At 47.4% G+C, this 68,793-nt stretch overlaps 8 protein-coding genes across 15 annotated transcripts in view; 2 read left to right on the plus strand and 6 right to left on the minus strand.

Annotated features, from left to right (window-relative positions):
- LOC115556547 (liprin-alpha-3-like) overlaps positions 1 to 79 on the minus strand; it is a 38,820-nt gene extending 38,741 nt beyond the window's left edge. Inside the window, 1 exon segment of the mRNA XM_030373651.1 lies at positions 1 to 79. This exon segment is cut by the window's left edge and continues 445 nt beyond it. The gene's annotated coding sequence lies outside the window, so the exon portion shown is untranslated.
- A 3,888-nt stretch (positions 80 to 3,967) lies between these two features.
- On the minus strand, positions 3,968 to 11,253 carry nucb1 (nucleobindin 1). Its single transcript, XM_030373817.1, has 13 exons — positions 11,000 to 11,253; positions 10,599 to 10,731; positions 10,340 to 10,447; positions 9,954 to 10,086; positions 9,255 to 9,358; positions 8,379 to 8,564; positions 8,024 to 8,114; positions 6,750 to 6,808; positions 5,996 to 6,088; positions 5,759 to 5,848; positions 5,363 to 5,536; positions 4,585 to 4,708; positions 3,968 to 4,422 (listed from the first exon to the last, which is right to left on the minus strand). Exons 2-13 carry the CDS (start codon positions 10,725 to 10,727, stop codon positions 4,337 to 4,339), a joined length of 1,377 nt encoding a protein of 458 aa, XP_030229677.1. The 5' UTR covers positions 10,728 to 10,731; positions 11,000 to 11,253; the 3' UTR covers positions 3,968 to 4,336.
- A 2,003-nt stretch (positions 11,254 to 13,256) lies between these two features.
- ccndx (cyclin Dx) lies at positions 13,257 to 17,895 on the minus strand. The gene is made up of 4 exons (XM_030373977.1): positions 16,681 to 17,895; positions 15,994 to 16,209; positions 14,840 to 15,160; positions 13,257 to 13,856 (listed from the first exon to the last, which is right to left on the minus strand). Exons 1-4 carry the CDS (start codon positions 16,990 to 16,992, stop codon positions 13,698 to 13,700), a joined length of 1,008 nt encoding a protein of 335 aa, XP_030229837.1. The 5' UTR covers positions 16,993 to 17,895; the 3' UTR covers positions 13,257 to 13,697.
- A 3,203-nt stretch (positions 17,896 to 21,098) lies between these two features.
- On the minus strand, positions 21,099 to 34,655 carry tbc1d17 (TBC1 domain family, member 17). Of its 2 annotated transcripts, none has more exons than XM_030373705.1 (17): positions 34,556 to 34,655; positions 33,880 to 33,975; positions 31,679 to 31,756; positions 31,430 to 31,541; positions 30,047 to 30,230; positions 28,765 to 28,876; positions 27,939 to 28,109; positions 27,401 to 27,526; positions 27,212 to 27,315; positions 27,015 to 27,109; positions 26,715 to 26,831; positions 25,925 to 26,025; positions 25,247 to 25,346; positions 23,842 to 23,939; positions 23,401 to 23,517; positions 23,152 to 23,238; positions 21,099 to 22,122 (listed from the first exon to the last, which is right to left on the minus strand). In XM_030373705.1, exons 1-17 carry the CDS (start codon positions 34,565 to 34,567, stop codon positions 21,892 to 21,894), a joined length of 1,941 nt encoding a protein of 646 aa, XP_030229565.1. In that variant the 5' UTR covers positions 34,568 to 34,655; the 3' UTR covers positions 21,099 to 21,891. The 2 variants fall into 2 exon arrangements, with proteins under 2 accessions (XP_030229565.1, XP_030229557.1); XM_030373697.1 differs by having other exon boundaries at positions 28,717 to 28,876.
- Positions 34,656 to 35,304: 649 nt separating this feature from the next.
- akt1s1 (AKT1 substrate 1 (proline-rich)) lies at positions 35,305 to 40,240 on the plus strand. The gene is made up of 6 exons (XM_030374116.1): positions 35,305 to 35,449; positions 35,888 to 36,653; positions 37,120 to 37,393; positions 38,368 to 38,451; positions 38,716 to 38,891; positions 39,341 to 40,240. Exons 2-6 carry the CDS (start codon positions 36,228 to 36,230, stop codon positions 39,476 to 39,478), a joined length of 1,098 nt encoding a protein of 365 aa, XP_030229976.1. The 5' UTR covers positions 35,305 to 35,449; positions 35,888 to 36,227; the 3' UTR covers positions 39,479 to 40,240.
- A 1,992-nt stretch (positions 40,241 to 42,232) lies between these two features.
- On the minus strand, positions 42,233 to 49,033 carry zgc:195001 (tripartite motif-containing protein 16-like protein). Of its 2 annotated transcripts, XM_030374156.1 has the most exons (5): positions 48,934 to 49,033; positions 43,810 to 43,830; positions 43,575 to 43,637; positions 43,215 to 43,354; positions 42,233 to 43,008 (listed from the first exon to the last, which is right to left on the minus strand). In XM_030374156.1, the coding sequence occupies exons 1-5, from the start codon at positions 48,953 to 48,955 to the stop codon at positions 42,604 to 42,606; spliced, it is 651 nt and encodes a 216-aa protein (XP_030230016.1). In that variant the 5' UTR covers positions 48,956 to 49,033; the 3' UTR covers positions 42,233 to 42,603. The 2 variants fall into 2 exon arrangements, with proteins under 2 accessions (XP_030230016.1, XP_030230025.1); XM_030374165.1 differs by lacking the exon at positions 43,810 to 43,830 and having other exon boundaries at positions 48,934 to 49,030.
- Positions 49,034 to 53,511: 4,478 nt separating this feature from the next.
- On the minus strand, positions 53,512 to 62,158 carry emc10 (ER membrane protein complex subunit 10). 2 transcript variants are annotated; one of them, XM_030374142.1, is made up of 8 exons: positions 62,002 to 62,158; positions 61,771 to 61,837; positions 61,282 to 61,394; positions 57,917 to 58,030; positions 57,131 to 57,315; positions 56,612 to 56,705; positions 54,926 to 55,024; positions 53,512 to 54,274 (listed from the first exon to the last, which is right to left on the minus strand). In XM_030374142.1, the coding sequence occupies exons 1-7, from the start codon at positions 62,092 to 62,094 to the stop codon at positions 54,938 to 54,940; spliced, it is 753 nt and encodes a 250-aa protein (XP_030230002.1). In that variant the 5' UTR covers positions 62,095 to 62,158; the 3' UTR covers positions 53,512 to 54,274; positions 54,926 to 54,937. The 2 variants fall into 2 exon arrangements, with proteins under 2 accessions (XP_030230002.1, XP_030229991.1); XM_030374131.1 differs by lacking the exon at positions 54,926 to 55,024.
- A 4,755-nt stretch (positions 62,159 to 66,913) lies between these two features.
- Positions 66,914 to 68,793, plus strand: part of mybpc2a (myosin binding protein Ca) — a 23,150-nt gene continuing 21,270 nt past the window's right edge. For 2 of the 5 annotated variants that reach the window (XM_030350348.1, XM_030350349.1), the window contains exon 1: positions 66,932 to 67,037. In XM_030350348.1, coding sequence (XP_030206208.1) covers positions 67,016 to 67,037 — 22 coding nt within the window. In that variant the 5' untranslated portion in view covers positions 66,932 to 67,015. Of the gene's footprint in view, positions 67,038 to 68,793 lie in introns of all 5 variants that reach the window. The other 3 variants (XM_030350361.1, XM_030350351.1, XM_030350359.1) reach the window with 3 other exon arrangements.

The raw sequence follows: 68,793 nt of genomic DNA on the forward strand, positions 1-68,793 counted from the left end.
TCGGGACCCAAACACTGGCGCTGTAGAAGGGCTGGGGTCAGGCTGATGTAGGCGGAGTTAGGGATGGGGGGGGGGTGGGGGAGGGGCCGTGGGGGGGGGGGGGGGGCACTAGGTGTGAGGAGGTAATGGGGGGGGGGGGGGGGGGGGGGGGGGAGGAGCAGGTAGGAGGGGCCTGGGTTCGCGACCCCAGGGCTAGAGTTCACAGGGATGACGGATGCATCTGGAAGACAAGGAGAGACGGAGGTCAGGTTAGGCAAATGTTTAACGGTAGAACTACGTCCCCGGAGGTGGTGGAGTCCCAGGTGTGTGTGTGTGTGTGTGTGTGTGTGTGTGTGTGTGTGTGTGTGTGTGTGTGTGTGTGTGTGTGTGTGTGTGTGTCAGTAAATAAATAAGATGTAGACTAGGTTAAGCAACAGTCTAGTGGGCATATGTGATGGCAAGTGCTTACGAAACAAGTGCTTACAAAATAGATACACAAACAATGAAATGGTGTTCCACTGCGAGAGCCGTCCAATGTATCCTTAAATAGCCACACAATTTCGACCGACACCAGCCGGAAAACATGCAGATCAGATTCAAAAAAAAAATAACATTCGATACTAGAAAACAGCTGGTTCTGCCGAACTAGGTGCATTCGTGCAGGGCGAGAGGAGCAGAGACACCGCTATGGCGCTCAGTCTACCGCTATATTGTTCTAATGGACGGCGCGTTGTACGGAGATGATCCGCGCAGGGAGGGAGGAGGTTCTCCCGAGGACCGGAGAACTCTGTTTACACCCTTACACCAGATCCACGGCCAGACGGCCTGTAGGGAGGGTTGCGGCGCTGTCTCGGGTGTTTCTGCACACATCCCCGGGAAAAGGGGTGTCATCCACACTGTGTTGATGGGTGCCGTGAGGAAATCGCTTCCCTTTCTCCTCGTAACCCACTAACCCGAGTATGATCCGGGCAAGGGGCTTAGCATGTGGGCATCATATGTTCAACCGTGTGATGGCACTAGTAAATACACGGCTGTCATCAGGAAATGTACAGGCCGTAGCAGAGCACGGGCGAGTGTGTGTGTGTGTGTGTGTGTGTGTGTGTGTGTGTGTGTGTGTGTGTGTGTGTGTGTGTGTGTGTGTGTGTGTGTGTGTGTGTGTGTGTGTGTGTGTGTGTGTGTGTGTGTGTGTGTGTGTGCGCGCGCGCGTGTGTGTGGATGTAGGCTACAGGCACCGCTGTCAGACCGCTATGGGATGAGGCGATCACCCATTACCGAGCCCCATCACCACCACCGACCGACCCACAACCGGACAACCCCGTTATCCGTCGGCGGACGAATCGTTGCTTTTATTCCACTGCAAGACGTGAGTTCCCTCCATCCTCCTCCTCATCAACACACCCCGCCGCCTCGCCCCCTCGGCTCGGCGCATCCCCACCAACAGCTGGACCACAGCCTGACACACGCCGCTGCATCCCACAACACCACACACCCAACATGTCCGCTCACACACGACGGGCACCTTACCCTGTCCATGGTCGAGGGATAAAGAAGAAGACGCTCTCAGCCTCCCCGCTGCTCCTCAGTGCACCTGGCCGCCGGAGCCTGCGAGCTGTCGCTGTTTCACAACCGGTTGCCAGCCTCCCTTCCTCCCCTCCCCCTCTCCCTCTCTACCTCTCTCTCTCCCTCTCTCTCTCTCTCTCTCTCTCTCTCTCTCTCGCTCTATCGCTCTCACACACACACGAACACACACGCACACACACAGTGTAGGAGACACACAAACAGCCCTGAGCAATGGGCGAGCAACACCTCACCACCACAGGGAGAACCTCCGAGCCTTCCTCATCGGTCCTTCCTCATCGCTCCTTCTTGGAGGAAGACGCTGGATCTGAGATATATTGGCTGACAGTCACTTTGACTGCTTCATCTCGGAGGGAAGCTCATGGTGGTTCTCACAGCAGGCTTGCCACTGGGATAACAAGCGAGCCAACGAAACAGGTGATTGTTCTGGTGATAAGCGTTTTTGTAATAGGCTAAGAAGATAGAAGTCTTCGTCGTCATTGTAAAGTACATTTAAATCTAGATTTGGGGGAAAAAGCGCCCTCTCGCGGTAGGTGAGAGAGAGGCTCTGCACGGTCGACTGCTGCCATCAAGGGGTACAAACTGAAGTAGTTTACCAAGATCTATTTTAAATAATTATATTCTAAATAATTTGGGATTACACTCGACGGATGCCAAACATGATTTACACACCTACATTCAATCCGACCTAGTTACAGCTGACTTTCCAGTAACCAAATAAGCCAATCACCAGCCTCAGCTGCCAAAGTAATAGAGCACCTGACCAATCAATGCCCTGAGAAGGCCGTTCTGCCCATGCGCGGCTCACAGATGTGCTTCTTCTTGGCGCTGGTCTGGAGGAGGCTGACGTAATGCCAGTTGGAGGAGCGATACGGCCCATCACCCTACTGTTTTTTATACAGTGGATTGAAATTGGGTTAATAAAGTATTTCATAAGATCACAGAAAGGCAAGATGGAGGGGAAATATTTTCAGAGACTTGAGAGACTGTCCTGTGATCATCATACACATCAAAGTTATTATATATACCTTATTATGTATGCATACATACATACATACATGCATGCATGCATGCATGCATACATACATACATACATACATACATACATATATATATATATATATATATATATATATATATATATATATATATATACACACAGATATATATACAAACATACGTACATATACAGTATATATATACATACATACATATACATAAATATATGAATCTATGCGTGTGTGTGTGTAAATACATACATACATACATAAATACATAATATATGATTATATATATGTAAGTAGGTCTCTGCCAGTCTTACAGTCTCATGCTGTGATTTGGCAGAACTCCTCTCTCCTGAATAATGCTCATTACTGATAGCTCAGCGTTTCAGCTACGAGGCTCCATTTGCAAAATGAAGCCTTTCCTGTTGGAGGGATGGAGAGAAGGAGGGATGGCACTGACAGGAGCGTTGGACTCACGCTGCAGTTTCATACCACCTTCATACCAAATATATGAAACCACTTGTGTCAACCAGTTAATTATTATTAACAAACCTGAAATACTTAAGGATTACTCTCGGTTTTGAAATATTATATTATCCTACATTTTTCCACGGCTGTAAAGTGTGGTATAAAGAGTGAATAAATGCACTTTCTGCCACCAATACGGCAGAGACGTTTCAAGCGGTAGCAGAAGGCTGATTGACAGGTCGGAAGGCGAATGAGCACAAGGAGGGGCGGAGTTATGTGGGGTCATCGGAGGTCAACGGCTGGGTGGAATTCTGTTGTGGAACGGAATGCACTGTGCCCTGGCAACCCCAGGGTGCACGTGTAGTGAAGACATATGGGCACACACACATCCTGCTCACATTAACACGCACATAGCTAAATCACATTTCAGCTTTTTGATGTTGTGGCACATGTGTGTGTTTCTTTGGGTTTTGTGTGTGTGTGTGCAAACACTCCAATAAACCAATCTCACCAAAGAAGACCAACCCAATGCTGATAGTGTTTGTTCCATGAACTCTAAGCCAGTGAATAAATACGGTATCCATTAGTGACATGGAATGAATGAATGATGCATGCATCAGGACATGAAGAACTCTGCTAGCATTTAGCTGAGCTGCACCTTCTCTGAATGTTCACTTGATTTAGTTTGGCCTTTAGAGCTTGTATTGGAGTCTCGAGTTTAGTCTTGACTTCATGACATAATGTAGTATCAATAATGATTCATTTTTTATGCGGTCATTAACAGTATGAGTATTTCTTTCTCTCCCTGGATTACAGTGTTTTTTTATTTTATTAGATAGACTGATATATTGGATGAGAAGTTTAAGGGACAGAAATCTTCAGGTTTGCCGACATCAAGAGAAGCACACAGCAGGTTCATGCAAACCCAGAGATCCAGATACATTGAATTCATCACTTTATTCAAACACATGACAAAAATTAACAAATATATATGTATATATCTTATGATTGACCGCTCATTCAACTCAAATCAATACTTTACGAAACAAAGCTATCCGATGATATGCGTCACTGCAAACCAAAAAAACGGGGCACTTGCGTGTGCACTTTTGTGTGTGTTTGTGTGTTTCTGTGTGAGTGTGTGTAGGCCTACAGCAGTGTTGGTGTGTGTCTGATTATGTGTACAGCAGTGTTCAGGTGTGTTTGTGTGTCAGTTTTCAGGTGTGTGTGTGTGTGTGTGTGTGTGTGTGTAGGCCTATAGAAGTGCTCAGGTGTGTGTGTGTGTGTGTGTGTGTGTGTGTCAGTATTCAGGTGTGCGTTGGCAGGTTCTGTGGTGGCTCGGCAGGTAGGTTGTTGGGAGTGTCAGCTTCCTGTTCGACTGGTGTTTTCACCTCTGAAAGAAACGAGAACGCACACATAAGCCACGCCCCCAACGCCCACAGGCACCTCCCACCATAGGCAGAGCCCCGAACGTGAAGGATGCTTCGTACCGGGCCGAGAAACACATCATTTGCTCTGATCCACCTTAAACTACATTTCCCAGCATGCACTGTACCTTGATCCTCCAGCTTGTTGGTCTCCTGGTGAAACTGTAGTTCTCCGTGGGGGCCGGTCGGGGGCTGCTTGGCGTCCGCGGCGGCGGGCTGCTCGTTCTGCCGCTGAGACATCTCCAGCACGGCCTGGGGGGGGGGAACGGGACAAGACACCGAGGGTGAGGGTTCGAATCCCGTGTCTCTGATGAGCAAGCCGCAGCAGAAAGAGGCCGATGACGTCGGCTATGAGCTCACCTGGACTGGTCGCCAAAGAAATACAATGGGACATATTAAATATATTTTCTTTACCTATTAGTCCATTATTTTCTAAACTCTAATAAAACATAAACACCCCAAAAGCCCAGAAAGTGATTCCTCTCATCAGTTTACTTTAAGTGTCTAGATATTCTCCAGTTTCATACGTGGACGCCATACAAGTGACGTTGTTACCATACTGAACTGTGTACTGTATGTCCACTGTCCTCCTCATGTATGATTTTAAAGCTGTGACCACCAGGAGGCTCAGAGACAAAACACCCGGTCTCTGATCCATCTCGAATCGACCTCCAAACTTCTTTACGTTCAATCTCGCTCGGGTTAAGAAATGTTCAAATTTGGCTTGTATAGTAGTTCCTCCTCCGCCCGTGTCCTGTTTCCATCTCAAACAACGTCCGAGGATCATCGATACTCTGCCCCGTGTCGCTGCTACACCCTGCGTGTGCGTGAGCAGGATACACCCACCAGCCTTCACGAGTACACGTACTAGCGTGAGGTACATTGCAGCCTAAAGAGTTCCCCCACCTGCTGGTACTCCTTCCTCTGGGCGTCCAGCGCCTTGCCCCTCTCGTGGAGCAGGTCCTGCTCCTGCCGCAGAGTCTCCGCCCTCCGCTTCAGCTCCTCCTCCTTGTCCTTAAGCTCCGCCTCAAAGCGCTGGAGCTCCGCCTCCGTGTATACGGGCTTGGTGTCGTCCAGGGTCTAGAGGAGGGAGAAGGTTTGAAAGCACCCGATCAGGTTTAATGAATAGAAGGAAGTGGTTTTATTTCAGTATCCATTTGCTTTTTATATAATGGAATGGAACATTGTTTAGTAACAGCTGCTGCGGCCGAGTTACGGTTCAGCCGTAGATCTGACAGTCTAACTGAGGGTGAGATGAATGTACTGGGAGACGAAGGGAGGCCAGGTCAGGGGAGAGCTCACCTCCCACTCCCTGGGATTGTTGAACTCCCTCTTCTGGGTGGACTTCAGGAACTCCTCCATCGTCACCAGACGGTCCTTATTGGCGTCCACCTTCGAAAGAAACGCGTTGAAAATAAAGACGAAGAAAGAATAACGTGTACAATTTAACGTTGGCTGAAATTGAATAAACTAAATATATGCAAAGCATGATTTTATTGAAATAACGATTACTATGTGAAAGCGTTTCCTCTCCCTTACATTCTTCATGACGTGCTCCCTCATCCGGAGCCTCTCCTCCTCCATCTCCATCATGTCGTCCTCCTCGTTCTTGGAGTTGTAGACCTTCTCCAGCTGGGGACAGGGGTGGGGAACACACAGAACTCTGAGCCTGACTCAAACATCGTCTCACCCCGGTCTGGGCCGGGCTGGGAGGAGAACGCAACACCCTCCAGGGGTTATAGGAGCCGGCCACAGAGGACTGAGGAGACAGTGACGCTTCATCTCCCAAAAATGTCATTTGAAAAAAAAAAAATTGTTGCACGAATTTGAGGCCACGTGTTAAAAACAAACAAACGCAGATTGGCTGAGCAAGGATTTCCGGTAGGAACACGGAACCTAAAACAAACAAAGACATTCCTGCCAAAGCAAATAAATACACAATAAAACAGATTGAAGAGAGACTTGTATATTGTGTGCGTGTATTAATATAAACCAACATTTATATTAATGTACCTCTTCCAAGTACTTTAAAAATCAAACATCAAATATTAGTTGCAGCCAGTGCAAGCATAATCCCCGTTCTGCATGTGCACATAGTAGTCAAGTTACCACACACAATGCAATGTTTATTCATTGTGTGAAGTCTTCCCAGCACCACAACCTCACAGATTAAACCTGTTCCATGATCACAAAGTTGTATTGCATCGTAAATAATGAGGCTTAAAAATCAGGGCTGACTGGATTTCCCCCGAGGAAACCAGATGGGAGCAAACAGCCACAGAGAGCTGCTCACCTCCTTAGTGAACAGAGCCTCCAGCTCCTGCTCATCCAGAAGCCCGTCTCCGTTTGTGTCTGAGAAGGGAACAGGATACAGGAAGCAGGTTAGGACATGGGGTCGCAAGGAATATGACGAGGAGGCCGGCGCTCAGAAAGTACCAGCGTTAACATAGGACCAGCTGTAGCGGGCCAGTGGGTGTGGGGTTTCCACGCCACCGAGTTAAATAGATGAAATGACACAACACAGAGAGCCGTTCCAATGCAGAATGGTTTATTTACCTAGTAAACAATACCAGGGTGGGAAAAGGGTCGTACACCTCTGCTAGGATTCAGTCCAACACTTTTCCACCCATCTCTTCCTCTTAGGCCGTTCGGTGCTTCCAGGCAATACTGATCCCGCCTGCCCTTTGCTAGCCCTAGCTTTCCTCCTACCCTCCCATGTGTCTTTGCTCGCCAGCTTAAGCCCAAGCACCCCTGCTTAAAGAGGACCTATTATACTACTTTTCTGGTCTTAATTTCTTATTAATGACTCCTATAGCGCAACCCGACACGAATCACAGCACAAAAAACGATGTTGATTTTCGGGAAACTCTTCTTCTCATCCGGGTCGCTTTCAGCATTCAACTGTCAACGCTCGGTTTTGCACTTCTTCGCCCCCTCGCCCCCCTCCTGCCAACCCAACTCCGTTGTGATTGGTTACCTTCCTTGAAGCGCGCGCGCGGGGGCAGATTTGACCAGGCATATGGGGGCGCGGCAGGAGTGCCTCTACGTAGATGATTCCAAGAAATGTGAACAAGTGGATCGCAAACGTTGTCCCGAGTGTTTAGCGCTCTGCACAGCCACCCCAGACTGTCAGCAGGGAATACGTCGAAATGCATGTACGTCATTATTTGACACTTTAGTATGGTTAAACATGACTATCAATCATTATAACAACGTTTATAGGTCATAAATGTCGAAAAAGCATAATAGGTCCCCTTTAACGATCCCCAGGCCTGCCTCATTAAAGGGAGGAAGTCCATGTAAGGCTTTGGGTGGAGCCAGCAGGTTGCCCAATGTCCCCCTTCAATCCTCACTCCCCTCACTCCTCCCTGGCGTCTGCCACACAGCGTTTAGACCGCACCGATGGTTGGACAGTACGATGGTACCTCCTTACCACTGGTACCATCTCACCGTTGGTACTTTCTTACCACTACTAACGGTAAGATGGGTCCCGTGGCGGGGCGATACCGGCGGTAAGAATAGGGGTGGCCGGGGTTCTAAAGGGGGCGGGTCTAGGGTCTCTTTTACCGTGCAGTTTGAAGAAGGTCTTGGGGTTAAACTCGTGGGGGTCCAGACCGTCTGTCTCCTGCCACACCTCCCGCAGCTGAGCTACGCTACCCTAGAGAGAGAGCGAGCGAGAGCAAATATAGACAGAGAGCGTGATGGAGAGGGAGTATTTTGAGAGCGTCAATAGTGTGATGATTTTAAACATAGACATGTACATTACTTTTTTACTTGTAGAATAGGGTCAGTAATAGGATGCGATGCCATTGATAGCATTATTTAAATCAGCATTGACTACAGAAAGGTCCGGATCACTTCGAGCTCGTTGCCATGCGAGCCGTTGGGACTCCTAAACCCTCACTACCGGGCGGCGGCTCACCGGCACGTTGACCTTGGGGTGGTGGCGGTGTTTGTCCTTGAGCTCCTCCATCCTCTTCTCCTCCGCCTCCCTCTTCTCCTGGTCCAGCCCCCGGAGGTACTCCCGCCGCTCGTGCTCCTTCAGCATCTCGTAGCGCTTGAACTCCTCGTGGCGCTCCGCGTCGTAGTTCTCTAGGTCCTTGGTGGCCTGGGGGAACAGGGAACCGAGAACCGTTCAGAACCGAGTGGACCCGAAAAGAACAGGGACCCGAGAGGAATCGCTCAGAACAGAGGAGAAGAATAGAGAACCGAGAAAAACGGGGAACCGAGAAGAAATGCTCAGAACCGAGTAGAACAGAGAATCGAGGATAACCCAGAAGAACAGAGAAGAACAAGGAGACGAGGAGAACCCAGAAGAACAGAGAAGAACAAGGAGACGAGGAGAACCCAGAAGAACAGAGAAGAACAAGGAGACGAGGAGAACCCAGAAGAACAGAGAAGAACAAAGAGACGAGGAGAACCGCTCAACTCAGTTGGATCCAGATACGTTTGATTAAAAAGGTTAAAGGTCGATGTAGGTGGAACTGTGGGCGGGGCCAGTTAGCGTGCTAACCACACCTAGCAGGATAGCATTCCTTGTAGCGTCCCGGGTCCAATTCCCCACCTGTGGTCCTATGCTAACTGTCTCGGTCTCTTCTTTGTCCATAAAGGCATAAAAACAGGTTCAAATATTATTATTTTTTATAAGGTGCGTTAGGTACAATTTAAGAGCTATTATTGGAGTTAAATTAGTTAGAAATACCATCAGCTATGAGCGATTGATATGAACCGTGAGGTTGGCTACATGGACGGAGGAGGAGAGAGCTGTACGGAGCAGTGTGTGAGGGAGGGGCCGCACCGTGGAGATGAGCAGCTCCAGGTCTTTGGCCTCGAACGTGTTCTGGTTGTGGGGGTCCAGGTGCTCAAACTGCTTCAGCATGGAGGCGTGGTCGATCTGCAGGCCTGAGAGGCGATCACAGAGAGCCGAGAGGGTGGAACACGATCAGACATTTAAAAATGAAGCGTCCCTAAACAAATTAAAAATATACATAAATCTATGAACCTGTAAAAGCTCACTCAGGGTGTTTGTGCTTACTGGTTTCAGACCACTCACTCTGGGTGTTGGTCTCACTGGTTTCAGACCACTCACTCTGGGTGTTGGTGCTTACTGGTCTCACTGGTTTCTGACCACTCACTCTGGGTGCTGGTCTCACTGGTTTCAGACCACTCACTCTGGGTGTTGGTCTCACTGGTTTCAGACCACTCACTCTGGGTGTTGGTGCTTACTGGTCTCACTGGTTTCTGACCACTCACTCTGGGTGCTGGTCTCACTGGTTTCAGACCACTCACTCTGGGTGTTGGTCTCACTGGTTTCAGACCACTCACTCTGGGTGTTGGTGCTTACTGGTCTTACTGGTTTCTGACCACTCACTCTGGGTATTGGTGTCACTGGTTTCTGACCACTCACTCTGGGTGTTGGTCTCACTGGTTTCACTGGTTTCTGACCACTCACTCTGGGTCTTGGTGTCACTGGTTTCACTGGTTTCTGACCACTCACTCTGGGTGTTGGTGCTGTCCAGCTTGGCCTTGAGCAGCATCCGGAGACGGGACATCTCCTGCCTCTTCAGCTCGTCCAGTCGGGTCCTGACGTGGTGACCCACCAGGTCCAGCTCCTTACTCAGACGCCCGTTCTGAGGGGAGGGGGGAGGGGAGGGAGGGGTTAGGGAGAGAGGAGGGGAGGAGAAGGGAGAGGGGAGGGGAGGAGAAGGGAGAGAGGCGAGGAGAAAATTAAAAGAAGACTCAACTAGGATAAGACCTATAGATATAGAGCTTCATGAAGACAACCATGTACAGTATAATAATAATAATACATTTAATTTAGAGGCGCCTTTCAAGACACCCAAGGTATAATATATGAATAGACAGATAAGAGTATTTTCTTACCTTGATGTCCTCTGTGTTGGCGGTCTGCAGCTTCTCTCTGAAGTGTGGATCCGTCTCCAAGACCTCGATCACCTCTCTGAGATACCGGTCGTAGTACAGGCCCGTGTCCTGGTTGTACAAACACATGGACCGTATCAGAACGACAGTAGAAGGAAGATAGACACACACTGACACAGACCCATAGACACAAACACATGGACCGTATCAGAAGGACAGTAGAAGGAAAACAGACACACGGGTAGCAGGTAAAGGCCGTTACCACATTCTCCTCCGGCTTCTCCTCCTCATGCGGCGCCTCGGTCGGGCTCGGGTTGCGGTCAATGGGCACCGACCAGACCCCAGCGCACACCGACAGGAGCAGCAGCAGCCAGGCTGAATGGAGGCTCATCCTCCTGGAATAGAAAACAAGCGGACGACGCATGAATCACAGTATTATGATGAGGAAAATGGTTGAAATGAGAAGCGTGAAACCAATTTTGTCACAGTGAGGTTTCCTACTGCCAGTCAGACGCACAGACACACATGTCCGATTAACCAACAGCGTTTATGACAGTTTCTACAACATGTAGCACATATATAACGGTATATCTGATTGTGGGTTAGACTAAGCGCTGTCTATGAGGTTATTGATACGTGCGTAACGCCGCGCATCACACAAACCTTTAATCCAGTCCTGAGACGTTACGCAGATACTCCTGAATAAAACCGACGCTTTTCGGTGGATTATTTATATACAATAGGCTTAAAAATCCTGTTTTCGTTGTAGAGACGACACGGGTTAAACCACAGCGATTCGTTAACCATTTCCTACTGCTGGTAATCCTCCGATGGGTGTCTGACTGTAAGTATTTGCGTTTTCTGGAGCGCTCCGCGTCATGAGGTTTGCGTCGGCGAAAAGTGCGTCATCACCATGAGACGGTGACACGGTTCAAGACAGCGAGACAGATGACTCTATTTATAACGATCTGGGATAGGTCAGCCCAAAATCCAACTGGGGACGTCTTACAGAAATTGAACTTCGTCTAATGTTACGAACAAAAGTCTTAGTCATGATGGAGTTTATTTTCTAGAGCACAACAACAACATGAATCTGGCGACGTTAGATGACGTCATTGAAGTGATTTTTCTTTAACTGCGTGTGAGTGTGTGTGCGTGTGTGTTACTTGTTCCAGGTTCTCAAATTCCATGATTGAATGATACATTTTTATTTTATACATTTTATGACGAATGTTGCTACAGTTTACACTCTTCATGATATTCTTTAGGTTCTTGTTGAGACAAATATATATATATATATATATATATATATATATATATATATATATATATATATATATATATATATATATATATATATATATATATATATATATATATATATATATATATATAAATCACAATATCATAACATGATTACAATTATATCAATAAATAATAAGTACAATTAAAATAGCCAATCCTTTCATTTTTTTAACAAACACAAACATAAGAATGGATTGAATATTTTTCTCATAAGAGTGGAATTAAAACTCGTATGGTCTTAAACAGCATCTGCGGAACAGCGCCCCCCACAGGCAGCCATGTCAGGAGGGACGCGGTGGTTGATGAGCTGCTGGGTCTGACTGGGGCTTCAGACCGCTGGTCAGCCCCAGCTACCTTCACCCTCCGGGTAGTTCCTCCTCTGCAACAATGTACCCTCACCCATGATTGCTGCTATTTTACCAGGACTGGTACACACATAATGAGCAATATTCAAATCCTCATATAACGCCGTCAATATATTTATATTTATTGTTTTATATTCATCTAATTTATCCTTATATAACAAGTGTTGTTATTGTGACTAATGCTCTTATGGTGGAGATGACCTGTTTTCCTCCTACAACACTGTGGGAGCGTGTGTGTGTGTGTGTGTGTGTGTGTGTGTGTGTGTGTGTGTGTGTGTGTGTGTGTGTGTGTGTGTGTGTGTGTGTGTGTGGATGATGGGGAGAGATAGAGAGAGAGAGAGAGAGAGAGAGAGAGAGAGAGAGAGAGAGAGATGCTTAAGGCTACAATAATGCACTTCACAGGCAGTGTGGAGGACCCTAAACAGTGGCCTCTCTCCTGCTAGCCTCCATCTCGCTCACACATTCACACACTCCCCCGTCAGGTCTCCCATGAGAGCGGGCCGGGCCGGTGCAGTTCCGCAGATGGATTACCTGGAAGGAGAGAGAAAGGGTTGGGTAATGAGGTATTGATGGGGAGCCACTAAACAGAACGCATTACAAGAAGCCTGTGGATCACGGCCCATGTTTAGTGGACGACCTGGCATCAGTCAGGAGCAACGAGACCAGCAGTGTCAGGATTTTTAAGCTTGTGTTTGGCGGTGTGCGTGCTAATTGTGTGCCTGAGTGTGTGTGTGTGTGACGGATGTGTGTTTGTGTGTGTGTGTGTGTGTGTGTGTGTCTCCCACAGGTCCACATAAATGCTGCAGTTTTGAATTGTTTCATTTTCTGATCAAATACTAATAAAATGTTAAGTGAAATGGGCAGAGGTTTCTGTGTGTTTGTTTGAGTGTGAGTGTGTGTGTGTGTGTGTGTGTGCGTGATTTTGCCTTGATTGCATCCCAAACCAGACAATATGAGTCATTATGTTTATCTAACACACGTCTTTTTGGAACCTACCGGCGCTAGTTTGGATGAATCCACCTGAGAGAAATTAATCCTAAACTAGGCTGCCTTTTCATTTGTTATTAAGCAAACAGAACATTAGTCAATTGTAAACTGTTGACTGGGAATTGATTGCCCTTCTGGTTTGACACATCCTTGCTGTGAAGTCTCAGCCAGCATGCAGAGGTTCACTCATGCCGGCATTGACCTGTGTAGCTCAAGTAGATGACTTTGGATAGCATGAAAAAAAGGACACTATTGTCAATAACAAATGTATAAAAGTTTCTTTAATTCATTTTAAAAATAGAGGTGTTGTATATTTTGTCCAGTACATCGTAGCATCACGTTAAAGTTAATCATAATAAATAAATCATAAAACAACACACGATAAATAAATAGTAAATAAATATTAAACAGCAACCTAGAATAAAATAACAATTGAGGATAACAAAATACATAATAATAATTATAATAACAGTAATAATAATAATAATAATAATAATAATATGGCAGACAACAAGTTATCGTAAAACGTTAACAAACAAACAAATAAATTAGAAATAAATTAAGAATAGATCAATAAAATAATCTCAGAGTATCAAAAAAAAGTGTGGCACATTTTCACAATCATAATCTCTCTCGTCAGTTTCACTGATGGCCAATACGACTGTTTCCTGTAGATTGATCACACTTGGTATGGCTCAAGCCGTTCAGAAGTCGACGTCCCTCATGTCGGTGGGGGTTCCGGCCCTCTGGTCCTCCTCCTCATCCTCCTCCACCTCCTTCCCCATCGGCTCCTCCTGCAGTCCGGCTCTCAGCCGCTGCCTCAGGGCGAACTCCACCATCTCGCTGTAGCACTGGAGCACCGTCTGAGGGCGAGAGGGAGGCACTGGATGAGGCGATGTGTCTCAGCTGGCCACACATCTCTTTCAGGTGTGTTCATTTTGTCTTTCGCCATCTTGAGGTCGGCTTGCACCATCAGAGGTCAAGCGAGATACTTTATAGCCTAGAAATGCATGAGTTCATTTGTTCTGTTCTAAATACCCAAACTACTTATATTTGACGTTTTTCTGTCACAAAAGTTATCCTTGCCTTTAATGCAATACTGCAGCTCCACTGTGTGTATGTTGTTATCATTTTCAAACCATTGGCACTCAGTCTCTTTAGAGCAGTCAGACCTGATAGCCTGATCCAAACCGGTTCAATGCCCTGAATGGAAACACAAAGGTCCTCTCATTCTGACCCAATTGACCCAAGCATGTACCCATCATGCATTGGCTGTTGTCTTAATGTTGTGACGTCCTGTTATCTTATTGTGCTGTTGTAACTGTCGTTGTTGTGGTGTCCTAATGTTGTGATTTTATTGTTCGGATTGAGTTGTTGTGTTTTACTGTTGTAAAAGTGTGCGTTATTGTTTTTATACTTCAGTGTTAGGTTTCCCTTTTGACAGAGATGTTATCCTCTGTTTCCTGCCCAGGGACTACAGATGAAAATTACAAAATGACTTTGGATAGCATGAAAAAAAGGACACTATTGTCAATAACAAATGTATAAAAGTTAAATAAATAACTTTTATACATTTTTTTATACATTTACAAAAGATGAAAATAAATAAATTCTGTATCATGACAAACCCTCCCACCGGTGTGTCCCACCTCTACACACCCACCATGGGGCGGACCTGAGGCCACCCGGAGGCCCACCCTGGGGTGGGCCTCCGGGTGGCCCCAGGCCCATCCCGGGGTGTCCGCGAGGCCCACCCCGGGGTATCCGCGAAGCCCACCCCGGGGTGTCCGTGAGCCCCACCCAGGGGTGTCTGTGAGGCCCAGAGCACCCAGACCCCCCCACTCACCGTGTCCGTCTGGCAGAGCGCGGCCAGCAGCTCTCCGAGGGCGGCCAGCTGGGCGGGGCCCCGGCCGCTGAGGCCCCTGAGGGCCGAGTTGAGCGCCGCCGCCGCCACCAGGGAGGGGGGCGCGCCCAGGAAGCGGGAGTCGCACACGCACATGGCCACCAGCGTGTCGCCGTGGCGACGCATGGTGGTCAGCAGCTCCGCCCGGTCGGGGGCCCCCTCCATCCGGGAGCCCACGGGGGCCAGGAGGAGGGGCAGGAAGTCCTGGGGGGTGACGGAGGCCGTGTCCCAGCGCAGGGTGCCCAGCACCACCCGCTCCATCTCCTGAGGGGGGAGAGAGAGAGAGAGAGAGAGAGAGAGAGAGAGAGAGAGAGAGAGAGAGAGAGAGAGAGAGAGAGAGAGAGAGAGAGAGAGAGGAAGAGAGAGAGCGAGAGAGAGAGAGAGAGAGAGAGAGAGAGAGAGAGAGCGAGAGAGAGAGAGAGAGAGAGAGAGCGAGAGCGAGAGAGAGAGAGAGAGAGAGAGAGAGAGAGAGAGAGAGAGAGAGAGAGAGAGAGAGAGAGAGAGAGGAAGAGAGAGAGCGAGAGAGAGAGAGAGAGAGAGAGAGAGAGAGAGAGCGAGAGAGAGAGAGAGAGAGAGAGCGAGAGCGAGAGAGAGAGAGAGAGAGGGACAGAGGCTGTTAGCAGGCATACAAATACACACACATACGCTTACGCGCACACACACACACACACACACACACACACACACACACACACACACACACACACACACACACACACACACACACACACACACACACGTATGTGTGTGTAGAGGAAGTCCATGTAGGGTTCAATCTTGATAATTTAACATCAACATTTCTGAAAGTGTGAACCATACTGATACATAACACGATAGAATGAATACAATATTTGTTTCTTCTTTGGTTATAAACGGAAGTTACTAATGGATTAATATAATAGTGTACAGTAGAGTGAGGGGACCTTATCTCCCCACACATACGACTCTTAATAGACTTGTAATAAAATGTAAGGTTTGAGACTGTCACTGTGATTAAGGGGTTGAGATTGACTTGACTTCACTGACGTGAAAGCCAAAAAGTGGATTCTCCTTATGCATCAACGTTCCCTCATGTATTTCCTTCCCTCCATCCTCACCCTCAGATTGGACGCCTGGAAGCTGTACTCGGCCGCGGCGCACAGCGTGTCGGCGGAGACGTTGTCCACCTCGCTGAGCTTTGAGGCGATGAGGACGCAGGCGGCAACCAGGCAGTACGGCGAGACGGGCAGCGACAGCGAGGAGGAGAGGAACCGGTCCATCAGGGAGACGGCGAGGGGGAACACACCCTCGTCACAGCCACACTCACAGCACACCTGGAGGGGGGAGGAGAGGGGAGGAGGAGAGAGGAGGGAGGAGGAGAGAGGAGGAGAGAGGGGAGAAGGTGAAGGAGATGGAAGAGAAGAGAGGAGGGGGAGAGGAGAGGAGGGTGGGGAGAGACAGGAGGGGAGAGGTGAGAGAGGGGAGACGAGGGAGGAGAGAGAGGAGAGGGGACAGAGAGAGGTAGGGAGAGAGGAGAGGAGAGTGGGGAGAGACAAGAGGGGAGAGGTGAGAGAGGGGAGAGGAGATAAGGGAGAGGAGAGGGGAGATAGGGGAGAGGAGAGAGGAGGAGGGGAGAGGAGAGAGGGGAGAGAGGGGAGAGAGGAGAGAGGGAGAGGGAGGAAAGAGAGAAATCAGTGTTGCTGTAACCCCGCTGACGATACACCTGCTCCACTAGTTAATTATTGATCACCGGCGGTCCGGAGGAAGAATCAGAGTGCGGGCGGCCGACAGGTGCGTGGTCGTACCTCCAGGGCCCACTTGGCGAGCTCCTCCCGCCGCTGCGGGTCCCGCTGGGCCAGGGCGATGTAGAGGGCGGAGGGGGTGTAGCGCTCCTCCACCTGCAGCAGCCTCTGGATCACACGCTGCCCCGCCACCGCCGGGTCCCACGCGGCCCGCACCTGCGACGGCCCCGGGGTCTGGCCCTGGAACCCCTCCTCCGTCGCCTCCGTCACCGCCGTCACCGCCGTCTGCTCCACCTCCCGCTGGTCCTCCTCCTCCGCCTGCTCCACCTCCTCCACCTTCTCCACCTCCTCGCACCACAGAGACAGGTCAGACATGGTGCCTCCGCGCCTCAAATCCCCCCCAAGGCTCTCGGTCTCTCTTCGCTGAAGGTCGGACCAGAGGTTGAACGCAGCCCGGTGATTCAGGGCAGGGCGGCAGTGTCGGGTCCGGGTGAGGGTACGAGGGGACAGAGAGCGAGGCGGTCTACGGAGTCCGGTGGGTCTAGGAGGTGGTGTCAGTCCGGCTGGGGGTACTCTGTGTCACGGACGGGTGGAGATCCAAGCCTGGCCAGCGATAGGGGCCTCTTAAAGTCTTTGTTCCTGGCTTTGGTTCCTTGTCCTGGGAGCTCTCCTCTTCTTTGCCTCACTCTCCGTGATGGTCCTTGTTGCGTGTGAATCTAGCGGCTCAACTTTCCCTGGGCGGTCTTTTATACCCAGAGTGGGAAGAGAGCGAGAGACAGGCAGACAGAGAGAGAGAGAGGGGGCGTGGCTGGACCGCGAAGGGGGCGGCGACGGAGTGTGAGTGACATAGAATAGTAGGAGCAACAATGCGGCCCGTGCAACAATTGCGTCAACAGGTGGGGAGAAGGGGAGGAAAGAAGAGCGATGGGAGAGCGGGGAGGGGTGGGAGAGAGGGGGAGACAAGAGAGGGCGTGGCCCGGGGGGACCAGGGAACAGCTTGGGTTCGACAGTGAAAAGGAGACGGGGGGAGAGGCCCAAGACATGAGAGGAGAAAAGGTCACCAGCACCCTGTGACAATGGGCATGGATGACAAAGGGAGGATGGGTGTTTGTTTACATTACTGAGTAAAAAGATAAGCTAAGAAGTTAAGGAACATGACTCACATATGGAACTTTAGTCGGCCCTGTTGGCTTCTTGATGGTTTCATTATTTTACCTGAAAACTGAAAAGAAAAGGAGAAATTTCAAATAGTGAGTGTTTTGAGGAATAGTGAAAGATTGGTATTGAATTTTTTTTTTCTAATATATTTGTAAATTAGTTCAAAAGTAAAAACTTTTGTATTTTATTATTTTATTCTATTTATTGTATTAGCTGTGTGGTTCGTAGTTGTGAGCGTAATATAGTTTATCGGGATAATTCAAAACGTTCTAAAAATAATTTAACTCATCAATTCATCTCGTATTGCGTGTTGGTAAGAAAAAAGGAAAGTAACAAAAGCTGGTTAAGATTTCAGCATAAATAATGTATCCCCTGAAAGGCCATATATCAAAGTTCTGGCACCCGGCTTTCTCCCGCCCTCTGTCTCTCACGTGCCTCTCTCTATCTCTCCCTTGTGTTCTCTGAAGAATCTCATTGTCAAAGCAACCTGCGTCCCGTCCCCCCCCCCCGCGCGGCCCCACCCTCCCTACGGTGGCCTGCCTGAGGCAATCTGGTGCTGCTGGTCTGGGGGGGGGGCTTGGCCGGGGGGGTGGGCGCAGGACGGCCGGCAGACAGTGGAGCCCGGAGGTCAATGAGCCGTATTGTCTCCCCATACAAATCAGTGTCAGACACCAGCGGACGGCCTTCTGCCTGCTGCCTTCAGCACGGACACACACACGCAGGCACACACAAACTCACACACACGCAGGCCAGTTCAAACACACACACTCAGGCACACATACACATGCAGGCACACACACACACACACACACACACACACACACAAATACACATGCAGGCAGACAAACACGGGTATACACACACAAACACTCAGGCACACACATGCAGTCACAGGCAACCACACACGCGCACACGCACACAAACATACACACACACTCAGTCCCACAGGCAGGCACACACCCACACACGCACACATACACACACTCAGGCCGGTTCACACACCCACACGCACACACACACACACACAGAGGCCCGCACACACAAACTCAGATCAGTTCACACGCCCACACGCACACACACACACACAGGGCCCCACGCCATTCATCTGCCGAGACACACTTTTGCCCGGCCCTCCGGGACCCCGAGCCTGCTCACAATGGGGTCACACTTACCAGTCGAGGGTACAGATTGTGTGACGGTCGTTACAGGTGGCGCGGCCACATTAGCTTTCATGGCCTGCGCTCGTATTGTGTGCTCGTATTGTGCGCGACCACAACACAAACTGATGGAGGAGGCGTCAGGCGTGGACACTGATAGTCATGAATTCATCAGATAGAATCTAATACTAATATAATTAGAGCGATTTAGCCCCGGATAACACCGTGCCACGTGTCCCGTGGTGTGTAATGGGTATTTTCCACAGATAACAATTACATGGTGAAGATAACGTTTTATTGTTTGTTTATTAACTTAATTTGCCCCCCGTTTAATGAATTAGTTGGATGATGTAATATAATCATTATATCTTTTTTATACATAATCCCCACAGGTATTCTTGGGATAAATTTGTCTGAAGGAAATGGCTTATTTATTGTTCAGTTATTAGTTAATTTTTAGGTTAACCTAACCCAAAACCATTCACAGGCAATTGGATTCATTAATTTAGCAAGAACCAGTTTTATTAATTGATCAATATTAAATCAATTGTACAAATCTATGTATGTTAGGTATGAATTATATTTGTAATTGTAGTCACAATTATGTATCACATCGCACCAAGTTTCCCGGCATTCCTAGTCTTTCCCTCGAGGAACACCAGGTTGGTAGTGAACCACCAATTTTGACCATTTCGAAATGTCTAACAAATTAAACCCACCCAGACACATCTCAATCAACACAAGGAGAAACATTTAACCCCGAGCCCGAGGGACGCGGCGCTGCTTTAAGGCTCCAAGTGCAGAGGAGGTTCGCTTGGTGGGACTGGGTCACACACTCATGAAGTTGTCCATCGACCAACAAGCTTAAACAGGAGTTCACGGTCAGCCTCGCCGACCTCCCCAACTAATCCTCCTCGAACCTTCAAGGAGACTGAAGTGGAGAGTGAATTAAAGCCAAGTGCGGCCGTAAGCTCTGAAAGACGTCTCACGACGACAGCCAAGAGAGAGAGACCCTCCAAGGGCCGACCGTACCGGGGGGGGGAGAGAAGATAGAGTCAACACCCTGTTCGCTGTCGGGGGCTCTCACCCAGAACCGGGGGCTGAGCATCAGAGTGGCTTTAAATGTGGGACTAAGTGATTCCCCTCTCACTAGGGGTCAGGTCACCATGAAATGAGCAGCAGCCTGTTTAAGGCCCGCGCTATAGTCATGGGGGGCCAGCTGTATTCAAACAGCCAGGACGGAGTGAGGCGTTTGTGGGGGGGGCACCGACCAGCCCCACGCTAGGAGACCCGATGCGGGTCCTGTGGATATAAAAGGGGGCGTGGTGGACCCCGCCCCCTATTTTCCAGCTCACTGCACGGGACAGTGAGGGGAGGGGGCACGGTGGGTCTCTCTGTCCTTTTCACCCCTCAGACACCTGCTGTCCAGGGGGTGGGCTGAGGGGGGGGGGGGCTCGAGGGGGGGTCAAAGTTGAACTGGTTCACAAGACAACAAGTCGCACTTCGTTAGGGAAAGAAAACATGTTGCGCCTCATTACTGCTTCTCATTGGTTTAACAAATTGACTAATCCCGCCCCCCCGCCCCTCAACATGAATGGTGCCTTTGGAAACGTTTATCTCGCAAAGTTCAAACTCATTTATCTGTTGTTTTATCGGTTATCCATTTGTTTACCGTTGTGTTCCGATTGTCGGTGTGTTTGTCTCCGTGCGGGCGTGGAGGTCTGCCAGTCGGTGTGTTTGAGGACAGACCACAGAATCTTAGATTAGACCAGGGGTGGGAGGGTTCACAGCAGAAGAGAGAGGGAGAGAGAGGGAGGAGTTCACAGCAGAAGACAGAGTGAGAGAGGGAGGATCTCACAGCAGAAGAGAGGGAGAGAGGGAGGAGTTCACAGAAGAAGAGAGAGGGAGGAGTTCACAGCAGAAGAGAGTGAGAGAGCGAGGAGTTCACAGCAGAAGAGAGAGGGAGAGAGAGTGAGGAGTTCACAGCAGAAGAGAGTGAGAGAGAGTGAGGAGTTCACAGCAGAAGAGAGTGAGAGAGAGTGAGGAGTTCACAGCAGAAGAGAGAGGGAAAGAGTGAGGAGTTCACAGCAGAAGAGAGGGAGAGAGAGTGAGGAGTTCACAGCAGAACCAGAGAGAGTAGAAATGAGACGCGTTACAAACAGCGAGTCCCTTTTGATTTTGCCACTCATGTTAGGTTGCGGCCGTTTATTTTGTTCGTCAACTTTGCGATCGTAGTGAAAACATGGCATATCAATGATTAGAGGCCTAAAAACATTCACACTTGCCGTTTAAAATGTAGAAAGCATGCAAAAGTTGCATAGGGGCTGAAATGGCCTTTTACAGTCCTAGCCGACGACCAGGTAATCCTTCATCTTCACCTTGGGGGGGGCGAGCATCAAAGGGAGGGGGGGGGGGGAGAGAGAGAGAGAGAGAGAGAGAGAGAGAGAGAGAGAGAGAGAGAGAGAGAGAGAGAGAGAGAGAGAAAACACTAAACCAGGGTTTCACACGAGGACGGACCACGAAGGGGGAGAAGGTTGTATTTACAAGAGCAGCTCACATGATTTAAAACAAGGGAGAGATTTGACCAAACGTTCCGGCCGAGCGTGAGAGGGGGAAGCCTAAACACGGTTACAGGTCAGAGTCACAGACAGCGAATGCGGAAAAAAACGTAAACGACACACGAGATAAAACAAACGAAAAAAGAAATCCCGCGGCTGACACAGGTGTGAGGTGTACACAACGTGTCACTTCCTGGACGCTCTGACACGCCAATCCCCCGCCACCGCCACCGGCCGGCGGTCTTCAACACACGCCAACGCTCACACCACCCCGTCCGGCTCGGTGGGGTCAGTCTCCGTCGACGTTCTTTATATCTGTTCTCATATATCTCTTTATAGATCAGTACCAATATATATATATATATCTCTGGCCCACACGGTGACGCGACAGGGCTCGGTGTTTAGGGGTAGGTGGGCTCAGGCCGGGCGGGGGCGGGCCGTGGGGGGGCAGGGCGCGGGGGGGCGGTGGACCGGGGCTGGGGGGTTGGGGGTCCGGGCGGGGGCTGGGGCTGGGAGGACAGGGACTGGGTCTGGCGGGTCTGGACCTCGCGGGACTCCGCCTCTGGGCTCTCCTCCTCGGAGCTGGAGGCGGCGTAGAGACCCATCACCTCCTTCACCTTCAGGGGCAGCTCCTGTGGAGAGAAGGGGGGGTGGAGAGAGAGGTTAAAAGAGAGGCAGAGAGAGAGAGAGAAACAGAGACACACAGAGAGAAAGGGGGGGAGAGAGAGGGGGGGAGAGAGAGAGGTTAAAAGAGAGGCAGGCGGGAGAGAGAGAGAGAGAGAGAGAGAGAGAGAGAGAGAGAGAGAGAGAGAGAGAGAGAGAGAGAGAGAGAGAGAGAGAGAGAGAGAGAGAGAGAGAGAGAGAGAGAGAGAGAGAGAGAGAGAGAGGTAGAGAGGGCGAGTGGGGGAGGGAGAGGGAGGGGGGAGGGATATAGAGGGGGGAGGGATATAGAGGGGGGAGGGAGAGACAGAGCAGAGAGAGAGAGTGGGATAATGAGACGAAGGTAAGACTCTACGGGCGGAGCTGACCCAGATCAGTCAGCAGCAGCCACACATCACTCAGCAGTCGCTGATTCGCCTGCTTATCATGTTGATAGCTGCTTATTAAAAAGACGCCGGGTCCTCCTCAAATTCACAGAATAGAAACAGTCGCAGGCAGAGCCTACACAAGCCCCAACACGGAGCTGTCCCACATAGCCGAGGAGGTTATATAAACCGGGGCATGAGAGAGCGTTTCATTGTAGATGCAGACGTCAGTTCTGGAACCGTTTGTACGTTTGTCATCAAGCCTCTTTTGAAAAGAGGCGCTCAGGCTCAACGAGACGAGCGTGAATGAATGAAGGTTGAATAACCAGAAAATGAGGGCGGCATGTGGATTAGGAGGTAGGGTTGGCTGGTCACCGGGAGGTTGCTAGTGCGATCCCCGTCTCCTCCTGGCCGACGGTCGAAGTGTCCCTGAGCGAGACCCCTCATCCTGATTGCTCCTGACGAGCTGGCTGTCGCCCTGCGTTGCTGACTCCGCCGTCGGTGTGTGGATGTGTGCGTGAACGGGTGAATGTTGGGCAGTATTGTGAAGCGCTTTGAGCGGCCGCTGGTTAGAAAAGCGCTGTATAAATGCAGACCATTTAGCAGGTAGAGTGTTTCCCTAGCGCCGCTACCCACCTTGCACATGGCCAGCTGGAGATAGATGGCCTCAGCTCCACAGATCACCGTGTTAAGGTCCAGCTTCATCGTCAGCTCATTGATGTGCTAGGGGAGGAGATACAAAATGGATGCCGTGAGATTGACGTTCAGGAGAGGGAACCACAGAGCAGCAGGCAGACGGACAGACAGACAGACAGACAGACAGACAGACAGGCAGGCAGGCAGGCAGGCAGACAGACAGACAGACAGACAGACAGACACACACACCTTGAGAATGGTATTGAAATCGTGCTGTGAGCCAATCAGCTCTCCTTTCTGGGACTCCAGGATGGAACAGGCCAATAGGAGGTGGAAGTTGTCACAGGGGAGGCGGGTCCACATAACCTGCCAATGGAGAACATTGCATCAGGAGGATATTAGGCTTGATAAAAAGCTAATAAAAAGCCATTTGTATGATTCAGCGAAGACACATTTCATAGCGTCATTTTCCATGTTGCCATGAGCCGCTATGCTCTCTGCTGCCACAGGGGGGAAGCAATCGTCTGCATATCACCTTTTTACTTTTCATGTCTGATGCATAATAATTTCATACGTGCGTGTGTGTGTGCTAGCTAGCGCATGCGTGCGTGTGTGTGCGTGTGTGTGTAAGTGTGCATGCATGTATGTGGTGTTGGCCGTCCGTGCGCGTGTGTACGCGCGTGGCCTCACCTCCCACAGGTGGAGGATGTCCTCGAAGGAGAACTCCCTCTTGAACCAGATGAGGAGCCATCGGAAACAGAAGCACAGGGAGCCACTGTCCTGGGAGTCTGGAGGAGAGGAGACACAACGACACAGCAGCACGCTGTCAGAGGTCTGCTGAGAGAGAGCAGGACCCTGCGTCACTGGAGGGGAGAGGCTGAGAGCTAGACCGTATGGAGAGAGGCTGAGAGCTAGACCGTATGGAGAGAGGCTGAGTGCTAGACCGTATGGAGGGAGGCTGAGTGCTAGACCGTATGGAGGAGAGAGGCTGAGTGCTAGACCGTATGGAGGAGAGAGGCTGAGTGCTAGACCGTATGGAGGAGAGAGGCTGAGAGCTAGACCGTATGGAGGAGAGAGGCTGAGCGCTAGACCGTATGGAGGAGAGAGGCTGAGAGCTAGACCGTATGGAGAGAGGCTGAGAGCTAGACCGTATGGAGGAGAGAGGCTGAGAGCTAGACCGTATGGAGGAGAGAGGCTGAGAGCCAGACCGTATGGAGGAGAGAGGCTGAGAGCCAGACCGTATGGAGGAGAGAGGCTGAGAGCTAGACCGTATGGAGAGAGGCTGAGAGCCAGACCGTATGGAGGAGAGAGGCTGAGAGCTAGACAGTATGGAGGAGAGAGGCTGAGAGCTAGACCGTATGGAGAGAGGCTGAGAGCTAGACCGTATGGAGGAGAGAGGCTGAGAGCTAGACCGTATGGAGGAGAGAGGCTGAGAGCTAGACCGTATGGAGAGAGGCTGAGAGCTAGACCGTATGGAGGAGAGAGGCTGAGAGCTAGACCGTATGGAGGAGAGAGGCTGAGCGCTAGACCGTATGGAGGAGAGAGGCTGAGAGCCAGACCGTATGGAGGAGAGAGGCTGAGAGCTAGACCGTATGGAGAGAGGCTGAGAGCTAGACCGTATGGAGGAGAGAGGCTGAGAGCTAGACCGTATGGAGGAGAGAGGCTGAGCGCTAGACCATTCAGCCTTTAGCCAGACCAGCCTTTCTAATTTCACCCTTATTATTACTTACTTTATTTATTTTTTATTATGAACCAGAGGCTCAATCTCCACGACCATACTTATTTATTTCAGTGATTGCATACGTCTAACAGGACTGAAAATAGATTACCAAAATGATATGAAGGAAAAATGAAATTGAGACTGTTTAAATAAATGTTGAACCACAAATGCATAAATGTATTTCTGGGATAACACGACAATCTACAATTTCAAGTAATTTCGTTTTTTCAAGTCCTCGTAAACTGGTAATGTTCCCGACCCCAGCCCTGACCGCCGTTTGGTTCTAAGCACGACGGTACAACCAAAGCGGAGCCAAGCTGTCCGCCGGCTGCATGCGGCCTACAGCAGGTGTTATGGATGCAGGTGGACCCTCACCCAGGTAGTCACACAGCTCGGGGTCCAGGGCCTTCAGCAGCAGGCTGAGCTGCAGCAGCTGCTGCTTCATGGCCTCCTGCGACTCCTCAAAGTTGTGGTGCTGTGGACGAAGGGGAAGGACGGGGGGGGGGGGGGGGGTAAGGCATCGCAAAAACGGAATGGTGCCTTCTTGCTTTGATACCATGTGGATACTCTCTTTGATACACGTCGTGAATGAGAGAGAGAGGTACGCTTAAAGTTATTCTATTCCCCAGTGGGAGAGCGGCTATGGGTTTGTGACTCATGCTAAGGTACTAATGTACGCACTTAATGTATGTTTATGTCCTGGCACTTAATGTACTCACTTATTATATGTTGTACTTCCTGGCATTTAATGTACTCACTTATTGTATGTTGTACGTCCTTGGATTAGTACTTAGCATTGTGTAGCATCTTATCTTAGCTATCTCTGTTGTGTACGGGGAATGGGTTGACCTAGTGATGGTTAGTGCTTTGCACTTGATTCTATGGACATCCTTACTGTGCAGACAGCGATATATTGTCTCCCTTTCTTCTGATTAATGTACTGACAAACTTCTGACAAATGTACAAAGTTGCTTTTGATAAAAGCGTAAAAAGCGTGCTAAATTCCCTTAATGACAATGTAAATGTAAATGATGTAATGGTAGGTCCACTCACCACGAGCTCCATGAAGCCGGTCAGACACCAGAAGGACTCCACCTCGTTCTGGGTGACGAACAGCAGGGGGGCCAGCAGGTCGCTCATCCCCTGGACGTAGCCTTGGGAGGGAACCACGGAGCGAGGGTAAAGGAACAGAGACAGACTGCGTGGTTTGGGGTTCTACGGTTGGTTTGAGTGGAGGGAACCATGGTCCTTGTACAACGAGACACACCATAAAGCTCACGGCCTGTGAGGGGGATTATGAATAGTAGGGATTCGTGGAATTGTTAGCGGAATGTAAAATCGGCAAAATCGTCGAAATCCTACCTAATGGATCGCACCATTTATAGCGCAACGTGGGTCACGCCTATTGGCGGTCTCACATCAGTGACCTCTGATCTTACAGAACACGACTGACACAGGGGATGAACGGACAACATCAGGAACTCAGCGTGGCCAATCAGACACGTCAAGGACCTTACACATCTTCTGAAGTCTGTGTTTTACCAGAGGTAGTGCTGCTGTCACTTATGCTTTGGTTCCTTCTGTCACTCTTTAAAGAGGAATCATTGACAAAATCGGAACCATTGACAACTTTGGACCGGGACATTCGTCGCCATTGGTCTGACTTGAAAACAAACACACAAATGTCAAGATCTTCCGGAAATCGACTTGATGTGTTAGATTGTGACTTGTTCACAAAATGTGTGTGAGGGCTGAGAAACTACCCAAGCGAGAGGGCTCATTCCTAACAGCCAGACCCGGGGCTGGTTGGGGTTGAGGTGGTGGAACGGCGTGGCGTACGCACCCAGGTCAAAGTTGTACATGCAGTAGGTCATCAGCACGTCGTGGAGCAGGGTGAGCCCAGGGTTGTCGTTCCCGGAGAAGAACGTGTTGTGTCTGTCGGTTCTGTTTACGTCCCGCTCTGCAGGAACAGAACAGAGACACAGCTAAACACTAGAGTTCTGCTCACATTCAAAATAGAGACGTCTAAACACTAGGGCTCTGAACGCATCCCGAATAGAGACAGTTAAACACTGCAGTTCACATTGCTTCTTAAGGTCTCTCACTCTCTAAATTAAAGAGTTTGACGGACAGCCCGGCTTACCAATCAGGTTTCTGTATCCTTTGAGGAGGGAGTTCCTCATCTCTTGCCCTTCACTGACAGACTTCCACTGAACCTTCATCCTGAAGTACTCATCCCTGAGAAAGAGCAAATCAAACAGGTTAGTTAAAGAGGCGTCCATCTTAAGTTAACAGAAGTCACTCGCCGAATCATGTGAGCCGGGAGGAGGTGTCACTGACGTCTTGGTCCTGAGGATGTCTTCCCGCTCCTTGGTGGTGCTGTTCCAGGGGTAGAAGCCCAGCAGGAACTTCCAGGCCTCTTTCCTGAGCGATGGAATGATTCCCTGCAGGAGCAACAGAGCGTCGTTAGGGAACCGAACCGGGAGGAGGGTCGTTCCCATGGTGACGCGACGGAGACGGGAGCCTCACCCCTCGGAACACGATCTCTTTGATCTTCTCCGGGTTCTGGACACGCCCCTCCGGATCCAGAAACTCATCCCACTTGTCCAGCGGGTTTCCTCTGAGTACTTCTGGCCTTGGCCCAAGCTCCGCCCCCTAATTATACAGACAGACAAACACACCAATCATCAATGAGCATCTTAATATACAGACCAACACAGGAATCATCCATAAACATATAAATATACAGACCGACACAGGAATCATCCATGAACATCTTAATATAGAGAAGGACACACGATTCATGCATAAACATCGTAATATACAGACAGACAAACAGTCACACGATTTATGCTTAACGTCTTAATATACAGACAGATAGACACAGGAATCATCCATAAACATCTAAATATACAGACAGACCAACATACACACAAATCATCCATAAACATCTTAACAAACAGACAGACGGACGGACGGACGGACAGACAGACAGACGGACAGACAGACAGCACTGAAGCTCTCCCAGGCGGCCCCTCCAACCCAGAACCGGCCCGGGTTCACTCACACAGGTGATGAGTTCGAATCCTGGCTCCTCCTCCATGGACGTGTGCCCGTTGGCCCCAGCGGCCCCCATGGTGTGGAGGGGGGAGTCCGGCGGACGGAGGGCCCCCCGGAAGAAGTTGGTGACCTTGGAGAAGCCCCCGAAGGTCGTGGCGTACGGGTCCTGCATGAATCTCTGTCAACATACACAAAGGAAGGAAGTTACACAAATACCAGCTGACCCTTTGGGAGGGGCTATATGTCCCTGTCCACCAATCAGGGAGGGGCTACAGGTCCCTGTCCACCAATCAGGGAGGGGCTATATGTCCCTGTCCACCAAACAGGGAGGGGCTACAGGTCCATGTCCACCAATCAGGGAGGGGCTATAGGTCCCTGTCCACTAATCATAGAGGGGCTATAGGTCCCTGTCCACCAATCACAGAGAGGCTATAGGTCCCTGTCCACCAGTCATAGAGGGGCTATAGGTCCCTGTCCACCAATCATAGAGAGGCTATAGCTCCCTGTCCACCAATCATAGAGGGCTATAGGTCCCCTCCCCTACTACCACCCTGACTCTGGACTCCTCCCACCACTGCCACCCTGACTCTGGACTCCTCCCACAAATGCAAACGCTTTCTGTCAGTCCTGCCCATACCGTCTCTGCTATTGTATTTAATGTAGTCCTGGATGTCAGTCCCATGCCTCTGACGCTATCCCTCGTCATGCGGTCGTTACAGTAACGTTCACTGGAGCCAAACACAGCATGCCACAACATCAACACGTGCAGCACGTCCCTGTCCGACCTGCGTTCCCCTTAAACTGGCCTCAAACGGACGGAGGAGCTGCTGTACCGAGACGAGGTCCGAGCTGCCGTCGTCCATCAGGTTGAGCTCATCGAAGGACTGGGACAGCGCCCCTGAGTCGTGGGGGTAGGCCAGGAAGAGCCGCCCGTCCATGGGGGATCTGGACGGAGGGACACACAGAGAGAGGCGGTGGGGCTCAGCAGAGATTCACAGTGATGCAAGAGGGAAGAAAAGCCCACAGGATCTGTGTGATTCAATGGCGACACCTACTGGACATATGTGGTACTGACAGAAAACATATTCATTGTATACTTATGGTTACCTTTATTTACCTTGTGTGAATTGTTTTGTTGGAAATAGTGGGAAAAGCTTGCACAAGCTTTAATTTTGGTAGTATACCAAATGCTACATTAAAACAAAACCCAGCGAATGTTGAACCTGTGTAATGATAATCGGCCTATCTTTGTTTATTCTGCACATGATGGGCGATGCTATGGTGATAGGTTGGATATACTGTATAATATCCTTATTTATATTAGTAGGAAAAATACATTCTATTCATTTATTTGTAAAAAAAAAAGGACGGATAAACGACTCTAGACGCTAAACTGCTACACAATTTGGATCAATTAACAATCAATCGCCATATAATTACTAAGCTATGATCTATAGTTCTAAATATTCAATAACTAAATACAATTAATAAATCTACCAAGGAACCTCATCTATTTATACCTGCCTACTCGTGTAGTACTGGCCAGTACAGGCCACCGTAGCTTCTCCTAAGTCATGGGAAAGGTAAGGGAATGGTGTAAAAGCTTAGCACTTGGTTCTATGAACATCCTTAATGTACCGACAGCGATATATTGTCGTTTCTCTTTCTTCTTACAAATGTACTCATTGTTAGTCGCTTCGGATAAAAGGGTCTACTAAATGCCCTCAATGTAAATGTTAAGGAAAGGGGAAGGGTTATTTACTCTGTTTTCATTGCAGTAACACAACCTCGCCACTAGATGCCACTAAATCCCACACACTGCACCTCTAAGATCCCCAGACAGAAAACATGACTGATGATGATTCTACCCAATCCAATCCAATCCACTTTATTTATATAGCACAATTTAAACCAACACAAGGTTCCCAAAGTGCTGTGCAACAAGATAAGATATAAAAAGAATAAAATATATAAAGATAATAAAAATAAAAATACACTGCCCACATAACACATCTACATGACCTCAACGCATCTACATAACATCAACACGCTACATGGAGTGAAAAGACAGAGAAAAGAGCTGAGTTTTAAGATGGGACTTAAAATTCTACTCACGGGGCCAGGACGATGTAGCGCTGCAGGGCCCGCAGAAGGCCCCGGGTCCCCCCTCGGTGGAAGTGAAGCGGCGGCAGCGGGTGGCCCCCTCGGCTCGTCATCACCAGGTAGTTACGGCCCAGGGAGAAGCGGGCCCTCCTCAGGGAGTAGAGCTCCGACAGCGGCAGGGAGAAGGACCACTCGCCTGGCCGGAGCAGAAAGGTGTTAACACTAGGGCTGGGTACAAATATTGATTTATCAATGCACCGCAATTCATTTGTTCTCGACTTTTTTTGAAATCGATTATTTCCATAAAAAATAAGAAAAAAGGAGCAAACTCAGTCATTGTAATCTAGAAGCGAGTTACCTAAATGTATATGACCTTTTACATTTGTCCATGTTATGATTATTAATTTTATGCTGCAAGTTTAGCTCAGTACTATACAATGGTGTATTCCCTTTTTGCTAGTTAAAGCACAATGAAATGGTTAATTCATTTTGGAATTGTTGATTCTAAACAATATTTAAGTATTTTTGTCATCTGCACGAATTATTGAAATCGATATCGAAACAATTGGATCAATATCAAATCGAAATGAATCGAAATCGAATCAAATCGAATCAAGACCTAAATAATCGAATTGAGGTACCTGGCAATACCCATCCCTAGTTAACACAATTAAAGCCCAGATTTAATCACATTTTTATTATCGTTCACATTTATGAGTGTTTCTATCCAAAGCGACAATGAACAATAAAAGCTCCAACAATTGAGGTATTTGCGATCACATGATCCACACTGTTTCCAAATGAGTGTAATCAGAATCAATATGATGTAATATTGTCAAAAATTACAACATTTTGTCCCAACACTTAAACTTATTAACAAATACAACATGAATTGAGGGTTTCTACCAATACTGCTAAACTACAAGGTTCAGACTAATCAATGGGCCTCTTGAGTTAATCACAAACCTATCAGATAAGGCTTCAGGGGTCAAGATAGGTTCACATGCAGTCGTGATGACAATAGCTTGGGCCAAACTAAGCTCCTGTGTAAACAAATGATAATGACTTTACTTGATAGAATCAGAATTAAGATCCCTGCTTGTTGTGTGATTAATAATAATCACTCAATTCAAAAGAGAATACATACAGACACTAGGGCTGAACCATAATAATAATGAACATAATCCTCCATTTTTTTTTAACAATGTATAATATTTAGGGTGTTATGTAGCGTTATACACTCGTTATACAACGCCTTATATTGGCGGATTAAATGGGAAAATCAATTAGCCACGTTGCCTTTTGTTGTGGCAACACGATAGATCGTGCTGCCCTAACAGACAAAAACGGTTGTTTCCGAGAGACCGGCCCAGACTTCCCCCACTTAGTCCTTACCTGTGTTCCTGACCGGGACTGGCTCCCTGGCCCTCTTCACGTTGCTGATCACGGCCCAGTCCGGCTCGTAGCCCGGGTCGAAGTTGGTGTCCTCCTCCCCTCCCTCTCCGTCCTGACGGGGGGAGCTTGGTTAGTGGACAGGGCAGAGGGAGGCACACTTGGGAGAGCATTTTTCGTCTGTTAGGCTATCTATCAAACACAGGTGCTTCTGTGCATCTTCCTGGCTACCAAACACAGGGACACACTGACCTTCTTGGTGTAGAAAACCGCCGGTGTGCTGCGCCCCGCATCCTCGAGCGGGCTCCACTCCAGCGAGGGCTCGCCCCCCTGAAAACAAAAACATCCAATGAAAACTGATTTTCTTGGTTGGTAGTCACCGCAAAAGGTCTTTGGTGTTCCTCGAATCTGACGCGTACATATTTATTTGTGGCGTTGTTCCGATACCAATACCAGTATCGGAAATTCCTCCGATACTGCCTAAAGTGCAGGACGGTAAGTGAACCGACTTTACATTACTGTCATCGTAAGATAACCCTTTAATTAGAACAAGAGCTATTAGTTATGGAAGCATATATGTCGCAAAATTCAAATGGCAATGCAATTTGGAATTACATTATGCATTTGACAATTCATTATGCAATTTTATAATGTAATTTGTAAATACGTTATTCAAAGTGTATTTTAACATGCAAAGTGACAATGCAATCCTCAATTAAATTTGCAAAAGTTATAACAATACAAATAGAATAACATTTTGTCAAATTATTTGAGTTCCTTTATACAAATTGAAAAGCTATAGCGTCCCCGTGATTGCAATCCACTTCGCCACGCTCCGTGTGTTGCGATATTCAAATTACATTTCAATCCGCAAAACGAACGCTTTGCAAAAGATTTGGCAAAACGGAATCCAAAGAGGAATCCAAAGAGGAATCCAAAGAGGAATCCAAAGAGGAATACAAATAGGAATCCAAAGAGGAATACAAATAGGAATCCAAAAAGTCAATATGCAAAGTGGCAAACGTAGCAGCCAATCAGCGTCTGGGCGGCAACTACGTCACTTGCTCGTAATTTCCTTGTTCCCTTCTAGTTTGTAGCCTATGGTCCATGGTCACCAATGGAGATTATTGATATGCTCCGAAGTTTGGCCGATGATGTGGAGAACAATCGTGTTGAAGACACAGATGCAGTAGATAGAGTGCGTGTTCTGGGAGATAGGATAGACGACTTATCCTCACTGGTACGTTTTGACGCCAGTGTGGTATACACAAAGATTTCCCAAGTGCTACAGGGCAGGCACTGGGTGCAAAACATAGGGTCGGGAGACCCACCGTCTCCACCCACTCCTCACCTACAAAGCTCTCCACAACCTAGCCCCCAGTTACCTCTGCGACCTCCTCCAAGAATACACTCCCTCCCGCTCCCTCCGCTCAACCTCTGCTGGACTACTATGTATCCCCACATCACGACTCATTACGAATGGGTGCCCGGTCATTCAGCTGTTCAGCACCCAGGCTCTGGAACTCCCTCCCCCCACACATAAAACAGTCATACACCATTACAACCTTCAAGTCACAACTCACCTGTTCAAACTCGCACACAACGTCTAACTGATCACTGTCTTCATTGTTTGTTTGTTTTGTCTTGTTTTTGTTTTATTTATTTATTATTATTATTTTTCCACAATGTGTTGTTTTAAACTATTTATGATAACTTTATGCTCTGTAAGGTGACCTTGGGTGTCTTGAAAGGCGCCCTTTAAATTAAATGTATTATTATTATTATTATTATTATTACCGTGGAGATACCCTTGGAGACAATAGAAAGTGACGTCCAGACGCTGATTGGCTGATACGTTTGCCACTTTGCATATTGACTTTTTGGATTCCTATTTGTATTCCTCTTTGGATTCCTATTTGGATTCCTCTTTGGATTCCGTTTTGGATTCCTATTTGTATTCCTCTTTGGATTCCGTTTTGGATTCCGTTTTGGATTCCGTTTTGCGGATTGAAATGTCATTTGAATATTGCAACACACGGAGCGTGGCGAAGTGGATTGCAATCACGGGGAGGCTATAGCTTTGCAATTTGAATAAAGGAACTCAAAAGAATTTGACCAAATGTTATTGTATTTTTATTGTTATAACTTTTGCAAATGTAATTGAGGATTGCATTGTCACTTTGCATATTAAAATACACTTTGAATAACGTATTTACAAATTACATTATGAAATTGCATAATGCATTGTCAATTGCATAACGTAATTACTTATTGAATTGCAAATTGCAAATTGCATTGCCATTTGAATTTTGCTACATATATGCTTCCATAATTAGTGGTTACAATGCTAGATGCTGTATTAGTATATACTCGGTATCGGCCGATACTCAAGTTCAGGAATCGGTATCGTAAAGTAAAATTGGTATCGAAACATCTCTATATTTGTCTCTTACCCGCTCAACAATACGGATGAAACCAGGTAGGGAGGTGTCCTGATTGTTTTTCTTGACGTTGGTGTGGAGGTAAACCCCTTCCTTCTCAAATATCAGCTGTGGGGGAGGGGGGGGGGGGAAAGAAACCACCCATCAGTACAAAGGTAACGCAGTAGCATGTAACAGTAGCAGTAGGACCAGCGGGTTCCGGTTGGTCAGCATTCCAGCGGCAGGGAGGTACATTGGGGCTCCTAAAAAAAAGTGATTAGTGACTAATGTGCCACTACTGTAAATGGGTCAGTGACGTCACGGCGGTCACATGAACGTCAGACACTGGGAAGTAAACCATTGTGTCAGGCGATTAAAATAATTAATAAATAAATGTCATCCACTACGCTTTTAGACCAAGAAGCGAATACACGATGAACGCATGTTATTTCTTAACAGTCGGTAGCTTCGTGTCTTGGTTTGTCTGGTTTAGAAGGGAAGACGACGCAGCATTGCGCTGTCAATACGCAGTCCCCTGGTCAACTTGGTTAGCATTCGGCTAGTTCTGTCCGCCTAGTTTCCTATCACCACGTTGAACGGTCATGGAAAAATAGAACATGACCAGCAGGGACCAATACTTTGTTGGGAGATGGGCCCATGTGTAACAATCGACACTATTCAGACCTATTTCAGCCGTATTGTGTCTTACCTTAGGCTCCATTCCTGAAGCTCCGCTCCTCCGCTCCACAACACAATGACGTCATGGCCCGCTCCCCCCCCCGGATAGAGCCCCGCCCCCTTGGTGGAGCCCCTCCCCCCTGGTGAAGCCCCGCCCACCGACCAACCGGAAAAAACACACACGTTACATAATAATTTTGATCAAGTATGAAGTATATTACCAATAAGTATTGAAGTCCTAAATATTTGGCGAGCTGTTTCAAACGGATTAAAACTAATTCATTTCTTCTTAATTCAATTCTCGGTAGTTCGGTGGAGTGGTTCACTGCTTATGTTTTTTTATTTGTTTTTAACTATTATGAAGCTCTGCCGCCAAAACGCACATAGAACATAGAATAAAACATAATTTATGCGATACATAATTATAGTGTTGGCCTTGGAACAAGACGCATCTGGGAGCTCATGTTTTATACGCTCTTGCATATTAATGTGCCAAATTTGTCTGGCAAGGTTAGGCTAGTATAACGTAATAATACATATATTATTAAAAGGCAGAGTTTTAATTTTAAATCAGTTAAATAATACTTAAATAATAAATGTTGTTGTGAGATTGTACAGTTATTGCAGAAGACAGTGAGCTGATCACGTGGCCTCCGTGCGTCCGTGCGCAGCGTTGCCAGATTGGGCCAGATCTCCCGCCCAATCTGGCAACACTAGCCGTAGCGCGCTGAAGGCAGTGTTGCCAGATTTGGAGGGAAATCTGGCCCAATCTGGCAACAATTCCCGTGCGTCCGAGCTGCGCGTCTGTAAACAGCCGAGTCCAGGGGAGAGAAATCAGGAGACAACACCACACAAAGAAGCTCGAAAACAAGCCGAGTTTATGAATGATACAGATCTGACTTCACGCAGGGACGACACTGAATGCGTAAGTTGACGTCTCCCCGTGCGAATTAGATTCATATTTTAGTTGTGGAGGCTTTGTCAAAGCCTAAAAATGGAGGTGAAGAAGTGTGGTTATGAGGAGGGTGCAGGACGCTGCTGAGGCGACCCTGCCTGCAACGTTGAGCAAACAAGAACAACAACGTCGTTTGGGAGCATGTCAAGAAATAACCATAGCGTGCATTGAAAATGCAGGTTCTTTCCGCACTTTAACCTGCAAGGATTGCATTGAAAACAAAGCGTATTAGGGATACCACAGCATACATGGTATCTGAACCACCCATTTGCTAGGGACGGCGAGAATAACAGGGTTGACAGAGGGAGGACATACGTTTTGATTGCTATAGATCTCCATTTAGATTGAATGCTAATTCAATTGATTTGTCATTCTTCTGCAATGATTTGTGCTTGTCATTATCTACAGGTATCACCAAGTCACCAGCAAGGACCATCTCTCCCCGACTCTGCAGTCAGACACAGCCTATACACACCACGTCCGACAGAATTTCAGTGCCTCTCTAGCAACTTTTCCAGCGCAAAATAGGCCGCAAAAAACAGCACTTTTTCCATTGCCACCCAGATGTATTGACGTCATCCACAAGGCAGAGCGAAGTCGTATCATACTCAGGATTATTCCATATCAACACGACAACCTAACCTCCACCCAGACTTCAAAAAGGCCTTCCCCGTCCTCCGGCCCGCTCGAGTCTAACCAAAGTTAACCAAAACGCTGCATTCCCCCACCGCTGTCCCCCCTCACCACCATGGCCTCCATCACCCAGTCCTCTGACATCGACATCCCCGACAACCACAAGGAGAGCTGGCAGGCCCTGCTCTCCGCCGCCGAGGCCTACTGCCAGAAGACCGGCTGCGACCTGTCCATCCTGACGGCCTGCAAGCGGTTCCTCCCGTCGGCGGCGGTGGAGGCGGACCGGACCCGGAGCGGCGCCGGCGCCGGAACCCTCTCCAGGAAGTGCGACTTCTCCTACAACGTGTGGGGCCAGGGGGCGTTGGCCGTGGCGGCGCGGCGCTACATGGAGGACATCGCCGTGCTGCACTCCACCACCATGCTGACCGCCCAGCGCCACACGCGCCCGTCCGGCCTCGGCGGGGTGGGGGGAGCTCCGCCCAGGCCGGGGGCGGGGCCGGTGCTCTCCGCAGAGAGGATCCCGGACGCCGGGTCCAGGGCGGTGAGTGACCGGCGGGAAACCCGGGATGGGGGTTTGGTTCCCGTCCAGGAAGGGCCGAAGCGATTCGGGTTGTTGTTGTTTTTAGGACGACGTTACCTTTACGTTCATGGCGTTTAGCAGGCATTACATTGAGTACATCTGTCAGAAGAAAGAGAAACCACATTATATCGCTGTCGGTGCAGTAAGGATGGTCATAGAACCAAGTGCCAAGCACTAACCATCTCTAGGTTAACCCATTCCCCGTATACAGCAAAGATAGCTAGGACAAGATGCTACCCAATGCTACGTACTATTTTTAAGTGGAAGGACGTACAACATACAATAAGTGTGTACATTAAGTGCTAGGACGTACAACATACAGTAGGCGTGTAAGAAGGGTGGGAAGTGGCTATGCAGGGTCTAGGTGAATTCTGGCCAGGTGAGTAACACACGGTTTTGTTGTGTTTGCCTCTCTTGTTAACTCCAGATCCTGACGGGCGACAGTGGGACGGGCGCGGTCAGCCCCAGCACCAAGCTGTACTCCCAGAGCTACCCCTCCATCTACAGTTCCGGGCTGGCCGGGGCCGTGGGCCAGGCCGCCGGGCTCAACGCCAACGGCGAGCTGGAGAGGAGTGCGCTGGAGGAGGTGGAGCGGGCCCGACTGGGCTCGGGGATCGGGGACTTGGAGGAGTGCGAGGAGGAGGAGGAGGAAGACGAGGAGGACCTGGAGGAGAGGAGGCGCAATCTGAACGAGAGTGCCGGTGAGGGGCCTTTACTGACGTACCTCAGTGTTGCGCGTTGTTCTCTACATGGCAGGACACTGAGGACACACAGGAACCAGGGATAGTGGTTGAACCGGACATCTAACATCGGAGGAAACCAGTTGGCATGACAAGACTAGTCGATGAACAAATATCGTCTTGTCAGGGATGAGGAACCAGAAAAGAATGTTATTAGTAATATGAATAAGTAATGCGAAGGGTTTGGTGCAGTCTGTAGACAGTGTAGTGTGTAGATTCAGGGATAACTGGTGCATGAATGTAATGGTTGAGTTCGGCTTCGGTAAATAAAAAACGTATCCATGATCTGTTAATGTATAAGTGATGTTAAATACATGATCTGTTAATGTATAAGTGATGTTAAATACATGATCTGTTGATGTACAAGTATGTATAAATAAGGGGCAGTAAATGTAGGGGTGTTGTTGCTGGACCAGTTTAATGTTAATAATGGGAAATTGACCCCAAGATATTGTAGGACAATATTGTTATTGTAAGGTCTTGGTATTGAAGCTAGCGTAGGCAAACTTAGGAAAACCTAGATTAGTACCATTTCTTGACATATCTGTCAAGAAATCGCAGGCCTGTAATAAGCCTGTCCAATCCTGTCAGATCATGGATGGCCTACCTGTCAGTCTACCTACCTATCCGGTGACCTGTGGGGACTCGGCTGTGCTCATGGCACATGACCGGCGTCTTCCACAAGGCATAGTCATGTGTTTTTGGAGAGTAGCTTTGGAGGGAGGTCTGAGGGGAGGCGTGGGAATCTGTTGGTTGGAGACTTTCAAAATCAAGGTTATCCTCGCTGGTTTCTCCAAATTGTCTATTTGATACAAGCTGAGTAATGACTACTAGCCTTCTGCCTTATATTAGGGTCTCTTATTTTGAAGTATTATCACTATAACGTGTCGTGTCATTGGCTGGCACTAAAGGCTGTGATCCCCCTTGTGTTCCAGGAGTGTTCTCTATGGACGAGGACTCGCTGTCCCGCGACTGCGAGCCCTTCTTTGAGTCCGACGGCGAGGAAGAGAGCACCGACGGTATGGGAGCACTATCTTGATCTATAGATATTCAACAGCCATTTAAGCCCCCCCCCCCCCCCCCCCCACACACACACACATAGACTAACATTACCGCTAACGTAGCGTGGAAGCTAATCAGGGATGGCTCATGCTGTAAAATAAAGCCATGATATTATTCATGTGTGTTTGTCGAGTCATTTCATGACGGGCGCCTGGGTTCACCGGGGTCAGTCGAGGTGGAGGAATGTGCTTAATCTGCTTGTTTGGCCGCCGTTTGCCCAGGGTCCATGAGCGAGGAGGCCCCGCCCCCGCCGCGCGGCATGGCGATGGGCCAGGCGTCGTACTCGTCGCGCCAGGCTAACGCCCTGGCCATGGCGCGCTCCCTGCCCGTGTCGGTGCCCGTCTGGGGTTACCGTGGCAACAGGGGTGCTCAAGGAGACGGCAACAGCGGAGAGCGGGTGCGTGTGTGGGTGTGTGTGTGGGTGGGTGGGTGGGTGTGGGGATGGAGGTGTGTGTGCGTTCTCCAAAGGATCATGACTTATACGGTCTGATCTGGTATGCTGATGTGCAGTGTTGATCGCACACCTTCTGGTTCTCTGGCTGATCTTTATTGGCTTGTTCCATACTCTCCCTGTTTTCCTGTCTATTTCATTAACTCTCTCTTTGTCTCTCTGTCTCTGTCTCACTGCCTCTCCCTCTCGCTCAACTTCTGTCTGAATCTCTTGGTCTGTCTCTCTCTCTCGGTCTCTTTCTCTCTCTTTGGGTTTCTCGGTCTCTCTCTGTCTCTCTCTCTTTGCGTCTCTCTCGCCCCCTCTCTCTCCTGCCCTCTCTCTCGCCCTCTCTCTCACCTGCTCTCTCTCTCTCTGTCTCCCTCTCTCCCCTTCTGTGGGTGTCTCTCGTCCGCCAGGCGGGCTGTCCTGACCTGGAGCACATCGCCGCCAGTATGAAGGCCCTGCTGGCCCCGGGCGCCAACGACGGTACGGAGATGTTCGGGGCGCTGCCTCGACCACGCCTCAACACAGGAGACTTCTCCCTGAAACACTGATCGGGAGTGGGGGGAGAGAGAAAGCATGGCCGAGGGGAAGGGCAACGAGAGGAGAGTGGGAGGGGGAGTGAGGCTGAAAAAAGACGGGGTTGAAGGTGGTGTTTGTTGGGGGAGGGAGGGGTGAGGGAGGGGAGACGTGGTCATCATTAACCAGCAGACCTGAAGTATATGACTTTTCCAAGTACCTCTGTTTATTTTTTCACTAACTAAAAAAAAAAAGAGAGAAAAAAAAAAAACTGCTATAAGGAACGACTAACTGCAGCCAAAGCTGTCCCAAACACTAACGTCATCGTCCCACACCTTCGTTGTCACTACCTTGCCACCAAATACATGACACAACTGGCATCAGTCCTCGACCTGCCTGATCCTAGATCACTTTTATATGATCTGGTATCTTCGGCTGACGGCGGCCATTTTGGTCCCCACCATGGTAGGGGGTTGAGATTGGGGTTGCAGATCACTACGAGTGGTGTGGGGTGAGGCTTGTGACCTTCACATTACGTGAGCACCGCGGAGGACTTCTGTGCCTCGGAAACCTGACGATTACTTTGTGAATTTCTTGAATGACTGACTGATGGAATGATTGTATATGAGCATGAGACGATGTATTACTGGACTTGGTTGTTCAGAATATATTGCTGGGAGAGAGAGAGCGAGAGAGAGAAATGGGTTGCTTGTAACAGGAATGTGTCTGTGATGTCTCAAATAAAGATTACATGTCCGGTTATGTTTAATGTTTTAAATAAAGGAGCAAAAAATGTTTTTTCATGTCGTGTATTTTTTTTACCTTCCAACTATATTGCCTACTCATTTTCCATCAAGCGGTGGGGGTCTTCACTAGATAAAAACAGCTTCAGACTGCAGCAGGATTCCATATTTACGGTGCTATATTGCCATCTTACTGCAGATGGCGCCAACGTATTGTCGAATTACAACGACTCAAATAATTGACATATGCCCAATTCACAACTACCAGTTGCATTACAAATAATGGCTTGTAACATTTATCTAAAATAAATAATAAAAGTAAAGCGAAATTATGTTGTTAATGATGATTCTCATGGAAAATTACTTATTTCAGCGGGCAAAAACATTTTAAATTGGCCCTCATATTTTTACTTTTCAGCAAATGCACTCTCATTTTCCCCCGATCACCTCGTTGCTACGCTACGCAACATTGGCGGGGGAGTTGGGGGGGGGGGATTATCAGAACAGAACGGTAGGAAGATTAAAAGGCCATGCTTAAAGAGAATGAATCGGGGCACCAACAACCAAAGAGTGGGGTTAACCGTTAGGGTTAGGGTAAGTTGGCTGAGGTTGAAAAATGTACGAAAATTATCTTTATTTTGGTAAAAGTCCGTCGGGCCTCGGCATCTGTTGCTAGCAGTACTGACAGTGCTGCTTCAGCTAGCAGCACCAGAGACCCCATGCTGACTCGGCATTTCTAGATCCTCTTCATTTTCCCAAGATAAAATCAAATGGAGGCCTTAGTTGTAAAACCTCACTCCCCACTGAATCAATACACAATAAGACACACAATAAAACGTCACAGTCTGTTACCTCCGAGGAAGATGACAGTTAAATGGATCAAGATGAAGAAATTGATCTGGTTATAAAGACGCCGCAGGTTTTCCTCCTGCAGCGTTTTTACTTGTTCACTCATGTACCCATGTTTATACCACACAATACGGTTGGCCTACACATCTTTGTTGACCCTCCTGCACACAAGTGGAATGTGATTAGTCTCTCCACGTTGAAGTTCATCCAGCGTCTCTTAGGAGCAGACAATTTGGAGGCCTTCATGCTGATGGCGTGTGAAGAAGGGATCCTAATGAAGCAGGACTCCGACCATGTGGTTTACAGGTTGCAGAGAAAAGTATATGGTAACTACATGAAGGTAAGGCATGTATTATTATATACTGTACTGTGGCTGGCAGTGCTTTTTTCTAGTTTGGTGGAGCTATTGTGTTATTATTTGCTGGGGCCTAAAACATTTTTTTGTTTGGTTCCTGTTTCCGACCGACCCTGTCAATTTATGTGCGACCCAAATTATTTTATGAGCTTTAATTTTTTTTTGATGTAAACTATAATTACGTTTTGGTACAGCACCTCTTCATTCTGTACAAGGATGAGCGAATTTTCTCGTTTTTAAATGAAAACAACCTACCTATCATTCGCTGCCGCTGGAAAAAATAAAATAAAAAAATAAAATAAATTCCCTACCTACCCATGACCTCAACTGACGACCAACAGGAACCAACCTTTTTTTTTTTTTAGGCCTGAGGCTTAATAAGTCTGGCCTATGTCTTTTTGCCGAATGTGCTTTAATGTACTTGTTGCGTTTATCAACTGTGGGCCTATTAAATTGTGCGCATTGTTGTCGGCATTCATCAGCGATTGTAGTGTGTGTCGGTTACGTGTGTGCTCTGCGTCCCAAAGTTTTGCATTTTAATCAGTCCATGGTTTTATCTAAAGCATTTCATGTTAACAATTGGGGTTGGTGTTGAGTTTTGAAATAGAGCTTTTAGGTCGCAAATGCCAGGGCCATTTTATTTATCCCAGTCCAATCCACTGTCAGCCCTTTCGTGTTTCGAATGATTTTTCTTTCCTAACGATTTGTAGTTTAAAGGGGTGATATTATGCCACCAGGTGTGAGTGTGATTGTCACTCAAACACAGCTTGTAATGGCTAATCACACTCACACCTGGTGGCATAATATCGGCGCTTTGAAATCACTAGTCAGTAACAGTTATGCAACAATTAGACATTGTTATTTATTGACCAAAACCAATCAACAAATGAACAGAAATATAAAATTGATCTAAGTCAAACGTGCAAGATTTACAGAAGGCTTACATCTAACAAAAACAGCTAGCTTGCCCATAATGTCTACGATTATTACAATGCGCCGTTAATTACACAGTAGCAATTATTTGATCAGGCATCCTTATGGACATACAGAATAAGCTTTCTTCGTGCATGAGAGAACCTAAAACAAGAATCTCACCCGGTACTATGCACAGATCTTGCGTAACTGTGTAACTTGTTACCAGGACACGAGATACTTTCCTCTTCTATGCTATCTCTCAATTTACAATCCTCGCTCTCTTCGTCCTGTCGCCGAGTTACTGGTCGCTTTTCCGGAGGATGCAATGGGACTTGGTGCCGATCCAGAGCCCGGGAAACGCCTTCTCCGTGAGGGTGGCTTTGTACTTGTGGAGCAGCCTCACCTCCCTCTCGCCTTCTCCTTCCACGATGAAGAACTTGATGATGCCGGCCGGCTGGTCAACGTAGATGCCGATGGTGGAGACGAGAGGCAGCTGCACGTCCACGTTCTCCCCGTTGTGCCAGATGTTGTAGGAGGACCCGGCCCAGCCGGCCCCCCAGGAACCGGGGTTCTCCCCAAGACCACAGCTGCCCTCTGAGGCCTTGCGGCTGGCAGACTCCAAGACTACGCCGATCACCACCCAGCCATAGTAGTCCACTTCCCAGTATCCACGGTAGCCCAGGATCCCCTCCTTGCAGAGCACCTTCACACAGGAGAGAGGAGAGAACATCAGGGACTTCATTCGTTTCGTTGAGGTTATAATACGCCTCCGCTCTCAAACCCTGTCAAAATTCATTCATTCACCTGACACCCGATAATAGATTTGGTCAATCGTGTCATTCAACTAGTCTGACTATTGAAGAACTGTGGTCGGAGGGAACACAGCCAGATCTCAACGGAGGGCCCCACCTGTGGGGTGCTGTCATATCTATCTGGTCTGTTGGGGTACGGGCACACGGCGTCCGTTGTCCGGGCCACCTTGGTCCCGTTCTCAGAGATCCACAGAAGCTTCATGGCGGTCTTGTCATCCAAGGTGAGGGGCAGCCAGTCTGAGGGAGTAAAGTGGCGGAACAACCGAGAGGGAAAGAGAAATAGGATTAATGAATAAAGATAGTTGATTCAGTAATTGTACAAAAGGGGAGAAAAATGTGAAGTACCATCAGAAAACTTTCAGGATGTCTAAGTGTAAAAATAACAGCTGGCGTATAATTGAGGTGCTTTGATGAAGTCTTGCATGTTTAGTTGTCAGAGATGATGTGTTATCCTTACGTTTCAACAGGTCAGCCCTGTTGGTGGGCTCTGGGAGATTCGGGTCATAAGGGGGGGTCTTAACTGAAGGAGAAGAATGATAGAAATATATATCAGAGGAATATTCATGATGTACTCCATTCAGGCTGCCAATTTAAATGGACCACCTGTGTTTGATTATTGACTTCCCCAAAGCCAATGCAATACATTGACTTCCCCAAAGCAACATGTTAATGTTGCTTTGAGGAGGTTTTACCTTCATTGCTGCCTTTCTTTCCTAGAGGAAAAACAAGATGAAAATAATTGTTCGGGGGTTAGGTTGTTTGCATCTGCAGCAGCGCTTGTGTGCCACTTAGAAAACAGTGAGAGAGCAAATGGCTGTCATGTTGGAATGGCGTGCCTTTATTAAGCCATATGCCATGCGCCATTATCATGCAAGCAATGGTTGGATAGAATCTCCATCAGCCTCTCCATTCTTATTCCAGTCTCCATTCTTTTTCCGGAGCATTCCCGATGACACGCCTCCTCTATCGCTATTAAAACAAGGATGGCATGGACGACACCTGACACACGCTCTCCTTACACTGATGCATACAGTTTACCCAGGACTGCCGAGCTTTAGGTTACAGCACCCGGAAAGCCAAGTAGGCGAGCTTCCACCATGGTGGTGCCCTGACAGGTGGGGTCTGAGGGTCTAAATATACACAGTTCATCTGGTGCCCAAGTCACTTCACAACAAAACTGCAAACATGCGTAGTTTGCACAAGGTAGCGCAACCCCCAGACCACGCAATCTGATAAAATTAAGTGGTCACCGGTATTCAAAAGGAAGACGTAACGTTTTAATTTAGGCCTATATTAAACACCCTACCCGATTCAATTCTGTAACGCCATTAGTCAGACCTGCGTCGTAGGGTATGGTTTTGGTCAATAATGGTCAAATCAGGTGTCGTCTCTGTAGGCAAGGGCCCCCATGATCTAGATGGATGCATTTGCTACGCAAACTACCATCAGTTCAATCAGACCTAGATCGATGCCCGCTCTCAACGCAGCAGGTGCCCCTCCAGGAACAGCAGGTAGGCCTCTCAGGACAGCACCATAGGGGACAAACCGCAGCCAGATACATGGTCCAGTAAAATACGGCCATAATGTGTGGCACTAGAAGCTCTGTTATTATAAAGGCGACAGTAACCTCATCTAAGCTGGGCAAGCACTGTTATATTATAAAACAAGTTTTATCATTTCCACTTCATCTACGGCTTTCTGTTTGTCCTTTGGCATCCTGAGAAATCCCACATCCATCCCCGGTTCCCATGGGGTCTGAGCTGTCATCAGGGTGCTCAGTGGCAGGTCTCGAGTTACCGTTTCACCTTCTCCATATCCTTCTCCGTCTAATCCCTGGTGCTCACCTATCAAAGCGTTATGGTTTTTCGCTAGGCTAAACCCATTACCACGGTTGCGTGAAACTTCCATATGAGGTCATCGTTAATTTATTCCGGGGATGTTGAGATATTATCTCAGTCTGCGTGGGGTTTTATCAGAATAAATGTAACTGTTTTTTAAGTTGCTTCCATATGTTATCTGTTTAATCTTTATGTGCTTACGACGAACAGATGTTCTGCTTGAAGGCGCACGTGTTTGTTATCGTAATTGGCCTTCAGCGGATTAAAAGAATGGTGTAAGCATGACACCTGACCACTGGGAGATTGATAAGAGGCTGTGAAGGATCAACCAGATGCTCATTTGACAAACTCGCCACCACAGAGTTCTGCAGCAACCGGTGACACATATCAATGGAGCTGTTGCAGCCGAGAAAGTGAGCTGGCCATTGATCATGATCTAGCTAAGCAACCATGGAGAAGTAGAGAGAATGTGAGATAGAGCAAGAGGCACACAGACATAGGGAGAGAGAGCAAGAGAGAGAGAGAGAGAGAGGGGGGGGGGGGGGGGGGGAGAGAGGGAGAGACACCCACAGAGAGAGAGGGAGAGAGAGAGGTGTTGGCGTCTAAATGCTTTGTCTCGGTTCCAGAGGATTACCTACATCTGGAATCTTGCCTAAGCAAAGTGGAAATCTGACCACTAGCGTTCGTTCCCAGCGATTTGGAGCAAGTATAGCCAGATGACTTGAGGACAGAACAAGGCGGGACTTGTGAAGACTAAAACACTGGACCTGACATTGGGCGCAAGAAAAGCAAAGCATTGCAAAATCTGGCCAATCATCAACGTTTGTGACTTCATGATAGCCAATTGAGTAATGTAACAAATTGTCGTTAAAGGTTCTGGACGTGTTAACATTCACTGCTGATACGACTTTAGACAAATCTGGGGAGTTGGCAGGGCATGTTCCATTAATAATGAAACTAGACCGTGGCTAAGATGAATGCTATTACAGCCCTGTTATGAGCGTGGCCATATCAATCAGCCAACAAGTCACCAGCAGACCTTGGCCTCAGCAGCAGATGCGTTCTGTAAAGCTAGAAGAAGCGTGGAAGGAGATCGGAAAAAAACAGGAAAGAGAAGAAGGGGGCCCATATAGTATTCCCTGGAATCGGAGCAGCTCTCTATCTCCCAGCATGGGCTCCCTGAAAAGAGGATTCCACAGAAGAATCAGATAGGGGGTCAGAATGTGAGGAGCAGATCCGGGGGAAGAGGTTGGCAACGGAGGTGCATCGGAAGGGTCATTAAAAGGGAATCAAAGAGGTTGCTACATGAGGCCGCAATGTCTGTCTGACAGACCGATGAGCGATGAGGTGGACATCTCAAGTCACCCCCCAATGATGGATCGTGCTGATTGAGGCAAGGCTGTGGAGAGGGATGGGGCATAGCGGAGGGGGGAGGGGGGGGGGGTTTCGGTAAAGGTCAGGGTGGATTTACCGCATTGTGGAGCCTATGCAGAATATAAGCACTGGCAGGACAGCCGCTAGTTTGACCCTGATCCACAGCGCAAGGCCACAGAGATCAGACAGGGATAAACAGATACTTAAACATGATGGATGGCTTGGACACCAATAGAGACATGGAAAGGCAGGTCCGGGGGGCTTTGTGGGGGTGTGTTGGCAGATTGGTGGAACATTTAACCACAGGCGACGATGACAAAACCGTAAACATGTCACAAATCAGCATCTCCAAATCAAAATCCTGCTTAGGACCTCTGCGCTTTTCGGGCGTTGATCAGAGTTTGAGCAGATGGCTGTCATGTATCCTTTTGTGTATTACTGTGTGGAATTATGCTACCGGTCAGCACTGGTCCTGTTCCATATGTACCCCGCCGCCACCGTCGACCCCTGATCTACCCTTCTAATCCCCCCCCACACACACACACTTACACACACACACACACACACACACACACACACACTGCCATCTGCGACTGAATGACAGCAGACCTGTCAGTGATGATTCCCATCTCAAAAAGGAGAGTGAGCTGTGCGTATCGGATCGCCGTGTCCCGCTGCGCCGGTGGGATCAGTGAGACGAGGACAAGTGGGGGAAGTGGAAGGAGATTGAGGATGCCTCAGTGCCCCTAATGGCTCCTGGGCCGCCCGGGGGGCTCTCAACCCCTGGCCGGGAGCCCTGCTGGTGCTGAGGGGTCGCCATGAAGGGCTAGGAAATGAATTGCGGCCGATAGCATGGAGAGGAAATTGGTCACACGTTGTCACCCTAGACATGCCTTAATATAATCATTTGGTAATCTTGGAACGTCCGGAAGTATTGATGATGTAGCAGTAGGGCATAAAAAAACAGAATTCCTGCAGTCAATTCTTCCACTTGTCTTCTTACTTATTGCGGTTCAACGGAGACAAAATGAATTCAATTAATTTCAGAAAATAATTGGACTTGCCAGCCGAATAGAGTGTGGTAAATTAATTTGATGCTACATGGTGAATTAATAAACTATTAACGGTTTTCTCACAATATGTTGCTCGATGAGTCCCACAGGGGGAAGCCTTGCGGGCCGTCTGCAACGGCACGGTAAAACGGTGCAGGAAGAACAACACAGCCGTAAATAACAGCGAAACGCTGATGCATTCTGGGAGTTCAATTATGATTGAGCATTTCACAGCTCATTACTGTGTGCCAGCGGAGGTTATTAGTGAAGATGTGGAGGGTCCTTGGGAGGTACCACTAAGCTACCTAGAGTTCCTCCTTACCCTGGGGAAACTCGGTGAGATTTGAGGTCGGCCTCTATTTGTGAGAGGAAGGGGATTTGTTGATTGGGTGAATGGAGAAAAAAAATATTTTCCTTGGTTATGATCCAGGGAGTCACATAGGATTGACATGAGAAAGTGCCGAGGATGAGGGGAGAGACTTTTCACAAGAGATTAAGGAAAGTATGGGATACCCGCCGTCTGAGAACACATGTACGAACTTAGTAACGCAGATCGTTGAGGCTTGTTTTGATTGCGGACGCATTGCCAATTGGTGACATGAGAGATGGACTTGGCAATGGAAAGTCGTTTGGTGCCATAGAACCGACAATGATCAGTGGCAAACACACTTCATAAATATGAAATAAGACCTAGTGATTGGTAAACTATGACAAATAGATCCAAAACATGAGCAGAGCACATTTACTTTTATCCATATTTCAGTTGAGCAAGAACGATTATTAAGATAGGATGAAACCTTATTAATACTATGAGGGTAATTTCGTTGTACAGCTACAAACATAATAGCTATTTATCTCTAGTTGCATTTCAGTATCATCCCATATTTAGATTTGTAGATATTACAGCTCTGAATTTTATTTAGATTCACACAGTAAAACGCACATTAAGAACAATACCTTTTAACGAATCAAATTAAGAACATCCATATAATATGTCATAATATGGCTTGAACTGAAAACTGTCGATAATAAATAAAATCTGCATCTAAGTAAGACATTTTTACTAGAGCTGTCAAGCGATTAAAATATTTAATCGTGATTAATCGCATTGATGTCATAGTTAACTCACGATTAATCGCAATTAATCACAAATTATTTTTCTATGCTAAATATCCCTTGATTTTTTTGTCCCATAATTCTCTTATTTTAATTCTCTTATTTTAATTCTCTTACTGATCAAAACAGGACAATACAAAAAAAGAGCCTATAGTGCAATTAAACGACTGCTTTGAACAAATGTCATTTGAACATAGCAGTCAGGCTACTGCTTCTTTGTTTTGAGCCAAAGAAAAAAAAATATATTATTTTTATTTTTTTTTATATAATAATTGCGTTAATCGCGCGATAAATTTTTTAACGCCGTTAAAATTGGTTTGCGTTAACGCCGTTAATATCGCGTTTAACTGACAGCTCTAATTTTTACCTTTTAATGACTTCCGACAGGAATCTACTAATTAATTGATCTATATTTGCCTTGCTCAGGGTCTCTTACCTCCTTTCTTTGGTGCAGGCATGGCTCTGTTGGCGCTTTTTTTTACTTCTAACGCTACGGTTTTGGTGGCGAATTGTAGCGGCGCACCTCCGAAAGAACGCTTATATTCCCTCTGAAAAAGGGTGGGGAGGAGGGGAGGAGGGGTGAGGGGGAAGGCCTCGGGCGGGGCTTGGGGGAGGGGGGGGGGGGGGGGGGGGCAGGGGGGAGGGGTCGATGCCCCCGGGCCGTTGATGGAGAACATCGCGGTTGGATGCGATGATAGCGGCCAGGCTAGATGGCTTTGACACCTGAAACTCCTGCGACTTCAGGGATGGTTTCCAAGGATGTGACTGATGGAGACAGGGAAAAACGCCGGATATCTGAGGCATGCAAACTCCTTCACACACAAACAAGGCCGGTTCAAGTGTGCACCACGCACAAGCACACACACACACACACACACACACACACACACACACACACACACACACACACACACACACACACACACACACACACACACACACACACACACACGCACGCACACACACACGCGTGTAGATGGACAGACATACACATGCACACATGCAATGACATGCACAAAATCGTATTAGGGAATCCAAATCCAAAGTGTTAACCTGCTGTTGGAAAGTGAGAAGATCGACCACCCAGCACTGAGTTAGGGGTGAGAGGTGAAGACCACACACACGTCTCACACGCAAACACACTCCTGGCGCAATTGTAGGGATCTGTGGGTGTGTATACAGCATGTTTTTATGTCCCGTTTGAAATACAGCCTCTTCTACCTCCCCATTGACTCGCATTCGGAGCACCAGAAGAGTGTAGATCCATTGAATTCTCATTCCCTGTATTTCTTCCCTGCGGGATGCTTGCTTTGCTAAAACAACCAAATGACAGAATGTCGATGTCAACATCAAAACTTCTTTAAATCTGTTCCATTCAAGCAGATTATCATACATTGTTATAACACTATATTGTGTTTTTTTGGGGAAATGACAGTCAACCCGTCATTAGTGAGTGAAATGATCTGTTAGAAGATCTGCGTCATATGCTGCTCAGTCACTTACTTACGTTCAGTGTCTTATTCCCAAGAAATTAATCACAAAAAGACTATACTGAAGATGGTGAACTCTGCCCCCAAAGCGTCTTATTGCCGCAGACGTATTTGTACACAACGTCTAGAGTTATAGTTTGACTAATCTCTTCATAAGGAACGGGACATGCCTCTGTGGAACGCCTTGGGTTAAAAATAAAAATACGTTACATAATGCAGAGATTGAGCGTCTTTCCTCCCTCTATATCCCCCTACGCCTCCCTTATAAGCACTAACTACCAATTCAACCTCCTCTGCAACAGAGGATGTTCTCGTTCATCAGTGCATGTCTTAATTAAAAAGCACTCAAAGGAAGGAACTTCCTGTTGGACTGGTGCCTCTACGTTCGGGGACACAAGCTATTACAAGAGGAATCTTAATTGAGTGTACCAGCCCGATTTACGCTGGAATCTATTAGACACGCACACACGCACGCATATACACGCACAGATCAAGTAGAGTGTGGTGTGTCTAATAGATAATTGTCATCACCACCGAGCAGGCGAACACCGTCAACAGAAAGGCTTAGAGTATTGTAGCACCACCTTTTGGGAGGGGGGACATCCCCGAACACGCAGCAAGTGTTCTGGTGCCAACAACTGGCCCACTCATTTAATAGCCAATTATAGAAGTTCATTACATGCTTGCTTAGCATCGCTGGGGTGAAATGTATGATTAGACGAGGGATAAACTAAGTGTGAGAAGCCTAATCCTTGAAGGACGGACATTGCACTAGGTGTGGGGCAGATCGCTTAGCGTTCCTTCGTTTGGTTCAGTTGTTCGTTGGCGTTCTAGCACCCCGCTGTTGACAGGTGAGCGCCCCTTCCACATCATCTCCAATCAGTTTTATCATCTCAATATGATAGGGTGGTAGGTCTGTCCTCAGATTTTTCCGACAACCGCTCACCCGACTCGACTTCCCTCTTGGCCGGGGGGGGGGGGCGCAGAGGACCTAAGAAGCCGCTGTTTCGAGTGTGACGTTTCTTGGATGAGCCGCGCCCTCCAGAAAGCTGCAAGCAGCGATATCGGAGGCCAGGCAACAGGCCCATTTTGAACAGAAACGTCTGGAACGTGCACTGCACCGGGTGTGATTGAGGTAGCTCTCCTTCTGACCCACGTCCTGCCAGGCATTCTCCCACTCACAGCCTCCGTAACTATTCTACTATGGGAGTTCGGTAGCTGCTGTCCATTCTTTATATCCACGTGAGATGAGGCCATCATGGAACAGGGCAAAAAGCTTTAGTGTGTGTTGACGTTTAGGATGTCCGGGGAGGGAGCCACAGAGGTTTCGACTAGTTATAGCTCATGATTAACTACCCCTCCCAAAGCTTAAGATCGTTAGGCTTTTACTGTGCCAAAATCAACAGTCCCCACAAGTTTAGTGCAACATAAACCCCTGCCACAGCTCCTAAATCAGCCTCTCTTCCCAGCCGGCGGTCCCCCTCCGGTATCATGGTGACGTCCGCGGTATCCGAGGGCCTGAAAGCAAAGAGGTTTATGAGCAGCCGGGGCATGCGGGCGGTGGTTTGTTTCATGTGTATAGTAATAAGTGCTGCTGACTTCCTCGCTCACCCCTCTTTTATTCGGGTCCATCATGGCAGCACGCTGCTGCAATAGCTATCTGTTGTTGACGCCAGGAATCCATAAGTGTGGCAATAATAATACCAACCCATCATTTGATGATGACCACATCATCAAATGCGAAAATCATCTGGCGGTGATCAGTGAAATAAGTTAGAACTGGTGAAATATTTAACCTTCTGCCCCATGGCACTCGGATTATCTTGGCTTATCGCTGCCTTTCAGGGCCCCGCTGGGCCCATTTTGCGCCGCGCCCCTCATCAGTTGGTCGGTTCTAATGGTTCCCCCAGTTGCTGTTGCTGCAAACACGTAGAATTCCATTCCAGTAATTGACCTGTCGCAAAGTCACGCCCCCCGTCGTGACTAGATAACTAAAACATATGAAGAAATGTCAGCTGACAGTATATCAAAGCAGGTTTTGGAGAGATTCTTTAATTTCTTCCAGAAGCTATCAAAAGGGACTACATTATGCTATAGAGGAGTGTATATTCAAAACTTAAAAATACATACAGGTGACAAGTTTAAATGCTTTTAGTTTTCTGGCCCGCCATGCAGTCTGATCCACATTACAGTACACACCTCTTCTTGTCCCGTTGGGGCTTGGGAAAAGGGATGAAATATACCCCATTACGCAGCCTCTCAGAATACCGACTGTCCGTGTAACATGTACCCGAAGCACATCATTTGACAATGTATTTTTTTTTTTACACAAACAACATAAATCCATCATTGAATGTTATATTATGTCTCTCCTCCCTGTTGTTTTCAATGGATTTGTCCAAGCGAATGTCCGAGTATAGTTAAGGCTGGAATGTCACTGGCTCATCTGCGTTCTAAGGGCGTAGCTTAGCGACAGGTCAATTGCACTTTCGCTCGAGGACGGAACAGGATCATCACCTGTTTCGTGGTAGTTCGACACTCATCGTGTGTGACGCACGCAAGTCGCCGCCTTTGCTTACCCCAAGGTAAAGAAAGGCAGCAGTTTGTTGTTCGAATGGTAACGCAGAAGTCAAAATCATGTTGGGTCACGCGGTGCCATGACAACACAAAAGCCAAACACAGCGCGGTTCTCAGTACCCCGCATGACAGTGTAGTGGATCTCCTTACAAACGGACGACCCCCACAACCGTTACCTCAGCTGTCCTTCCTGTCCCTATGTTAACGCCAGCGGGGTCCGTGCGGAGGGGAGAGATGGGCCGAGGTTACAGGGCAACGTTGTGTTCGTGTCCCCGGGGGGGCGATTCCGAGAAGCGGGGAGCTGTTGACATGGAGGGCCATAGTGCACATAAGTGTTGAAGCCCCCCGCTGAGCCCCCAGAAAGGCGAAGGCTATACCCTTGCGATCGGAACGTAGGGAGGGACTAAATACAGGCCCACGGGCACGCCGACTTCAGAACGGTTTACAAATTGTCGACCCAGGGATTTATAATGTGTACTTTTTAGAGCTACATATCTTTGATGTTCGGTCGAGGACTACACATAGTGGTATATTCCTGATGCTCTTAATAGACAGAAAGGAAGGCAGGTGGAGGGCAGGCTAGCACTGAGATGTTCGCACGCCAACACTGGAAAGGGATGAAGTTACAAAGTGGTTGTATTTGAAGCGCTACATGTGAAGGATGGACAATAATGATCGCTTTCATTCGGTATTATCACTTCAACACAGGATTTATCTATAGCTAAAAGTTGACCCCATCCTTTTGGGTTTATTTGACATACGTGGACAACAATTTTTAGAGCCTTGCTCCAAACTGGAATATGACTGGAATTTATTTTAAGGATTATGGGTATATAGGGTAATTTTAATTTATTTAGAGTTTAAAACTTTACATAACAATGACACTATATAGTCCTTTATAATGGAGCAAAGCATTTCTTGGGTTATTTTCAAATGTGACACATTTGTTACATTAAATGTTTTAATCACGGAAGCATTTGCAGACAAAACAGAACCAAAAAACAGTGGCTTTCAATTAATCTGAACACAGGAAAAACATGCACTTCTTTCTTAAATTAGACCGCATTTCATGTTGAATCCGAATGTGGTCCATATCACTAGGCTGAACAATAACTACAATTAGCCGCCATAACAGATGGATGCTTTCTGTTTACCAGGACCATTCGAGTCAATCCTGGCAAGAACATTAAATAGCGAGCCTGTAATTACTTGATCTGCTGCCTGGAGCCGTGAGGGAGCCTCAAACACACACACACACACACACACGGGACGCTAACTTGGGACATTTATTGCAATTTAAATTTCATTCACACACAAACACACTTGTTAGGATCAGTTGATAATGCTAAACGGCGCCGTGTTAAAAGACTAAATGGGGGCAGTCCGTCGTAAACGTATCTACTGGGGATTAATAAATACTTTTTACTTATTAGAATAAAAACATCAGCAAATGACAACAGTTTATGCGGACAATCTGTTCGGACATTACAGCGTGTTGTAATTGTACGAGAAATGTTTAAATAGCATTATGTACAGCAGTTAGAAACTTCTCCATTAAAACTTTCGTCCTGAACAACTATCGTCAACTAAAAAGAAAAAGAAAAATCATCGACCACCCCCATTGGCTGCGCCACCACTGGCTCCTCCCCCAGATTGATCTTGGGCGCCCGACATCATTAGGAAGAGAACGAGAGGCACTATGTACATCCACTGGAGAAGGAAAGAAAGAAGCAAAGAAAAATATAAAAATCTCAGGTGGTTTGTTTCACACATTTATAATTTCCTGGAATCAATGTTCAGCCAATTAACTGCCGTTACTGAACCCTAGTGTCAAACTACTTCAGATTCCACGTTTCAACAATTGACTCCCTTATCCCGGATTATGTCCTAGCCATTTATTTTTGCGACAACAGGAGGAAAAAGTGTTAGAGGTGATGGAGAGACGGTTGAACGTGATGGAGAACATCCAAATCTCCCACGGTCAAATGCCCAAACCGTGCAAACATCCTGCATGACAATTGTTTATTAGTGCAATTTTGATAATGCTTCTTAATATTTAAAGAAACAAACTTAAAACAATCCAGTGATTACCTTTAGCAAGATATACACCTGGTCAGATTCTGTATTACCAGTTCTTTGGTATTCCGGTAATAAAACCAGAATCCCACTGAGGATGTTTGACTTTGACCGTGGAAGGAGACGGGGGGAGGAACAGGGTGAGTGATGAGTGGTATGTTAGAGGGCGAGCTCCAGTTAGCCACATCGCCCAGAGGTTAAAGACACACAACTCGCTGAAGGAGGAAGAGAGACAAAACACAGGCCAGAGTGTGTAGCTTGAAGTGCCAAAAGTCTGAACAGTACTTGAGTGGGAAATCAGCTCTGCTCTCCGGCCCCCCCTGCTGGGGGCTGTGCCGAACTGGACACCATGAGGAAGATAGCACCTCCCAGAATCAAATACCACTGGAACACAGCAGGGTAGCAGCAAGTCAGCACACACGGCAGCAGGAGGCAGCGCCGCACACAGTCGTCAGACAGCACAGTGCACATCACAGAGCAGACACAGGTTGGTAGAAGCCACACAATCCCTCCTCAGAGAAAAAAGTTATGCAAAAAAAATTATCTCGTCAAATCAAATAACCTATTCTACATTTTTTTGGGTTAGAATGAAATTGTGCGCTCGAAGATAACTAAACAGAAAACATCACATTTATACAGCAGTTGTGTGACTCGGCCGCCTGGATTTCTAAGAAATGTGTTGAGCAGGGTCTGTGTGACTGTGGAGGGGAGAGCTGCAGTACATCCACGCTCCGGGCCGAGGAGGCAGACAGAGACCGTGGGTCTACTCACAGCCGACCAGCAGGAACTCTGCTCTGTTTGGACTGCAGAGGAGGCGCCGGGACTAAAACAAAGCGTCGCCGGAGCATTGGGCGAAGAGGTGACACCAAGGTGTGCTTTGGTGCACTTTGCCTACCAGCGCATGCAAGTGAGTCACCACTGTTCTGGGACCCAGTGGTACTTCTGGGAGGAGACCGCACAGAGCTGCACCAGAAACCAGAACACTGCCTAGTTTCCGGTTTACATTAAGTGTATTAAGTGTTTCGGTGTAGTAAGTATTTATACAGTGGCCCTTTGTGTTGATTTGAATCCTTCACAGACACTTCAGTTTCCTTCTGCAGGCCGAGGTTGTGTGAGGTCTCATTTAAGCCCCATCTCCAGCAACAAGATGTTGAAATCAAATTAGGGTAAATAAAGTGGGCTGCCCGGTTTATCCAGATTTGAGCTCCTCCGCCAGCAGTCATCTTTTAATCTAGTCTCATTTGTGCGACCAGACACCAATGATTGCATGTCCTTTTGGGGCGGGGGGGGGGGGGGGTATTGGTGTCCAGTTACTGGGGAAGGGGGGGAAGAGTTACTGGCCTCTATTTGCTCTGTATTCTAACTCTACTCACAACGATTGCCAGAATTCTTAGCGATAGTTCAGGCGAACTCGAGTCCAGGTCATTCCATTTAAGTTGCCGATGAAACACCACCACAAGTACGCTGAAAATGACAGCTCTTTGGCGATGGTTCACCGGCCTTGTGCTATAGTGCTGACTTGTCTTCAGAGTATACTTGAGCCTGAATAGAAAGCAGGCCCTTCATTCTGCATAATGTTGTGTTGACAGTATCAACATGATCTACTTGAATCCCACAGTGGGGACAAAAGTCGGACCAACGTTTAAAAATATGCACCGTATATCTCAGAAATAATTATGCGCCATTCTTAAAATGCTCGTAAAAAGGCTTTCAGATTGCAAGGCTGCCCTTGTCCTTCTAGAACGGCCCGCCTCTCGCCTGCGCGCCGCGTTAATACCCCAGAGGTCTGAGGAACGTGCTCTGGTGCCAAATCATTACATGGCATTATGCAGCCGATGCATAAGGTCAGATGAATGCATAAACGCTTGTGTTATCGTCCCTGTACAGTCAGAGGAGCCAATCTGGAGGGAAGAGGGAGAGGAACAAAGAGACAGTTCAAATGTAGTGGTGTTTGCAGTTGGGCCCACTTACGTATTTAGCAAAGAAAGATTTCTGCTCCTGTGGATTCTTTCCCTTCTTCTCGATTTCCATGTTCATGCGTTCGATAAACAGAGCCGTCTCAGGTCTGGGGAAAAAGGATGGTGTGAGAGAGACAAGGCCATACTCAGGCTGTGTTCTGATTGGTCGTCCACTTGTGCCCCATTTGGGGTGTCTCCATTTGTTATGTAATACGAGTGTACCGATCTGGGTCCCAATATAGTGCTCTACTCATTCCCAATAATGTTCTGTAAAATCAAATGTACAACAAAATGTATAAGGCACTAATATCCACGCTATATCCGATGATGCATAGCAGCTTTCGATGACAATCGGAATCCTCCAATAGAGATGTTATGTTCTGGCACACAGAGCCTGTGCTTTTAAGAAAATTAGCCATATAAAATATAGACACACAGACAGAGCGAGGGTCTTGCAATAGAGAGCTACATTCAAAATGATCGGCCAATCAAGTGGGGATAAACCCCTGAACTCCTTGCGTGTCAGACTGACCCAGGCGCGCTGACGGGCGCCATGACGCTCAGGGTGGTGTTGAAGGCCTCCAGGTCCACCTCGTCCTCCACCTCGCTGCCCCGGCACGCCCCGGGCAGCGTCACGATGGACACCCCGATGAGGTAGCCCGACACGTCGGTGGTGAGGGTGATGACGTCGCTGAGGTGGGACTCCACCATGGCACACTGGAGAGGGGGCCGGGGGGGAGGGGAGGCCTTATGAACGGACGTCTTTTTTACCAGGGCCCGGGAATTTAATTGATCGTATTGAGTTTGGAGGCTAATTTTGGACTCAACTGATCCGATCTATGAATAACTTTGGGTGAAAGAATCTTCTGAATACAGCTTTCACAGTGCACTGAGGCTTGTCGTTGGGGTCTGTGGACTTGAAACTGTCACACTGCCACTGTCTGGTCCTCAGATCCACGCTGTCTGATCAGTTGTGTTGTCTCGTTAGATTAACAGCCGTATGATTAAGACAGACGATCTGATATCTTTTCATAGGCTATATTCATTCTACCTTAATTAGAATGGATAACAGGTTATATTTTGGTTGTAGTTCGGTATGAGAGAAACCAGCCAGGATATAAATCCCAGACCTTGTCTTGGAAAACAAAGGCTGGCTCTCGTAAGGCTTCAGTCCCTCCCTCATTAGCCAGGAATCAAATACGAGTACTTTAGATATAAAGTACCAGTGCCATATCAGGCAGATTCTGCCAAACCAAATATAATACTATTGACGAAGTATGTTGTTTGTGTTGTGGTTTCTGCAGAGAGAGGAACGTACTGCTCTGACGAAGGCAGAGAGGTGCCCCTCCATCGGCCTCTCCGACATCCTGTCCGTCTGCAGAGACACGCGGGGCACTCTGATTCTGTACAGGCCGTCCACTGCCGCCACCTCCTGCAGGGAGCACATCAGCACACGGTACAACAGGTTAACACACAGTAGGGCTGCTCGATTATGGAGAAAATCATAGTCACGATTATTTTGGTCGATATGGAAATCACGATTATTCAAACGATTATTTGTTGAGTTTGAAAAGAAGATGTATTTATTCAGCATGTCTCTCTCAAAAACACTTTGTAACTGAGAATTTTGAAATTTCGCCTTAAAAATTTCACAAAGTGGTCCAAAAGAAAAGGTTCAAATCTAAAATAATGTACAGATATGTATCCAGCTGTTCTTTCTATAAAACATTAAAAAGAAAAAAGAAAAAAAAAAGAATAATCGAAAACTCGATTATGTTAATCTTGTGATCGATTGACGCTAAAATCGAAAATCGAGATCGAAATTCGATTAATCGCCCAGCCCTAACAAACAGTCTGTCCTCGTGGACCTCCCCTAGTTCATGGAGGAGCTACACGTCGATGCTCGTCATTCTGACACCTAGCCATCTTCCGGTAGAGCTCATTCCAGATTGGAACATGGACAGATCATGTGGTAAGTCACACGCTATGCGACATAGCTCAGTCAGAGTGAATCTCCGATAGTTGTGAAACATGAAATGATTAAAAAATGCCATGTTTTGATTTGAGGCCCTTACTTCAGCCAGCAGGTCACTTTGCTTGACAAGGTAAAACGCACATCAGACATGATGTTGTAGTCTGTCTTAGGGTTGGGCAATCGTCTACAAGCTTCCATCGTCCGATAGCGCCCCCCTAGCCCCCCATCGCCGATAGTCGATTCTATCGGGGGGGCAACTTTATAATAATTTTATAATAAAAATTATTTATAATAATTTATCTTTTTTTTTTCTTAAAATCGAGAACGATGGTCTTCCCCTTGGACCAGCGTGAGCCTCCGCTGATTTAAGTTTCGATACGTCGGTGCCGGCGGCACTGTCATGATGACACACGCTGATGACACACAGCTCGTAGCTGTGTTCGAAATCGTTCCCCATCACGGATATACTAGTGCTCTATATAGGGTGCTCGCCATTTTGTAGTGTTGTTCGAATTCTCACTGGTTAATTTCATGCCCTATATAGTGCACTTAAAATACCCCAAAATTGAGTGTACATAAGATGTTCCCTACGTGCTACTCCCATATTCCACAATTCAATGCGGTCGTGTTTTTCCGGAGGAGAAGAAGCTGAATAACCGCGAGCGGAAAAAACGAATACATTTAATGATGGAGTCTCCGGCTTTCGTTTAGAAATATCAACAATTTATTTGGGATTTAACATAGAAAATTTAACATTCAAAATTAATAAGAAAAACCTTGTTCAAGGGAATGTAACATTCAACATCAATACAACCCCCAGCTTTCCTCGAAAGTGCCCGGTTTGTTTACATGATCTGGGCGCATCTGTCTGCGTCACACAAATACCCGGCGCATTTACGGACGCAAATGACGTTAAGAAATGCAGTGATGTTGATAGGTTTTCAATGTAGTGAGTCCCCGGGACCCACAGGTGGCGAGTTGGGTGGGTCCCTGAGAAATTCAATGGGTCCCGACTCCCCAGTTTAAAAAATGTGTTTATTTTTTATTATTATTCTATTTCTTAAATTAAATTAATAGTGTTAAACTCCTTGATGGTGGTATGATATGGTTAGAGCTGGAGTACTCAACCGTTCATGTTTAACACTAGAAACGCCGGGCCATTTTTACTTACTCCTAGCGCCGCAAGAGGGGTCAAATGACCCCTAAGTCATTTTAATGAGAGGCTGTGCATTTGCACATAATGATCACTAGGTGGCGCCAATGAGCTATTACCGCGCGAGCGCCACATTTGTGTGTGTGTGTGTGTGTGTGTGTGTGTGTGTGTGTGTGTGTGTGTGTGTGTGTGTGTGTGTGTGTGTGTGTGTGTGTGTGTGTGTGTGTGTGTGTGTGTGTGTGTGTGTGTGTGTGTGTGTGTGTGTGTGTGTGTCACAAGCCTAGTCCTCACGATTTTGTCATAAATGTACATATATTCAATCAGAAGGATTGCAAAAAAATCCTGTTTGATTTGCTCATTCGACACGAATGAGCACAGCATCGAGCAGTGGAAACGTGGGTTTATTTACTATGAAGTTCGTATTTTTAATTGTTGAAATGAAATCAGCGGTGACGAGCTAGTTGTTTTGGTAGCGGCTAAATTAGCATGTCGCGATACCTTGTACAGGGGATCACGTCTGCGCCGAGTAGATGCGCAGAGGGTTGAAACAGCGCTTGTCCGATCTGCTCACAAGAAGGTTTCTTTGGCCAGTTACTGTGATTAAACACGAGTTGTTTAATGTTCACAATGTATCGTTTTTCATGGGGAAAATTAGATGCGTCCCCGGGACGCATGGATAGTGAGTTTAGTGCGTCCTTTCAGATTTTAATGCGTCAGGGACGCAGGACGCGTACCTAGCAACATCACTGGAAATGTTCAGCGTAGTATCCGAATTCTCGTTTGTTCGTTCCCTATGTAGTGCACTATATCATGAACACTATAGGGAATAGTGAGTGAGTGAATAGGGAACGATTTAGAACACAGCTCATGTATCACAGCTGTGACCCGGAAATGATGCAGCGGGTTGTGATGTCATTTCGCTGTGCGAGCAGACCGGTAGGTTTCGAGCCCCTCCCCTCTCCTCTCGCAGCAGTGAGTGAATACGGCAGGTCAGCGCTACATAGTATGTTTTCCACCGGTGCCAGTTAATTTCAATTACAATTTGCGGGGCTTTTTAAGTTGTAAAAATAGCTACCACAGCGCTTTTTTTCCAAAAAAAAAACTTGAGACGATCGACGATGGAATCCATCTATCGTCGATAGTCGATAGAATCGACTATCGGCCCATCCCTAGTCTGTCTTTTGCCAGACCAAGATCAATCGTAGATTGCACGTTGGTCTGGGGAAGCTGCAGTCATTTTCTTCAGCACAAGAGGCGTGATCAACGGGCCAGTTCAAACGACTCAGTACGCGATTGGCTGCTTCCCTACGCTACCCTATCGTCATTGTGTTAAACCAGCCAATAGCGCGCCACGGGGAAAATCCAGCTTGGTGATTGGCTCCCGCAAAAACGTATGGAAGCAGAAAGAAATGTATTGCTCTTCTCCAGACCCTTGTGCAGGGCGAACTCAAATCGACAGCAGAATGGGCGGGGCTACCCAGTCTAATGATGTTGTATAATTAACCGGCACCCCGAGTTACTGACATTTTATAAACCCCTCACAACGCGGCCTCACCTTGAGTTTAGTCCTGTCCTCCTCTGACAGCTGGTTCTGAGACAGCGACACGGCCGGCTCCCTTCCAGGTTTGAGTATCAGGGCCCCGCGCACCCGAAACTTCGCCAGATCATCTGTGGAAATACAGAGAAACACAACACATTTAGGGCAAGAGTGTACAGACATGCATCAAGATGTTGACACTGTGGTCCGGTCTAAGGAAGACACACATAAACACGACGTCAAAAACACACGATTTATGCATAACGATGCTTCCTTATACTGAAATTGACACACACACACACACACACACACACACACACACACACACACACACACACACACACACACACACACACACACACACACACACACAATAGCGATCTATGCATAACGATGCTTCCCTATTCGGTAAATGACAGTCTATAGAAACGGAGGCTTTGCTGAGATATTGTCTGTCTCTATAGTCCTGCTCGTTTCCGTCTGGACCAGAGGACGAACTGAACTCACCGACTTCAAACGAGTGCTCCAGAGGCACGGAGAACCCACTGAACTCAGTGTCCACAGCATCTCCGACCTGTGGATAAAGACGAGCAGACCCCCGTTAGCAGGTCAGCCATTGACGTTAGCATGTTAGCTCCTCAGGCTAACCAGTGGTTGACAGGTGCAGCTTCTTTGGGATTAGCATCATTAGCATCTTTAACTTCACATATAATCGCTAGGGGAAACACGACAACGTACCTTTCTGCCGTTGTTACCACTCGCTAGATGTGTGCACATTAGCAGTACAACACTACAACATATTGAGATCCTAATGGGTAATGAACACGCCATTTTCGGAACTACAGGACGATAAATGAGCTGCCGAAGAACTTCCGGGTTGAGTCTTTCACAATTAAAGTCCCTGTAGCGGTTCGTAGCTAAGTGCACTACTATATGATGTCTTTTTTTTTTTCATTAAAATTACATCAAACAGGGAAAGGAATACGGCAATTTTAAGTCACCGCTATCATTTAGTTCGATTTAGAAAATAACCCTAAACCTTTTAAGCGGAAACATTGAAAAGTGATCAATCAAGTGTCTCTTTTTGTTTTACTAATAAGACCACAATTTGGTAAGTGGGGCAGCACAGCCGTGAAATCCATCACATATGAACTTGGTGGCGGTTCGAGCATCACTGAATGTGCGTACATAGTCCACACAAATCCAGATTCATTATTGTATTGCGTCTACCCTGCAGCGGCCTGTATCCTCCAGAAGATGGCGGTGTCGTACACCGAACACAACATGTCATCCGTCCTAAATTAGTATTTTTGTTTACTACTAATTAGCCTAATATTATTTATTTTATACCAGCATTTGCATGACACTATTTAACCCGAAGGTATACCACAGGCTTACTCTTTTTTAATCTAACTCTATTTATTCTATTGAACTAAAGTGCTCCATTATATACATTTTTATTTTAATGTAAATTATGTTGTTTGTGGATCATTTCGTCTTGCTGTAATTGTAGAGTTAAGAAACACTTGATAAATATCCTCAGTGGCTATGGATGCATTAGCGTGGGTGTTTACACTACAGTTGTCCTGACCGTGACCCTTTACGATTCCCTCGGGGTTCCTTGTGACCTCTGTGACCCCTGTGTTGTCCAACATAGTCATACGTGTTTGCTTAGATCCAATTAGCCTCTTTGAGCCTCATGATGGCAAGTCAAACCACACGGTCGGCAGATGGTTGCGAAAATAAATAAGTCAATAAATATAATCCCAGCCTAGGGCCTCTTGTGATTTATTTAGCGGTCCACAGACGGCCTGTTTTCAACCTTCATGTTTGGGCCTCACGGTTATTACTGTCCTCACCATCACCATTAGCTGTCATTATAAACAGTCAATCTCCACCAACAATAACAAACAATAACCATTAGCCATGACCTCATCATCATCATCATCATCATCATCAGCATCATCAGCATCATCATCAGCATCATCAGCATCAGCAAATATCTTTGTCATGACCTAACCAATTTAATAGGTTAGCTGTCCGTCGCGGAGCCTGTATGTATTTGGTTCAAAGGGACCTCGTTTTTGCACAGAGCATATGGCGACCGTGCCACGGCTCCCCTCCCAGGACCCGACTTTGAAACTATGTAGGTCTGTACAGTAGCTATTCCCTCCGGCTCGGTCAGCACATTACTCTCTGTCGCCGCGCTAAACAATGGTGTCACCTTCCTGTTTGAGTCAAGTCTCAAGCATGTATATTTACACGGAGCTGCGACCGGACTTGGGGGGTGAATGGTTTCGGCCCCCCCTCCCCCCATGTCCTCCCCCCATGTCCTCCGGACCTAAATAGTCGGCTGTGTCAAATCAAATATGGGCGCCTATTCCAGCGGGATTAAGACTTGCTTTTCGGTTCACCTCCGTAAACCCGAAGTTATTAATAGATGTTTGCTTGACTTCAGTGAAAAATGGATTTCAGTTGATGTGAAGTCCCACTGGTGCACATCTGGGACAGACAGTGTTGTCGTGTGTTGTGCTTTGTTTTAACTTACATTACATTTCAGTTGTACGTTATTTGTCTTTTTTGTTAGTCATACGCCTCTGCCAAAAGCAGCACACAGTAAGTGCCTTCAACAATAACGATGTAACCCTAAAAGTCCAAGAAGAATTAAGTACATATATATTCATAAAAAAGGCAGTGCTACAATATAGAAAAAAAGAGATCGATTGATTTGATCAATTGAAAATTTACATTTTAAATTTTGATATTAATTACATATTCTTTATTATTTCCATTCACAGGGCTGCAGTCTAGTGGACGTTATTTATGAAGGTGTGTTCTTACGAACAAGCCTCGTATTCTTGATCCGTTAACTGAGTGCCGCCCCGATCTCTCATGGCAGCAGATGTGTACCGGAGACGGGGCCCGGCTAATGGATTGGTTCTCCCACTGCTCCCTCCCTGATCAGCGGGAGGGACTGATGGCTCGGTCAATCAGCGGTGCTGCTCACTGCGTGTTTTAGTTATGGGTTTCTGGTTTCAGCCTCCTTGCCATGCACTATATCTTTCACCCCCTGAGCGCATGGGTGTGACCTTTTGATTAAAATAACGCCCAAGCAAAACAAAAACCTGACACATGGTCTAGTTGGATATATTTAATCCGCGACATCAACTCAGAATGATGTTGAAATAGCTGAGAAAAACCTTTATCTGAAATGCACAGAGAATATGCTAATATTGCAAAGTATTTAAAGTGGAAATTGTAACATTTAAACTAGCTTGTGGCTTAAAATAACCTCAGTCAGACACATAAGTGTTCAATGCTGATCGATTTCAATCATTAACAATAAAATCACATCCTTTAACTGATATAGGCCTATTCTACAAATAAAAAATTGTGGTCAGCTGGTACCTCTGTCCTTGTTTACAAGATTCTTACTATGGACACTCCTAAACCCCTCCCACTCACCCCAAACCCCTCCCACTCACCATAAACCCTGCCCACTCACCATAAACCCCGCCCACTCACGCCACCCAGCCAGACGAGCTACGTTTGCGCGCATCACTCGGTTGAAGAGTCAGTCAGACTAGACGGAACGCTGGCATTGATCTTTTGGGGATTTTGAAAGTCTCCCACCGACTAAGATGGGGCTTATCTTACACCTTGCCTCTTCAATTTATTTACATGTGTAATTTTTCGTATAGCTGCATTGCTCTCGATTCGAAAAATATTTTACAAATGTCTGTGTTGTTCACAATATAGACTTTGAAGTATAAACAAAACCTTTTATAATGAGTTGCATGCTGATATTGCATTAACTTTATAGATTGGTGTCCAATAGCAGTCAATTAAACACTTATATGATTAGGGCAAGACCTTCCAAAGTCAATAGAAGGCTTTACAGCATGTCCATCGGGTTTGGGAATCGGTTTCAGTTGGATCATGTAAGCCTAATAAATGATAAAGTAGTCCAACTACTAAGATATGAAATGGGAACCGGTGGAGTTCATCTTTGAATCATTGAAATCCTCCTCCCAGATTTTCCTCCCGGGCATCCTGTTCACCTTGAGCAAATATCAACTTGCACACTCGCTTTAAATAGCCTTTCATTAATCTCTGTCCATCTAGGGTATCTGGCTCCAAGTAAAGGAACGCTTTTGGTTTGTCGTCTGCGAGGGAAAAGCGGCTTGGTGAGTCGACTTTATACATGTTGATAGTCTCCTCTGTCCTTTATGTACATGAGCAGCACAACATGGTGCTGCACTCAGCATACAGTACAAACACCACCAAGCCTGATACACCTGACCTGCCGCCTGGACTGGAGAGAGAGAGAGAGAGAGAGAGAGAGAGAGAGAGAGAGAGAGAGAGAGAGAGAGAGAGAGAGAGAGAGAGAGAGAGAGAGAGAGAGAGAGAGAGAGAGAGAGAGAGAGAGAGAGAGAGAGAGAGAGAGAGAGAGAGAGAGAGAGAGAGAGAGAGAGAGAGAGAGAGAGAGAGAGAGAGAGAGAGAGAGAGAGAGAGAGAGAGAGAGAGAGAGAGAGAATAGATATACAGAGAAAACGAGAAACTCTGCATAGAGAAATAAATAAACGAGTCTGTCACAACACACCCGGAATTCAACCACTTCCCAATTAAGAACAGCTGCCCTATATACGACGGGAAGAGGGGCTTTAGGTCTTCTTTAGCTCAAGAAAAAAGATGTGTTCATGTATTTTCCACTACTGTATGTTTGTATCGGCACCCTTTGTGTACGTATGTCTGGATGGATGTGTGTGTCAGTGTGTGTCAGTGTGTGTTTGTGTGTGGTTGTGTCTTGTTGTTCCTGACCTCATTCCCTCCAACCCGGTAAACAGTAGAGGGCCGTTATACGGCGGCCATGTTGACAGTGAATCCACAAGGGGGTCCGGGCGAGATGGTCATACCCTGGAATCACAAGGCTGCTGCTTTGAACTCCTGGCATTCCTCCTGGTGACGTCTCTCCCGCGGCGGCAGCGGCGACACCGATATATACATCCCCACGCAGATAGATACGCACCGGCTCTTCTGCCAATTAATCCTGTTACCAGAAGCTATTTAAGGAGGGACAATAAAAGAGTGTTGTCCTGGCCTTCCTCAGGCGTTTTGCCACATTCACCTCCTCGCCGTTCTTCTCCTCATTCTCCTCCTCCTCCCCCCCCCTCCTCCTCCTCCTCCTCCCCCCCCTCCCCCCTCCAAAGTGGCACACATACACACACACATGCGCTAACAAACACACACACGCACATGATCACACACACACACCCATGCGCGCTCACACACACTTGCGCACTCGGACACACACATACACACACACACACATGCGCGCTCACAATCACAAGCGCGCTCACTCGCACACACAAACACAAATGCACACTCACATACATACACACACACACACACACACACACACACACACACACAGACACACACACACACACACACACACACACACACACACACACACACACACACACACACACACACTCAAGGTTTCGAGTAACAGTCCTTCTGTCACCCTCCCTTCCTTGTCTCGCAGAGGGAATGTGTGTGATGTGTGCGTCTGTGTGTGTGCGTCTGTGTGTGTGAGTGTGTCTGGCATAAGTGACCACTGGGGGGATGGGCAAGGGGGGGGGGGGGGGGCAGATAAAAGGGCAGAGGAGGACTGGGAAGCTGACAGATTCTTAGAGAAGTGCCGAGGAGGACGAGTAGAGAGGACGACCTACCTACCTACCCGAAAACCATGCCGGAACCGACCACTACAGGTACGTTCCCCGGGACACCTGCGCCCTTGACCCCCACCCCCTGGGTAGAACTCGGAGAGACCCTGGCCTCACACAGGCCTCCTTAGAACCTTCGTAGAACCACAGCGACCCCATGGTGGCTCCTCTGACCTGCTGGATGACTGTGAGTTCGACTTGGACGTGGAGGTCGCAAACACGTTTTATCCTCCTAAAAAAAACAAACAATGCGGTGCTCGTTACGTCCTCTGTTGTATCACGGCCGCAGAATCTTTTGTTTTGCGTTTTAATATCGGCGACTGCGCGATTCGGTTCGGAGTCGCGGAATAATCCGTTTTTCGATGCTATAATCAGTTACTTCATCTGGAGGGCTTGATATTTAAAAATGTCAAGTGTCGAGGGTTTGAACAGGAGTAGAAAGAAAGAGTTTACACCTGATACTCTGGGGGCGTTGCGAGCCCGCGCGTCATATCACAAACACACCAGGGCTGTCCTTCCCCCCCCCCCCCCCCCTCTCCCTCGCTGTGGATAAACCACAGCCTTATTTCCCCCAAGACTATTCATATTAAAATAAGCGGAGTATAATGGTAACAGAGCACTCGCTGTCATTATGGGATGCTTTGGGGAAAACCCAGCCCTAGTTTGTTCTTTTAAAAGAGCACAATCAACTTTACTGTTATGATACCACTTTATTCTTCGGCACACACACACACACACGCATCCTCCTCATCTGTTGTTTGGGGAAGAAAAGCCCTTGTAAAACGACGATAGTAAATACTTTTTGTAAATCAATCTGCAAATAAATGTAGCGTGGCGTGCGTTTCACTAATCAATGTGTTTACTACGCAAAATCTATTTCAGTCGCAAATCTATTTGTGAGTCCAAACGGGTAGTGGAGTCGATTAGGGCGGAATGTGTTTGTATCGCAGGGTCGGTCACCGAGGCCGTCCGCCTCAGACCCGCCCAGCATGAAGACGGGCATCGGACCGGATCTCCGTAGTGAAGTCTCAGTCAACCACCAGAGAAGCGCTGATTATCCCGCTCATTATTACACTCCAGTTATCGATGCAGAGCTGCATCAATGACCAGAGAGCTTAAAAGTGGGCTCGCCCATCCGCAACGGCCTGGGCATCAAACCTCATCAAATATGAATGATACATGAATAATATAATAACGGTTTGATATTAAGTAATAGCAAAAGGAGACTCAGCAAAAATTAATGTTGCCGTTGAGAAGCAGGAGGCAGTTCCGCTTAAAACGAAAAATATACAAGTCTCTCAGAATAGAGATGTTAAAATCCAGAGAAACCAAAGCTTGGCGATGCCGTTTAGAGAGAAAACCTTGGCACTGAACTCAAACGTAAGTTATGTCCTGCTATTCATTTCCCCTAGCCTGCATTTCCAAGTCAAATTTGGCGCGTTTCTATAACCTGACCAGATGCCTTGTCTGTTGTGATGTTGACCTTGTTTGGAGACACAGTTCAGGGAATAGACAAAGCAAGACGTGTAATAAACGACTATATTGAATTGGCATGCTTCCAGGTTGAATTTGAATCTCAGTCTGAGATGTTTGCCCAGCCTGGTTTGACCCACCTTCTAAAATAGGACTTTACTTCCTTAAGGCGATATTGGAGGTGCTAATGCCATCGGTTAATAATACTGTGTTCCTGTGATGCTTTCAATTAGCGACGGCCATGTATAGTGGAGTGACCCCTGTTTTGGCTTCAAATAGACATCTGAAGGGGTTGGGAGTTTTTGGATGCTGATGCACGTGTTTATTT

This window comes from Gadus morhua, chromosome 2 (assembly GCF_902167405.1).
Source record: "Gadus morhua chromosome 2, gadMor3.0, whole genome shotgun sequence".
NCBI classification, from domain to species: Eukaryota; Metazoa; Chordata; class Actinopteri; order Gadiformes; family Gadidae; genus Gadus; species Gadus morhua.

Bases quoted from the DNA above. Each gene is read 5' to 3' on its own strand.
- nucb1 (XM_030373817.1), bottom strand. From the start codon at position 10,727: ATGAGCCTCCATTCAGCCTGGCTGCTGCTGCTCCTGTCGGTGTGCGCT. The intron at 8,115-8,378 runs GTGAGCCGCCGC...CTCTCTCTCTAG, and splicing joins ACCCCAAGGTCAACGTGCCG to GGTAGCGTAGCTCAGCTGCG. The intron at 5,537-5,758 runs GTGAGCTCTCCC...TCCCTCCTCTAG, and splicing joins ACAATCCCAGGGAGTGGGAG to ACCCTGGACGACACCAAGCC.
- ccndx (XM_030373977.1), bottom strand. From the start codon at position 16,992: ATGTCTGACCTGTCTCTGTGGTGCGAGGAGGTGGAGAAGGTGGAGGAG. The intron at 16,210-16,680 runs GTACGACCACGC...TCCCCCCTCCAG, and splicing joins TCGCCAAGTGGGCCCTGGAG to GTGTGCTGTGAGTGTGGCTG. The intron at 15,161-15,993 runs GTGAGGATGGAG...CTCCCCCCTCAG, and splicing joins TCCAGGCGTCCAATCTGAGG to GAGATGGAGCGGGTGGTGCT.
- tbc1d17 (XM_030373697.1), bottom strand. The intron at 27,527-27,938 runs GTGAGTGAACCC...CTGTATAATTAG, and splicing joins GATTCGAACTCATCACCTGT to GGGGCGGAGCTTGGGCCAAG. The intron at 23,518-23,841 runs GTGAGGCCACGC...CTCCATTGGCAG, and splicing joins ACATCCTCCACCTGTGGGAG to GTTATGTGGACCCGCCTCCC.
- akt1s1 (XM_030374116.1), top strand. From the start codon at position 36,228: ATGGCCTCCATCACCCAGTCCTCTGACATCGACATCCCCGACAACCAC. The intron at 36,654-37,119 runs GTGAGTGACCGG...TGTTAACTCCAG, and splicing joins CGGACGCCGGGTCCAGGGCG to ATCCTGACGGGCGACAGTGG. The intron at 38,892-39,340 runs GTGCGTGTGTGG...CTCGTCCGCCAG, and splicing joins ACGGCAACAGCGGAGAGCGG to GCGGGCTGTCCTGACCTGGA.
- zgc:195001 (XM_030374156.1), bottom strand. From the start codon at position 48,955: ATGCCTGCACCAAAGAAAGGAG. The intron at 43,831-48,933 runs GTAAGAGACCCT...TTTTTCCTCTAG, and splicing joins GCCTGCACCAAAGAAAGGAG to GAAAGAAAGGCAGCAATGAA. The intron at 43,355-43,574 runs GTAAGGATAACA...TTACTCCCTCAG, and splicing joins CAGGGCTGACCTGTTGAAAC to ACTGGCTGCCCCTCACCTTG.
- emc10 (XM_030374131.1), bottom strand. From the start codon at position 62,094: ATGGCGTGTTCATTACCCATTAGGATCTCAATATGTTGTAGTGTTGTA. The intron at 58,031-61,281 runs GTGAGGCCGCGT...TGCTCCCTGCAG, and splicing joins AGGACAGGACTAAACTCAAG to GAGGTGGCGGCAGTGGACGG. The intron at 56,706-57,130 runs GTCAGTCTGACA...CTTTTTCCCCAG, and splicing joins GCGCCCGTCAGCGCGCCTGG to ACCTGAGACGGCTCTGTTTA.